This window comes from Heptranchias perlo, unplaced genomic scaffold (genome assembly GCF_035084215.1).
Source record: "Heptranchias perlo isolate sHepPer1 unplaced genomic scaffold, sHepPer1.hap1 HAP1_SCAFFOLD_90, whole genome shotgun sequence".
Lineage (NCBI taxonomy): Eukaryota > Metazoa > Chordata > Chondrichthyes > Hexanchiformes > Hexanchidae > Heptranchias > Heptranchias perlo.
In genome coordinates this window covers 1,500,157-1,572,245 of record NW_027139940.1, presented here as the reverse complement: position 1 = coordinate 1,572,245, position 72,089 = coordinate 1,500,157, and the positions used below count along the sequence as shown (strand labels likewise).

The 72,089-nt window shown below is 43.8% G+C and overlaps 1 protein-coding gene across 1 annotated transcript; it reads left to right on the top strand.

Moving 5' to 3' along the window:
- The first annotated feature begins 15,644 nt into the window (after window positions 1–15,644).
- LOC137319838 (probable G-protein coupled receptor 139) lies at window positions 15,645–57,631 on the top strand. Its single transcript, XM_067981756.1, has 3 exons — window positions 15,645–15,729; window positions 17,052–17,500; window positions 57,182–57,631. The coding sequence occupies exons 1-3, from the start codon at window positions 15,645–15,647 to the stop codon at window positions 57,629–57,631; spliced, it is 984 nt and encodes a 327-aa protein (XP_067837857.1).
- Window positions 57,632–72,089: the final 14,458 nt, after the last annotated feature.

Here is a 72,089-nt window from a genome sequence, read left to right as displayed (position 1 = left end):
GGAGAAATGAGCGCCCCCAATTCAGTCTGTTTTAAACACAAGTTGGAAAGAGTTGGTTGTCAGTCCATTTGAGTTTAGAGGAATCTGAATATTCATAAACGACGGTCATTTTCAATCTCGGCCTTGGGGGAAAGCTGGCTGGAGCGAATCGTCCGCCAGTCATACGCCCGCAGGAATTCCCTTTCCATTGACTATAATGAAAAAGAAAATTGGATGTTGTGTAAAATACTGCCAGTTTCCACCCCGGCGAAGTTGGGAAGTTCATATCAAACTGTGCCTTCATCGGTCGAATTAACTAAAGCGGAGGGACGTTCAGTAGATAAGGAATTATTTTCTTATTTCATATTTTCCGACTAGTAATGCATAAAATACCGACACTGTTGAAGCAGATGCCAGTTGTTCGAAGCCTCTGTACTGTGAGAGAGTCAGCTGGGCATTGACAGTATTTGGGTTGTGGGTCAGATTTTTACTTCTTGAAGCTTAAACCTACTCTTTCATAACTGTTTAGCCTCAGAGACATATTTAAATGTTTGCTGTAAGGGTATTGCATGTTCGGGTAGAGAGAAAAACATGAATTAGATTTGAATAGTTGGGTTGGAGCGAAGTTCTCCATCGCGTATCTACAAGTCGGAACAATGTGATAGTGCTGGATGTGTTTGTATAACATTGCAGAGAATGCTGTGGTTGCTGATGACACAGACTGTTCGTGGAAGTTGACAGATCTCCATCCTGAGTCTGACGGCCGCTCTTTACATCTGAATCTGCCACTTGTTCCACTCAGCGTTTGAAGATGATAAATAGATATTTACCTCGGCCAGAATTAAATACATTGTACGTTATGTTAAAGGAAGAAAATCAACACTGATGTCCAGCAGTTTCATGACCAGAAAAAGAATAAACAGTGATCATAAATATAAGCGATGTATTTGTTATTCTTGAACTACAAAAGTAAAATAAATCTACTGAACAAACAAACTTCAAGGAGTGAAAGATCAGTGTGTGTCAGAACGTTTCGCCTTCTTCGTAATCAGCTGTAATTTTTCCCAGTCCAGTATTTCGGCCGGACCACCAAATTAGCGGATTAAAACCCAACACCAAGGCCGTCAGCCCCACCATAATATCAGTTCGCTCGACAACTCTTCAAGCAAAGTAAGAACATAAGAGAACTGGAAGGATTATCACTGGGCAACGGAAATCGGATATTAAGTCTGTTGTCAGCAACATCCATGAGCAGTAAAGCCTAAAGTGACAGAAACACACCAGAGTTTATTTTATTTTATAAACTGCTATCGTGATTTCTGACTGATTTGAATATGGATGCAGCAAATTACATTGATAACTACAGTGGATATTCCTGTTCCGTGTGGGAACTCCAGGACACTTCTTGTGTCCTGGGTAACCACGTGTGCAGGAAGGGCCCCCAGCTGCTCGAACTCAAGCTCAGGGTTTCGGAGCTTAAGGGGCGGGTGGAGTCATTGCAGGGCGTAAGGGAGACTCAGGATTTCCTGGATTGCTCGACCCAGGAAGTGAAGGCAGCAACAGAAAGTTCAGGACGACTGTACGAGGGTGGCCATCCTGCAGGGTAGGAAGAAGCAGACAGTGCAGGAAAATGGCACTTTTAAATCAATTGTCAGCACTGAACACTGATAAGGGCGACAACACCAAGCGGGAATGCAGCCTAGAGCAAATCCACGGCACCATGGGGCAAAAGAGTCCACAGGTGGGCACAGTGAAGTGTAGAAATGCAGTCGTCATAGCGGATTCGATGGTCGGGGGATAGACGGGCGTTTCTGCAAATGCTGACGTGAGTCTCGCATGGTGTACAGCCTCCCTGGTGCCAGGGTAAAGGACATCACTTAACGGGTGCAGAACATTTTGCGGGGGGAAGGGAACAGCCAGACATCATGTTCATTGTTGGAACCAATGACGTTGGTAGGAAAAAGGTTGAGGTCCGACAGGCAGAGTTTCATGAGTTAGGGAGGAAGATAACAAGTCGGACCTCAAAGGTAGTAATCTCTGGATTACTCCAATGCCACGTGTTAGTGAGTCTGAAGCAATAAAATAAGATAGGTTAACGCGTGGCTGGAACAATGGTGCAGGTGGGAGGGCTTCAGATTCCTGTGCCCTTTGGACCAGTTCTGGGGCAAGAGGGACCTGTACAAGACCATCGGGTTGCACCTCAACAGGGCTGGGACCAATGTCCTCGCAGGTATGTTAACTAGTGCAGTGGGCGATGGTTTAAGATAATTTGGCAGGGAGAGGAGTACAAGGATGAAGCATTAGCGAGGCGATACAAGGTGCACAGAGGCCTGGGAGAGAAAAAAGAGCATTAGTATAATGAGTGGTTGAGAAATAGGAGCGATCACACAGGGGGCAAATGCGAAGCAGATTAAGATTGGTTTGGAGTGCATGTGCGTAAATGCACTGAACATGGTAAATTAGTTTGGTGAACGGAGATCTGGATCAAACAAGGGGAGGCATGGGCACTTAATATTCCTGGCTACAGTGTATTCTGTTTCTGTTACAGCACTTGAAAGGGATGGTGCACTTAATGGTTCAAATACAGAATCTATTTGATTGAAATTAAGAAACAAAAGAAGAGCTATTACACTGCTGGATCTACACTATAGGCCACCTAATAGTGGGAAGGAGATAGAGGAGCAAATTTGCAGCAACTTCCAGAAAGATGCAATAATTTTAGAGTAGCTATGTAGAAGGACAAGGTAAAATCAAATAAGGGATAGTTCTGGTGCAGACTAAACACATTCCAACTAGGGGCAAAGGAAGGGCATCCAAATCTAGAGCTCCCTGGATGACTAAGGATTTAGAGATTAAAATGTAACAGAAGAAGGAGGCTTATGATAAATGTTAGGTTCATAATTCAGTAGAAAACCAAGCTGGATACAAAACGTGCTGAGGGGAACTGAAAAAGGAAATAAGAGGGGCAAAGAGAGTTCAGGAGAATAGATTAACAGGTAACATAAAAGGGAACGCAGAAGTCTTTTACAGACATATAAACAGTAAATCGGTAGTCAAAAGAAGGATGGGGCCGATTAGAGACCAAAAAAGATATCTTCTTGTGCAGGCAGAGTAAAGGAGGGGATAGTAGAGAAATTGGATAGGATAACAATAGATGAAGAGGAGATAATTAAAAGGTTGGCAGTACTCAAAGTAGAAACGTCACCCGGTCCAAATGGGATACATCCTAGGTTGCTAAAGGAAGCAAGGGTAGATTTTCTGGTGGTTTCGGCCACAATCTTCCAATCCTTCTTAGTATGCGGATGGTGCCAGTGGACGGGAGGATTGCAAATGTTATACCCCTGTTCAAAAAAGGGGAGAGGGATCAACCTGGAAGCTACATGCCAGGCAGCCTAACGTCAGTGATGGGGAAACTTTTGGAGACAATAAACTTGGACAAAATTAATTGGCACTTGCGAAAATATGGCAGCCAGCACGGATTTGTTAAAGGCAAATCGTGTTTGACTAACTTGATTGAGTTCTTTGATGAAGTGACAGAGAGGGTTGAGGAAGTTCGTGCGGTTGGTATTGTATACATTGTATTTAAGGACTTTCAAAAGGTGTTTGATAAAGTGCCAACTTGTTGACAAAATTAAAGCCCATGGGATTAAAGGGACAGTGGCAGCTTGGATACAAAATTGGCTGAGGGACAGAAAGCAGAGCAGTGGTGAATGGTTGTTTGTTAGACTGGAGGGAAGTATGCGATTGTGTTTTCCAAAGGTCAGCGTGAGGACCACTGCTATTTTTGATATGTATTAATGATCTGCACTTGGGTATAGAGAGTAGAATATCTAAGTTTGCGGATGATACGGAACTCGGAAATGTAGGAAACAATGTGAAGGATAGGAACAGACTTCAGAAGGACATGGACAGACTGGTGAAATGGGCAGACACATGACAGATGAAATTTAACACAGAGAAGTGTGAAGTGATACAATTTGGTAGGAATAATGAGGAGCGGCAATATAAACTAAAAGGTACAATTTTAAAGGGGGTGCAGGAACAGAGAGTCCTGGGGGCGCACATTCACAAATCCTTGAAGGCGGCGGGACAAGTTTGGAAGGCTGTTAAGAAAGATCCTGGGCTTTATTATTAGAGGCATACAATACAAAACCAAAGAAGTGATGCTAAACGTTTATAAAACAGTGGTTCGGCCTCAGCTATAGTATTGTGTCTAATTCTGTATATTTTAGGATAGATGTCAAGGCCTTAGAGAGGGTACAGAAGAGATTTACTGGAATGATACCAGGGACAAGGGAATTCAGTTATGTGGATAGACTGGAGAAGCTGGATTTGTTCTTCTGGGAACAGAGAAAGTTAAGGGGATATTTGATAGAGGTGTTCAAAATCATGACCCGTTTTGTTAGAGTAAATAACGAGAAACTGTTTCCAATGGCGGAATGTTCGGCAACCAAAGGAAACAGATATAAGGTAATTGACAAATGAGGCGGAGGTAAGATGAGGAGATTTTTTTATGCAGTGAATTGATATGATCTGGAATGCGCTGTCTTAAAGGGCGGTGGAAGCACATTCAATCGGAACTTTCAAAAGAGAATTAGATCAACAATTGAAGGGAAAAATTAACAGGGCTATTGGGAAAGAGCAGGGTCAAGGGACTAATTGGATAGCTGTTTTACAGAGCAGGCACAGGCACGATGGGCCGAATTTCCTCCTCTTATGCTGTACCTGCTATGATAATATTTTGCTATGATACTTCAGTTTGAGTCTCTCTCACGGGTGGACTGCAACTTGAAGAATGCAGCAATGTCTCAGTGCCTGTCTTTCTGTTTGACATTAATTCTGCAATGCAGCACAGCCCTCCAACTAAGGGTACGGTTGTATAGTGGTTATATTACTGGACTTGTAATCCAGAGGCCTGACTACTAATCTGGAGATATGAGTCCTATTCTTGCCCACGGCAGCTGGGGAATTTAAATTCAATTAATGAAATAAAATCTGGAATAAAAAGCCAGTATCAGTACGGGTGACCATGAAATTACCGGATTGTTTAAAAACAAACCATCTGGTTCACCAATGTCCTTTAGGGAAGGAAACCTCCCGTCCTTACCCAGTCTGGCCTGTATGTGACTCCTGACCCAGAGAAATGTGGTTGATTCTTAACTGGCCTCCGAAATGGCCGAGCGAGCCATTCAGTTCAAGACGGCAGCTCACCACCACCTTCTCACGCGCAATTAGGGATGGGCAATAAATGCTGGCCTTTCCAGCGACGCCCACACCCCATGAATGAATCGAAAAGAATGCTGTTGAGTAAAGTACTGGGCAGGGAATGCCTGACTGGAAAGCTGGAAACTGTTTTGCCCGCTGTGAATGATTATGTTGTCAATCAGAAAATTAATTATTGTTTTCCGAGTGGACAAACAGCAAACATGACTTTAAATAGAAGGGAAATCAGCCAGGCTCTTTTACCAGTGTCCGATGCTGCCCGCCAAATTTTCTGCATTGCAATCCGCCTGGGTGAGGCTTAACAGCCAGGTGATAAATGCAAAAACCTTCCCCAACATTTTTAAACTTTTTTAATGTTTAGAAAGAGTAAACTGTCCACTGGAGTTTCCTAACATTAAAATATATGTTTTGTTCGTATAAAGATTCGCTTCCCTTATCAGAAAGCCTTATGGTCCAATTATTATATCTGCCTGAAATGATATATTTTAGGAGAATATCTATGATGTAGCTAAGTCCTTGTGTTAGCAACAGAATGTGGTGTCTATGAGGTGCTGGTGAGAGAACAGCTCTATGAGTCGGATTTACCTGATCGGTTCCTTTAAATACATTTAGCACACGCCCGGTACACATTGCTGCAGCTGAAAGAGGCGTGAAAGGGCCACCCAGCAGCTTTAATTGGAAATTGAAAGGTAAGAGCCCGCAGGGAGTAGAGACCCAAGTAGAAATGGATAACCCCTCTGCTGAAAGGGGGCTCATCGACTCATCACTTCAGAAGCTAACACTTGATTCCCGGGGGTGGAAGGAGGTTGAATCAATGACAACGTTGGTAGAGATGAGGTCCTGAAAGCTCTGAAAGTCATTATTTACACATAGTCCTGAGCTATTTCGTAAACTGGCTATTCATCATTGTTAATTCGTTAGCTTTCTAAGGTATTACTCTTAAACTAACCTCAACAGTTTATAACCTCAGACTCTGGCCGCTGTTGTAGTTAATGCTCAGCATACTTTGATGCTGATTTACAGCGATAGACAGAATTACCTGTGCAAGATTTGTCACTCAACTCTGTCCGTTAGTGATTTGTTACTGAATTGTCTGGATAACTCTGATGACATATGTTCATGTCTATCAAGCGTCTGTGCCCTCAAATTTTACAATAATTTGTGATTTGTAACCGTAAAACATTGTTGAGTGCATGACTTGTGGTCTGGCTTCTTTCTTGATGGTTTGGCAAGAACGAGTGAATTCATTCACTCAGCAGCTTGAGGATAAAATAATCGAGAGTTAGTAAATTAAATTTATTTTGATCCGAACTGGTTTAAATGTAAGACAATTCGGGAACCGAATCAGGCATAATTGACCCCTACATTTACAGTGAGAGGGAAAGCCCAGGACAATTCCTTAGTGAGAAGTGAAAGGAGGCAATTAAGAATTCGCCTGGTTCCTTGGCTTATATCTGTCAGGTTACCAAAACTCAGATTTCCTACACCAGGACGTCGACGACTTTGGAAAACACTTGGCTTCACAGTATAGGAGATTCCATGCGTCTGTTGCTGTGCAAGGACCAGGTCAACACAACACAACGAGAAGTCCTCTGTTTGCACTTCAATAGATTGCTTCTAACTGGGTCGCCAGCTTTTGATTTGTTAAAGCAGGGACAAACACGAAAGAACATTCCATAAAAAACGGCGAGGATAAATATTCAACATAATAAAATAATGTTAAATAATAAATGTTATCCTTGCCCCCCAAAACTACAGTACATGTTGTTGACCGGAAGTCACCGGTTACGATTATTGGCTTCGTACACAGGGAAGAATCAATTCTCTCTTAATTCTCAATTCGCTTTATTAACATTATTAGATCATGTACATACCGCTTATACGTCTGGTTAGATATAGGCATGCAGTTTACAGCAGGTTATACAGTTGTATACTCAAACTAGGATTGAAACGCACTCCCACAAGGTTTCTCTGACTAACACTCCCTGAGTGGTCACAGAATAGAAAGGATATTATATTACCCAGAAAGGAGAGCTGACGCTGGCCAGGCGTTTGTTCTCTCTCACATGACGTAGTCTCTAAGTCCCTGACATAGGGTCCCTACTTCTGCGATGGTTAGCCTCCGGAGTCTTCGCACACACACACTGGCACCAAGCCTGCAATTCTTCAGTTTTAACTTCAAGCCTGTCTTTTCGAATGATGCTGTCTTCTCCTGTTGGCTTAAAGTTCTTCGAGTGGTCAGTGTCATCCCCTGATTGGCTCTGTTCCAAGGGGCGAGGCAGCATCACCTCATTGCTCCTTTTCTAAATAAGGACTGGTGTCTCATCAGAGCTCCTTTGTCCCTTAGAAGTAGAACTAATTCAAACCGGTTTCAGCCAGCTCAGACCAGTGACTGAACTCCAGGTCACTTCAGTTCAATTCGAATTAAACTCAGTAGTTTTCTGCAGCCCCTGGCCACCATCTCCCCGCTTTTGATCCAAAGATGCTTATCTTAGGATCATTATTCTCCCTTTCGGTGTACCACTCCTGAGGCTGTCATTGTCCCCCAATGGGCATGTTACATCCGCTATATCGTATGGTTATAGAAAAATATAAATGGTTATAGAAAAAATAAAAAAAAGAAGCGTATAAAATATACTTCACACAGTGTCCTTATGTTGATAATCGCTTCTTCTGTTTCATTATAGCACTAACACTCAATTGTTGCAAAATTTCATTTTTCCACCTTCTAAGCTGATATACATTAAATATGACACGTATTAATGCACATAAAATCACAACTACAGCAGCATGTGATAAAATCCTGACCCATGGATGTATTTGAACATTAGATCCCTAATTCCAAAATTTATCCCAGAACCCGGGGTCCCGTAGCAGTTCATCTGCTTTATCAGAATGAGTTTTAATAATTTTAGTGTGTTTGGTCCATTGATGAATTATCTCATTGGCTTCCTCCGCTATTTGCGTCCAATCTGCAGTCAGGTGCGGAATGGGTGGTAGTTCGGTAGGAACATATTTCCACAGATCTTGGTCCATATCGGTACGTTGGACTGTGAGGTTTTCGTTTATTACCATCCGCATTATTGGCTTAGGCAGAACTTGTCCACCGACAACCAGGTCTGAGGTCACGTTGTTAATGGCCAGATTGTGTCCTTCCAGAGGGCACTGTTCCCATTCTTTATTATGGTTCATAGCAGCTGTGGCGATGTAATACGTTTGTCCCACAAGGGCGTATTGTAAAAAGGACTGGTTGTTAACCGGCAAAATGGAAAATGAACACTTTTCATAAGTACTGAACCCACAATTAGTAAGTTTCTGTCTCGTTATCTCTTCTGGACAGGCCCAGTGATTCCCTCCTTAGTGACACTTTGACAAATCTACACCTTTCTCAGCACCGTCCATTACAATAGCATGAGATGGTGGATTGCTCAAAGATATCCAAGTACCCTCATGATACTTGCCCACGTTATGAACTCTTTCTAAAGGGTAAGTCAAATTGCTTCCGTGCCTGTGAATATGAAACACCGCCCCAACGTAATATTTCCCTTTGTCCTCGGGACAGTTACCTAACACCCTATTAGCTAAGGTTAAACTTGTGAGGTAGCAAAGAGGTGTTTCTTCTCCGACCCATTTCTCGAAGTGTTCATCCGACACCCAGTCTGGAACCTGGTGTGTATTGAGCTGTAACAAATTAGTACCAATCATAGTCAACACCCAGCTAGTATATATGGCACACTTCTCGGCCTTATGGGCCTCCTCTGAAGTATTAGCCGTACGATCAATAATCAAATTTATTGTATCCTGTAAAGGTTTCAGCAATTTTACTGTGTCTAGGGTCACTAGTGATGCATCCTGACCTATTTGGCTGTCTCGTATTTGATCCCGATAACCCTCTCCAGTAATAACCTGCATTTTCTGCTGGAGGGATTGTATCTGATTTTCCAATTCAGCTATGTCCAACGTGTTGACTGTTGCAACTCCCGATGCATAACCTGCCCCTGCTAGTTCTAATAGCCATCTCTTTTTCCTGTTTTTTACTGACCTGAACTCGTTCCTGCTTAACTGTCTCCTAAGGAGGTGGATAAATAAGTGTTTTGTGGCGTATAAACACCATTCTGGAGCAGTTATTTCAGTCAAATTGAAGACCACCTGCACATGTTGATATCCCGGTACCAAAGTGACAGATTCTCCCGTTTCCTCCAGTACCAGACCTACACCGTCCGTTTTGTACTGAGATTCGCTACATCTATGTTCCGGTGTGGTTTTAATCACTGGAGAGGGTGGTGTGGTAAGCCTCCTCGGGGTCCTGAAAATTATGAAGGGTCCTGGCCCCCGTCAGAAACTCCTGTCTGCAACCCTTAACGCCCTTTGTGCTCTATCCCCTTTCTGTCTTGTGTCTTCCTTTGTACAATTGATGATGATCCAGCTAATCTTTCTAAAACGCCGATTATATCCACCCCAATCAATATATCTCTGGTACGAATCAATACCCCAATCAATATTTACATAGGTGTGGTCCCAGTGGGACATAATTTTACCTCAACCGTCGCTCCCTGATGGTCGCTCCATAAATGGACCCACAAATTGATTAATGATTTTTCCCTCTGGGATTACCGACAATGTCACCTCCAGAACTGTGTTACATGAAAACTGTACTGCCGCTCCCTCCGGTATACCCAAAGTCTTTCCTACACACGCTAACCCATCCACCCCCGTATAATCCAAACTTAAATCCTCTCTTTGCCGGTCGTTGGTTCGGACTGTCTTATTCTGCAGAGCAAATTTTCCCCTGGTCTCGGGATATCCCTCCGTCGCCGACACTGCTTCAGGCACGTTCATTCGTCGTGACGGCTTCGAGGCAGGTTCAACCACATTTCTGATGATGGTCAATCCGATAGCAACAAAATGCATTATCCCCTTCATTCTCGGCTGGACCTGTAATAAACAAATGTAATTTCTGCTCTTATATACAGTTTCTTTTAGGTATTATCATAAGTCCAGTCTCTCCATATACTGAGCCAGACCGTCCAAATCATGTTCCCAATTTGTTTCAGATTCTAACTGTCTGTTTCTTCGAACCCACTTATTCTCCCTCTTTGTTTTATTTTTCTTTCGTTTTTTTCCTGGATTCGCCTCTGCATGTGAATGGACAGTATCAAATTTGTTTTCAGTCACCTTCTCTTGGACCTGTAGCTGGTCCTGTTCTTGATCTCCCTGACCTTCAGAATTCGGAACATCGTTAGCATCGAGCAGCACATGCCAATGGTGATCATCTTGTTTTTCTCCAACCAACTATAGCTGATTAATATGCTATCAGCCACTCTTATCCCGGTACCAAAGTGACAGATTCTCCCGTTTCCTCCAGTACCAGACCTACACCGTCCGTTTTGTACTGAGATTCGCTACATCTATGCAGGTTATTACTGGAGAGGGTTATCGCTCGTTCCAAGGATCCCCTTGGAACGAGCGACCACAACATGGTTGAATTCCATATCCAATTAGAGGGTGAGAAGGTTGATTCTCAAACAAGCGTACTGAGCTTGAATAAAGGAGACTATGATGGTATGAGAGCGGAATTGATTAAAGTGGACTGGGAAAATAGATTAAAGGGTAAGACGGTACATGAGCAGAAGTGTTCATTTAGGGAGTTATTTTACAACTTTCAAAATAAATATATTCCACTGAGGGAAACAGGGTGTAAAAGAAATGACAGCCATCCGTGGCTAAGTAAAGAAATCAAGGATAGTATCCGACTAAAAACAAGGACATATAAGGTAGCCAAACTTAGTGGGAGGATAGAAGATTGGGAATTCTTCAAAAGACAGCAAAAAGTAACTAAAGGATTGATTAAGAAAGGGAAGTTAGATTATGAAAAGAAATTAGCAAAAAATATAAAAACAGATAGCAAGAGTTTATATAGTTATATAAAAAGAAAAAGGGTGGCTAAGGCAAACATAGGTCCCTTAGAGGATGAGACCGGGAAATTAATGGTGGGAAACATGGAGATGGCAAAAATGCTGAACAAATATTTTGTTTCAGTCTTTACAGTAGAGGACACTAAGAATATCCCAACACTGGACAAACAGGGGACTCTCGGGGGGGAGGAGCTAAATACGATTAAAATCACTCAGGAGATGGTACTCAGTAAAATAATGGGACTCAAGGCGGATAAATCCCCTGGACCTGATGGCTTCCATCCTAGGGTCTTGAGGGAAGTGGCAGTAGGGATTGTGGATGCTTTGGTGATAGTTTTCCAAAATTCCCTGGACTCAGGAGAGGTCCCGGCAGATTGGAAAACTGCTAATGGAACACCGTTATTTAAAAAGGGTAGTAGGCAGAAGGCTGGAAATTATAGGCCAGTTAGCTTAACATCTGTGGTGGGTAAAATTTTGGAGTCTATTATTAAGGAGACAGTAACGGAACATTTAGATAAGCATAATTTAATAGGACAAAGTCAGCATGGCTTTATGAAGGGGAAGTCATGTCTGACAAATTTGCTTGAGTTCTTCGAGGATATAACGTATAGGGTGGATAAAGGGGAACCAGTGGACGTAGTGTATTTAGACTTCCAGAAGGCATTCGACAAGGTGCCACATAAAAGATTATTACTTAAGATAAAAAATCACGGGATTGGGGGTAATATTCTGGCATGGGTGGAGGATTGGTTATCGAACAGGAGGCAGAGAGTTGGGATAAATGGTTCATTTTCGGACTGGCAACCAGTAACCAGTGGTGTTCCACAGGGGTCGGTGCTGGGTCCCCAACTCTTTACAATCTATATTAACGATTTGGAGGAGGGGACCGAGTGCAACATATCAAAATTTGCAGATGATACAAAGATGGGAGGGAAAGTAGAGAGTGAGGAGGACATAAAAAACCTGCAAGGGGATATAGACAGGCTGGGTGAGTGGGCGGAGATTTGGCAGATGCAATATAATATTGGAAAATGTGAGGTTATGCACTTTGGCAGGAAAAATCAGAGAGCAAGTTATTTTCTTAATGGCGAGAGACTGGAAAGTACTGCAGTGCAAAGGGATCTGGGGGTCCTAGTGCAAGAAAATCAAAAAGTTGGTATGCAGGTGCAGCAGGTGATCAAGAAAGCCAACGGAATGTTGGCTTTTATTGCTAGGGGGATAGAATATAAAAACAAGGAGGTATTGCTGCAGTTATATAAGGTATTGGTGAGACCGCACCTGGAATACTGAATACAGTTTTGGTCTCCATACTTAAGAAAAGACATACTTGCTCTCGAGGCAGTACAAAGAAGGTTCACTCGGTTAATCCCGGGGATGAGGGGGCGGACATATGAGGAGAGGTTGAGTAGATTGGGACTCTACTCATTGGAGTTCAGAAGAATGAGAGGCGATCTTATTGAAACATATAAGATTGTGAAGGGTCTTGATCGGGTGGATGCAGTAAGGATGTTCCCAAAGATGGGTGAAACTAGAACTAGGGGGCATAATCTTAGAATAAGGGGCTGCTCTTTCAAAACTGAGATGAGGAGAAACTTCTTCACTCAGAGGGTGGTCGGTCTGTGGAATTTGCTGCCCCAGGAAGCTGTGGAAGCTACATCATTAGATAAATTTAAAACAGAAATAGACAGTTTCCTAGAAGTAAAGGGAATTAGGGGTTATGGGGAGCGGGCAGGAAATTGGACATGAAGCTGAGTTCGGATCGGTCAATGCCCTGTGGGTGGCGGAGAGGGCCCAGGGGCTATGTGGCCGGGTCCTGCTCCGACTTCTTGTGTTCTTTAGATTTGTGGTTGGGATCAGATCAGCCATGATCTTATTGAATGGCGGAGCAGGCTCGAGGGGCCGATTGGCCTACTCCTGCTCCAATTTCTTATGTTCTTATGTTCTTATGTTCTTATCTGGTGTCATTAATATTCTGTATACAGATAGGCTAGCTCTGTTTACTATCTCATAGGGACTGGCAAACTTTGGACTCAAGAATGAGGTGGGCTGGTGTATTCTAATCATTAAACTTTGTCCGGGGCTCAACTCCATTGGGCTGGCTTTTGTGTCGAAATTTTTTATTTATTTTATTCGTTCACGGGATGTGGGCGTCGCTGGCGAGGCCAGCATTTATTGCCCATCCCGAATTGCACTCGAGATGGTGGTGTTGAGCCGCCTTCTTGAACCGCTGCATTCCGTGTGGTGACGGTACTCCCACAGTGCTGTTAGGAAGGGAGTTCCAGGATTTTGACCCAGCGACAATGAAGGAACGGCGATATATTTCCAAGTCGGGATGGTGTGTGACTTGGAGGGGAACGTGCAGGTGGTGTTGTTCCCATGTGACTGCTGCTCTTGTCCTTCTAGGTGGTAGAGGTCGCGGGTTTGGCAGGTGCTGTCGAAGAAGCCTTGGCGAGTTGCTGCAGTGCATCCTGTGGATGGCACACACTGCGCCGGTGGTGAAGGGAGTGAATGTTTAGGGTGGTGGATGGGGTGCCAATCAAGCGGGCTGCTTTATCTTGAATGGTGTCGAGCTTCTTGAGTGATGTTGGAGCTGCACTCATCCAAGCAAGTGGACAGTATTCCATCACACTCCTGACTTGTGCCTTGTAGATGGTGGAATGGCTTTGGGGAGTCAGGAGGTGAGTTACTCGCCGCAGAATACCCAGCCTCTGACCTGCTCTCGTAGCCACAGTATTTATATGGCTGGTCCAGTTAAGTTTCTGGACAATGGTGACCCCCAGGATGTTGCTGGTGGGAAATTCGGCGATGGTAATGCCGTTGAATGTCATGGGGAGGTGGTTAGTCTCTCTCTTGTTGGAGGTGGTCATTGCCTGGCACTTATCTGGCGCGAATGTTACTTGCCACTTATCAGCCCAAGCCTGGATGTTGTCCAGGCCTTGCTGCATGCGGGCTCGGACTGCTTCATTATTTGAGGTGTTGCGAATGGAACTGTGCAGTCATCAGCGAACATCCCCACTTCTGACCTTATGATGGAGGGAAGGTCATTGATGAAGCAGCTGAAGATGGTTGGGCCTAGGACACTGCCCTGAGGAACACCTGCAGCAATGCCCTGGGGCTGAGATTATTGGCCTCCAACAACCACTACCATCCTCCTTTGTGCGAGGTATCACTCCAGCCACTGGAGAGTTTTCCCCCTGATTCCCATTGACTTCAATTTTACCAGGGCTCCTTGGTGCCACACTCGGTCAAATGTTGCCTTGATGTCAAGGGCAGTCACTCTCACCTCACCTCTGGAATTCAGCTCTTTTGTCCATGTTTGGACCAAGGCTGTAATGAGGTCTGGTGCCGAGTGGTCCTGGTGGAACCCAAACTGAGCATCGGTGAGCAGGTTATTGGTGAGTAAGTGCCACTTGATAGCACTGTCGACGACACCTTCCATCACTTTGCTGATGATTGAGAGTAGACTGATGGGGCCGTAATTGGCCGGATTGGATTTGTCCTGCTTTTTGTGGACAGGACACACCTGGGCAATTTTCCGCATTGTCGGGTAGATGCCAGTGTTGTAGCTGTACTGGAACAGCTTGGCTGGAGGCTCAGCTAGTTCTGGAGCACAAATCTTCAGCACTACAGCTGGGATGTTGTCGGGGCCCATATCCTTTGCTGTATCCAGTGCACTCAGCCGTTTCTTGATATCACGTGGAGTGAAGCGAATTTGCCGACTGGCTTCCGTGATGGTGGGGATATCGGGGTGATCCAAGTCGTCTTCTCTGCCCAGCGGGAGCCCCAGGCGGCCACCCATTGCTGCCAGGAATTTTGTTCAGTGCACTGTTGTAAATGACACCAACAATTTATGATCAGCCAATCCGCGCTTTATACTCTGTAGCAAATCTATCCAAGTATTGGAAGCTTCAATAAACAAGTTCATTCGTACCAGCAGCCAAAATCCATAATCCAGCTTCAATGCTGACAGACCACGGGTCTCATAGTTTCTGTTGTTCCAAACATTTATTGAAATAATATACTGGGCTTTGGGCTTTCCGTCTGTGTAATATTTGATTACATATATGTTTTCATGTCATGTTCGTTGAGTTTAAAGTTGTTAACTGAATCTGTTTGTTCAGTGACTGGAATTAATATCAATCTCCATGGGCCGTAATTGTCTCACTGGAATGTTTTCCTGTGCTATAAATAAGCGAGTACTTTCAATGTGTTATCCCATAGAGTCAGTGGGAGGATCACCTCCCTCACTAACAGGGATCATTGGCTCTCAGAGTGGGAGAGAATAGATCGGAACCTGGGAACAATAGATTGGAATGTTCAACAATGGGTCAGAATCATAGAACAATGGATTGGAATGTTACAGCAATGGGTCGGAATCTTAGAACAATGGATTGGAATGTTACAGCAATGGGTCGGAATCTTAGAACAATAGATTGGAATGTTACAGCAATGGGTCGGAATCTTAGAACAATAGATTGGGACAGTCCATTCTGGATATTTCAATATCTGTATGTATATTATGGTTCAATGTCATTGGAGGGGCGGACATATTTTATGCTTTGGAGTATACAACTAATTTACTATCCACTCCTTGCTGCTGTCAGTGTTCCTGGTAAGTATCTATATCCAACTATTAATTCTATAAACCGTGCTCCACTGTATTACTGTTCTTGTCATTCCTTTTGTCAGACTCTCCGCTGTTCGAGTTTCCGTTAAGCCTCTATATCCACCGTAAAAATCAAAAGGTTAACGTGGGATGGGAAATATAGCGATGGGGAAACATGGATGGGAAATATATTTACGGGGGTTTTCTCGGTGTGAGGGTTAATTTCCAATGGGTCCCTGGGAGTGAGTTTGTACATTCAGGGAGCACTCGCATTAGCCTGTTTTTACGGGGCCGTGGGGTGTGTCAGAATTTACAGGGTGGTCCAGAGATGTTACTAATAATGCAGGGAGTCCAGGGACTATAGTAAAATTTAGAGGGGATCCAGAGACAGTAGTGATATTTGCTGTGGATCTGGAGGTGGTTTTAATATTTACAGTGGGATACAGGGAGGCAACTAATATTTTCAGGCGAACCAGAGATGGTACTAAGTTTTAAAGGGGGACCCAGAGACAGTACTAATATTTACATGGGAATCCAGAGATTGAAATAATATTTACAGGGATCCAGAGACTGTATTAATATTTACAGGGGATCCGCAGGTGGTACCAATATTTACAGGAGGATACAGGAAGGCAACTATTATTTAGAGGAGAACCAGAGATTTTACTAATATATACGGGGGATCCAGAGACTGTAGTAATATTTACAGGGGATCCAGAGATTGTTGTAATATTTACTGGGGATCCAGATTCCAGCAATATTTACTGGGGATCCAGAGATTGTACCAATAATTACAGAGGAACCAGAGACTGTACTAATATTTTCAGGGCATCCAGAGTCTGTACTATTATTTACAGGGGATCCAGAGACTGTACTAATAATTACTGGGGATCCAGAGACTGTACTAATATTTACAGGGGATCCAGAGACAGTACTAATATTTACAGGGGATCCAGAGACTGTACTAATAATTACAGGGGATACAGAGATTGTACTAATATTTGCAGGGGATCCAGAGACTGTACTAATATTTACATAGGATCCAGAGACGGTACTAATATGTACTGGGGATCCAGAGACTGTATTAATATTCACAGATGATCCAGAGACTGTACTAATATTTGCATGGGATCCAGAGACGCTGCTAATATTTACAGGGGATCCAGAGACCGCACTAATATTTACGGATGATCCAGAGGCTGTACTAATAATTACAGGGGATCCAGCGATTGCGCCATTATATATAGGTGGTTCCAAGAACTTTATTATTGTTTACAGAGAGTCCCAACTTGATCTAAAATTTCCATCTTTATTTCGCTTCAATTCAGTTAATTTATTGACAATTGCAATCCTGTCTCGTGGAAAGTGCGGTCTCTCCAAATGTGTCACTCGCTACCTGGTGTCCATGGCAGCGGCGGATCTACTGGTCGTCATCACTGATCTGATATTGAGGCAGATTCCCATTGTTTATCGTTCAATGTTCGCTTTTCTACGCCACTTTCCCGTGTGTAATATCCACGCCGTCCTGCTTTATGCAGTCACGGACTGTTCTGTCTGGTTCACCGTAACTTTCACCTTTGATCGATTTGTGGCCATTTGTTGCCAGAAGCTGAAAACGAAATATTGCACCGAGAAAACGGCGGCTGTGGTTCTGGGAACAGTGAGTGTGCTGAGCTGTTTAAAGAATATTTTCTGGTACTTTATGTTCGAAGATCCATATTTGCTTTCCAATACCCCTTGGTTTTGTTTTGGAGTGACGGGTGTTTCAATATCACCAGTATGGGCAGGAATCGAACTCCTTCATTATATCCTCAACCCGTGTGTCCCATTTATTCTGATTCTGCTGCTCAATGTTTTAACAGTCAGACACATTTTAGTGGCCAGCAGAGCCCGCAGGAGACTCCGGAGTCACAGCAGTGGGGAGAGTCCCAGAGACCCAGAGATGGAGAGTCGCAGGAAATCAATGATTTTACTGTTTGTTATCTCAGGAAACTTTATCGTGTTATGGGTGGTGTTTATGTTGGATTCTATTAATCGATGATTGTTGCCTATGGCGCTAACGTCTGTAATTCTACCTCCACTTGTACAAGAACTGGGATTTATGCTCCAGCTCCTGAGTTGCTGCAAAAACACCTGTATTTATGCCGTGACCCAGGCTAAATTCAGAGAGCAGTTGAAGAACGTGGTGAAATACCCCTTTACTGTAATTGTTAAATTCATTAAATAGTGCGAAGATCTGAAGACTGCAGAGTGAGATCTGTGTCATTCCGACAGGCCGCGGTGCTGCAAACACTGGGTGTTTATGGAATCGCTGAAACGTTTAAAACCTGAGGCTATTGATAGACTCATTTTACAGAGTTTGTCAATGTGAGTATCACATGCAAGGACAGGTTGTAAATTAAAATGCGGTCACTATTTGCAACAAACGTTATATCACATGGGCACAATTAAAAGGTAATTAAGTAAACAGCAGTACAAACTATCGGTGACCAGTGTGTAAATGGGGCGGAAGGTGGAGGAGATCCCAGGACTGTCGGTGTCGGTGATCAGTGTGTAAATGGGGCGGGAGGTGGAGGAGATCCCAGGACTGTAGGTGTCGGTGATCAGTGTGTGAATGGGGCGGGAGGTGGAGGAGATCCCAGGACTGTAGGTGTCGGTGATCAGTGTGTTAATGGGGCGGGAGGTGGAGGAGATCCCAGGACTGTAGGTGTCGGTGATCAGTGTGTTAATGGGGCGGGAGGTGGAGGAGATCCCAGGAATTTAGGTGTCGGTGATCAGTGTGTAAATGGGGCGGAAGGTGGAGGAGATCCCAAGACTGTCGGTGTCGGTGATAAGTCTTTGAATGAGGCTGGAGGTCGAGGAGATCCCAGGACTGGAGGTGTCGGTGATCCGTTGTTAATGGGGCGGGAGGTGGAGGAAATCCCGGGACTGTAGATGCCGGTGATCAGTGTGTTACTCGGGCGATGGTAGATGCGTTCCAAGGATCTAGGTGTCAGTCATCACTGTGTTAATTGGGAGGGGAGTAGAGGAGATCCCAGGACTGGAGGTGTCGTTGATCAGTTGTTAATGCCGTGGGAGTTAGAGGAGACCCCGGGACTGTAGTTTTCGGTGATCATTTGGTTAATGGGGCGGGTGGCAGAGGAGATCCCAGGACTGTAGGTGTCGGTGATCCGTGTGTATTTGGGGCGGGATGTAGAGGAGAACCCGGGACTCTAGGTCCCCGTGACCAGTTTGTTAATGGGGCGGGAGGTAGAGGAGATCCCAGGATTGTAGGTGTCGGTGATCAGTGTGTTAATGGGGCGGGAGATAGAGGAGATCCCGGGACTGTATGTGACGGCGATCAGTATGTTAATGGGGCTGGAGGTAGAGGAGATCCCAGAAATGTAGGTGTCGGTGATCAGTGTGTTAATGGGGCGGGAGGTGGAGGAGATCCGAGGACTGTAATTCCCGGTGATCAGTTTGTTAATGGGGCGGGAGGTGGAGGAGATCCCACGACTTAGGTGTCGGTGATCAGTGTGTTAATGTGGAGGGAGGTAGAGGAGATCCCGTAATGTAAGTGTCGGTGATCAGTGTGTTATTTGAGCTGGAGGTGGAGGAGATCACCCAACTGTAGGTGTCGGTGATCAGTGTGTTAATGGGACGGGAGGTAGAGGAGATCCCGTAATGTAAGTGTCGGTGATCAGTGTGTTAATGGGACGGGAGGTAGAGGTGAACCCGGGACTGTAGTTCCCGATGATCAGTGTGGGAGGTACTGGAGATCGTACGACTGTAGGTGTCGGTGTTCAGTGTGTTAATGGGGCTTGAGGTAGAGGAAATCCCGGGACTGGATTTCTAGGCGATCAATGTTTTAATGGGGCGGAGGTGGAGGAGACCCCGCGGCTGCAGGTGTCCGTGATCAGTGTGTTAATGGAGCGGGAGTTAGAGGAAACCCTTGTCCTCTTGGTGCTGGCGACTTGTGTCAAAATGGGACATGGTGTAGCGTTGATCGCTAGATTGTAGATCACAGAAGAATGGAATTTTAAACTACAACTGCAGATATGCAGACCATTCGGCCCGTTGTGCTTGTGCCTGCGCATTGAAAGAGCTGTCCAATTTCATCCCACAACCCGAACCCAGCAATTTCGTCGGCTTCAACGGCATGCCCAATTGCATTTTCAAACATCCCTTTCAGCTGGGGAAAAAAATCTCCTAATTTCCCCTCTAGTTTTTTTGCCAATTATTTGAAATCTCTGACCTTCTGTTACTGACCCACTTGCCAGAGGAAGCAACATCTCCCCACTTGCTCGATTAAGGTCCCTCATTACTTAGAATGCCTTTGCTCGGTCTCCCCTTGAACATTCTCTGCTCCGAGGAGAACAATCCGAGCTTCTCCAATCTCTCCACATAACTGTAGTTCCCTCATTCCTGTTGCCATCCTGGTAAATCTCCTCTGTACTCCCTCCAAGGCTTTGACATCCTTACTAAAGTGAGGTGCCCAGGACTGTAGACAATACTCCAGCTGAGATCAAACCATTGATTTATAAAGGTTGAGTAGGACTTCCTTGTTTTTCGACTCGATGATTCGATTTACAAAGCCAAGAATCCCATACGCTTTCTGAACTGCCTTATCAACTTATAGAATCATAGAATCATTGAAGTTTACAACATGGAAACAGGCCCTTCTGCCCAACATGTCCATGTCGCCCAGTTTATACCACGAAGCGAGTCCCAATTGCCTGCACTTGGCCCATATCCCTCGATATCCATCTTACCCATGTAACTGTCCAAATGCTTTTTAAAAGACAAAATTGTACCCGCCTCTACTACTGCCTCTGGCAGCTCGTTCCAGACACTCACCACCCTTTGAGTGAAAAAATTGCCCCTCTGGACCCTTTTGTATCTCTCCCCTCTCACCTTAAATCTATGCCCCCTCGTTATAGACTCCCCTACCTTTGGGAAAAGATTTTGACTATCTACCTTATCTATGCCCCTCATTATTTTATAGACTTCTATAAGATCACCCCTAAACCTCCTACTCTCCAGGGAAAAAAGTCTCAGTCTATCCAACCTCTCCCTATAAGTCAAACCATCAAGTCCCGAGAGCATTCTAGTAAATCTTTTCTGCACTCTTTCTAGTTTAATAATATACTTTCTATAATAGGGTGACCAGAACTGTACACAGTATTCCAAGGTTGGCATAACTAATGTCTTGTACACTTCAACAAGACGTCCCAACTCCTGTATTCAATGTTCTGACCAATGAAACCAAGCATGCTGAATGCCTTCTTCACCACCCTATCCACCTGTGACTCCACTTTCAAGGAGCTATGAACCTGTACTCCTAGATCTCTTTGTTCTATAACTCTCCCCAACGCCCTACCATTAACGGAGTAGGTCCTGGTCCGATTCGATCTACCAAAATGCATCACCTCACATTTATCGAAATTAAACTCCATCTGCCATTCATCGGCCCAGTGGCCCAATTTATCAAGATCCCGTTGCAATCCTAGATAACCTTCTTCACTGTCCACAATGCCACCAATCTTGGTGTCATCTGCAAACTTACTAACCATGCCTCCTAAATTCTCATCCAAATCATTAATATAAATAACAAATAACAACGGACCCAGCACCGATCCCTGAGGCACACCGCTGGTCACAGGCCTCCAGTCCGAAAAACAACCTTCCACAACCACACTCTGTCTCCTGTCGTCAATCCAATTTTGTATCCAATTTGCTACCTCACCTTGGATCCCGTGAGATTTAACCTCATGTAACAACATACCATGCGGTACCTTGTCAAAGGCTTTGCCAAAGTTCATGTAGACCAAATCTGCTGCACAGCCCTCATCTATCTTCTTGGTTACCCCTTCAAAAAACTCAATCAAATTCGTGAGACATGATTTTCCTCTCACAAAACCGTGCTGACTGTTCTTAATCAGTCCCTGCCTCTCCAAATGCCTGTAGATACTGTCTCTCAGAATGCCCTCCAACAACTTGCCCACTACAGATGTCAGGCTCACCGGTTTGTAGTTCCCAGGCTTTTCCCTGCCGCCCTTCTTAAACAAAGGCACAACATTTGCTACCCTCCAATCTTCAGGCACCTCACCTGCAGCTGTCGATGATTCAAATATCTCTGCTAGGGGACCCGCAATTTCCTCCCCAACCTCCCATAACGTCTTGGGATATATTTCATCAGGTCCCGGAGATTAACTTGCCCTCCCACCTTCAAAGATTTGTGAAGATGCCACCTCCACAGGTCGCTCTGCTCTTGCTCCCCCCCAAAAAAAAAATTGTTCCATTTAGATTATACTGCGTCTCCATGTTGTTCCTCCCAAAGTGCATCAATTCTCAATTTTTAAATCAAATCTGCCATAAGCCTGCCCATTTCACCAATCTGTCTAGTGTCCTCCTGATGTCTGCTACTATCTTCCTCACTCTTTACGACGTTACCAAGTTTTGCATTACACGCAAACTTCCAAATTGTGCTACTGAAACTCAAGTGCAGATTATTTCAAGATAACAAGAAAAGCAATTTTCCTAATATCGATGCTTGGGGGACCCCACTGCTTCTCTCCAGTCAGAACAATATCCGTTCACCGCTACTCTCTGCACCTTGTCCCTTAGCCAAATATGTACTCAAGTTACAACGTCCCATAAATCCCATGCACTTCTATTATCCGAATTTGTTCAAAGATTGCAGATGATACGAATCTTGGAAATGTAGTAAACAATGTGGTAAAATGGGCAGACAGATGGCAGATGAAATTTAACACAGTGATGTGTGACGTGATGCATTTTGGTCGGGAGAAAGAGGAGAGGCAAAATCAACAAAATGGGACAATTTTAAAGGTGGTGCAGGAACAGAGGGTCCTCGAGGTGAATGTACAAAAATCTTTGAAGTTAGAAGGACAAGTTGAGAAGACTGTTAAAAATAAAATGGGACACTGGGCTTTATTGATACAAAAGCAAGGAAGTTGCTCCAACACCTAATCTAAACGGTATTATTTTGATGGGGGAGCAAGAGGCCTGAAACTTTTTTCTTCAACACCCAAACCTACATTGAGCATAGTTTCCCAGTACTTATTCTCGTCTGAAATCAGCTTTGCACATCCGGCACCACTCTCCTTCCCTGCAATAACCCTTCTTCACCCTCACAGTTCTGCGAGCGCTCCATCCACACAGCAACCTATTCTGATATCAAATAAATAAACGATCTTAGCCAATCCCAGCTCTTTTAGAAATCTGCCAATTAGCTCATTGTTTGCTCAGCTGAAGCAGCCAATTAGGTAGAGATTTAAAGCAATGTGAACTAAAATAGATGGTTCAGACACACAAAAAAACAAGATTAAAGAGACAAAGAGATAAATTAGAGAATATGGAAGAAAGCTGAGGGGGAGGCTAAGAAATGTTTTAGAACTATATTTTAATCGATTAACTATATTCTACTAATATTTCAGTACGAAGGCAACTCCGAATTTCACAGTACCATTTTTAATATTAAGTATTTCTTGAGATTTAGCGTGTGAGGTGAAATGTTAAACAATTGGCCAGAGCCGGGACGCTCTCATTGAAAGAGTTGAAGGCATCTTGACACAAGGATATCAGTCAGAATTCAAGCAGCTTTTGTTCCCACCACGTGCCCAAATATTGTGTGCAGCCATTCAGGCCGAGTTACAACAACAGCAACAACAACTTGTATAATACAACGCCTTAAATGAGGAAAAATCATTCTGCGGGCGAGTAAAAAGATAAGCCAAGGGAGGAGATATTAGGAGAGGTGACCAAAAGCTCGGTCAAAGAGATGGGTTTAAGGAGAGTGGGCTTTTTGCTCTCAATATTGGAGGAGAGGGAAGGGAAAGGACGAAGGAAAAATACATCCACCCGGAAGGAATTAGATTGACTTGACTCATTCTGATTCACCCCAACCTCGATTGCATGGGGGTGGATGTATCTATATACACATCACAGGAGGTGGAAGAAGAGATCTGCGTTTGGGGCAATTTTCTGCATCTTCTCTTTGACTTTTTTTGCTTAGCATTGAAAAGAAAAGAACTAGGAAGAGGTTGAAGAGAGGTTCGGGGAAGAAATAAGACACAACAAGGATTAAAATACAGGGTGAATCATATTTAATCATCACCCCCATTGCCTGGCCGAAGTTTTCTTGCAAAACCCATCCTGTGGAGTACTGAGCCTGGGCTGTTCCAGCTGCTTGAGCTGACGAGATCTCCTCCACCCGTCCACTCCCCACAAGAAGACAACATCGGCCAACGGGAAGGTATCCCCCACCCAACCCATCGCGCTCTACTTCGTTAGATACCGTAATATTCGGGGTTCTATAGTACACTTCTAGTAGTGTGACTGCCCCTTTTTTATTTCTTAGCTCAACTCATATGGCGTCGATTGATGATCCATTTAGCATATCATCCCTTCTCACAACTGTGATTGATTCTTTCACCAATAATGCTACCAACGCTCCCCCTCCTCCTTTTTTATCACCCACTTTATCCTGCCTGAAAACTCTCTATCCAGGGATATTGAGCTGCCAATAATCCCCCTCTTTAAGCCAGGTTAGTTAAACCATACTAGTTTATACCCTCAACAGAACTCGCAAATGCCCCCGGGAGGATATTGGTCCCGGTTCTGCTTGGGTTCAACCCGTCCAGTTTGTACAGGTCCCGCCTTTCCCAGAATCGGTCCAATACCTCAGGAATTTAAACCCCTCCCTCCTACACCAACTCTCAAGCCACACATTCATCTGGTCTATTCTCCTATTTCTGCTCTCGCTAGCACGTGGCACTGGGGATAATCCTGAGATTACTACCTTAGAGGTCCTGCTTTTTAATTTATTTCCTAACTCCCTATATTCTGCTTGCAGGACCTCATTCCTTTTTTTACTGATGTCGTTGGTACCGAAATGGACCACGCCCACTGGCTGTTCACCCTCCCCCTTCAGAATGTCCTGCAGCCGCTCCGTGATACCCTTGACCCTAGCACCAGGGAGGCAAGACAACATCCTGGAGTCACGTCTGTGGCCGCAGAAACGCCTCTCTGTTCCCCTTACGATGGAATCCTCTATCACTATTGCTCTCCCATTCTTTTTCCTCCCCTCCTGTGCAGCTGATTCACTCGTGGTGCCACAGTCTTGGCTCTTGCTGACTTCCCCTGATCAGCCATCCCTCTCAACAATATACAAAGCTGAATATCTGTTTGAGAGGGAGATGGCCCCATGGGTCCTTTTACTCTGCCTGGCGGTCACCCATTTCCTTTCTGCCTGCGTAATCTTTACCTGCAGTGTGACCACCTCAATGAACGTCCTATCCATGATAATCTCAGCATCGTGGATGCTGCACAGTGAATTGACCCGCAGCTCCAGCTCCGAAAGACGGTTAGCCAGTAGCTGCAGCTGGACCCACTTCCTGCACACGTCGTCGCCAGGGAAACCGGTAGTGTCCATGACTTCCCACAGAGCGCAGGAGGAGCATATCACGGGTGCGAGCTCTGCTGCCATGACTTGCCTGAGATTAAGCTCGTTATTTACTCCCTTTAAGTAGTTTATCTCCTTTAAATTATTCTTCATTTAGAGAATGGTAACCACTCCAGGGACCATGATTCACTGAAAAACGCTTCTTGCTATAACTAAATTAAGTTTATATTTTTTTTATATTTAGCTTTATGCTATAAGTTACCGAGCCCACAGTCCTAAGAAAGAAGAAAACAGAAGAGATACTCACCATCAACCACCGACCTGCCTTTCCTGCAGTTTCGTTTTGTTGCTACTGTGACCCGCTCGCGGGACGATCCTCTCCGCTCTGCTGACTAATCAAATGCACCTCAGCCCGAACTGCAGCGAATCCCCTCACTCACCAAATTCCCAATTATAGACTCTGTCCAAACCAGACTCTTTCGATAGCTGCTGCTCCTTGCTTTCTCGCTCCGTGTGATGGCAAAACCCTTCTGAAGCCCCAGCTGACAGTAGATTACCAGTTCTAACCAGTCGCCTAATTAAATCGGTGACCAACTGGCACTTCAAATGCTTGCTTACCACTAACTGAAAACTGCAAGTTTTTTTTTCTTTTTTTTTCTCCTTTTTTTTGTTTTTAGGCCCCCAAGAAGTTGGGTGGGGGTGGGTCGGGGGGAGGGTTAGGGTGTGTTTATTTACAGAAAAAAAAAGATAAACCAAACCAAGTGTCAAATCAATATTTTATTATTCTGGTCCAGGATGCACTCCAGCCCCCGCGGTGCCCACTGGTCGCGAAATGCCTCAAGCGTACCGGCAGACACCGCGTGCTCCATCTCCAGGGCCACCCGGGCGCGGAAAATTCCGCAGAAGAGAGGCAGACAGTCCGAGCGACCGCCCGCACGAGCCACGTCCAACCTGGACCTGTGGATAGCCACCTTGGACAGACCCAGTAGCAGGCCCACGAGGGCGACCACCGACCTGCCCACCCCCCTCCTTACCGGGCGGCCAAAGATCAGGAGCGTGGGACTGAAGTGCAGCCAGAACTTGAGGAGCAGCCCCTCCAAATAATCAAACAGGGGCTGCAGCCTCGCATACCCTGTGGACCCGTCCAGGCCGCAGAAATTGCCGGCGGCCTGGGAGTCCGTGAAATGGCGTAACCGCCTATGGCTCGCGACTACACCGTGCAACATTCTCCACCTTAGATCCCCAGTGGCACACGGGAGCATCCCCGAGTAGAGAGCCCTCCACTGGCGACGCCCGCCTCCGCCTGACGGCAGTATGGTACGCCAGGGCGTGTACAAGCGAGAGACGAGGGCGAGGAAGTGGAGAGTGTGCAGGAGCAGCCCGTGCAGGAGATCTCTCCGCGCAGTAAACTGCAAGTTAAGATTAAATTTAAGTTAAATCCATGATGCCAAATTTAGTCAAATTTTAGATAAAGATCAACCCTTAAAAATCCCTTCGCTCTCCAAAATCCCAATTATAGATTCTGTCGAAACCAGACTCCTTCGATAGCTGCTACTCTGTGTTCCCTCACTCCTCGGAGGTTAGTGTTAGGACGGCTGGAGGAGTTTACATGAATTGGGAGAGTTGCAGATGGAGTATAATGGGGGGAAATGTGAGGTTATTCACTTTGGTGAGAATAGAAAAACAGAACACTTTTCAAATGGTGAGAAACAACTAAATGTTGGTGTCCAGAGAGACTTGGGTGTCCTGGTACAAGAAACATAAAGAGTTAGCATGCAGGTACAGCAAGTAATTAGGAAAGCAAATGGCATGTTGTTCGTTATTGCAAGGCGTTTGGAGTACAAAAGTAAGGAAGTCTTACTACAATTGTACAGGGTTTTGGTGAGACCTCACCTGGAGTACTGTGTACAGTTTTCGTTTTCTTATCGAAGGAAGGATAAACTTGCCTTAGAGGCGATGCAACGAAGGTTCACTAGATTCATTCATGGGGTGAGAGGTTTGTCCTGTGCGGAGAGTTTGAGTAGAATGGGCCTATTCCCCCTGGAGTTTAGAAGAATGAGGGATGATATAATTGAAACACATAAGATTCTAAGGGGGCTTGACAGGGTAGAAGCTGAGATGTTGTTTCACCTTGCTGGAGAGTCTAGAACTAGGGGTAATAGTCGCAGTATAAGAGGTCAACCATTTAGACTGAGATGAGGAGAAGTTTCTTCACTCCGAGCGTTGCGAATCTTTTGAATTCTCTACCTCAGAGGGTTGTGGATGCTGAGCCGTTCAGTATATTCAAGGCTGAGATGGATGGATTTTTGAACTCTAGGGGCATCAAGGGATATGGGAATCGGGCGGAAAAGTGGAGTTGAGGTTGAAGATCAGCCATGATCTGATTGAATGGCCGAGGAGGCTCGAGGGGCCGTATGGCCTACTCCTGCTCCTATTTTTTACAGTATGTTCTTCTCTTGTCTTATGTTCTTATGAGGCCATGGGGGAATTTGAAAACTAGGATGAGAATTTTGAAGTTGAGGCGTTCCCGGACCAGCAGCCACGTGGGTCAGCGAGCACAGGGGTGACGGATGCATGTCACTTGGTTCAAGTTAGGATAGGGGCAGCAGAGTTTTGGGGGAAATTACGTTTATGGAGGGCGAAAAATGGGAGGCTGGCCAGGACAGCATTGGAATAGTCAAGTCAAGAGGGAACAAAGACATGGACGAGGGTTTCAGCAGCAGAGGAGCTGAGGCGGAGTGCAGAAGGACGATGTTACCGAAGTGGAAGTCGGCGGTGTTGGTGATGTAGCGGAGATGTGGTCAGAAGCTCACCTCAGTGTCAAGTCGGGCGCCAAGGTCGTGAACAGTCTGGTTCAGCATCAAACAGTGGCCAGGGAGAGGGGTGGAGGTGGTGGCGAGGCAATGGAGTTTGTGGCTGGAACCAAAAACAATGGCTTCGGTCTTCCCAGTATTTAATTGAAAGAAATATTTGATCAAAAAGCTCTGGATATTGGACAAGCAGTGTGACAAATCAGAGACAGTGGAGGAGTCGAGAGAGGGAATGGTGAGGTGGAACTGAGTGTCGTGTAGACATGGAACCTGACGATGTGTTTTTGGATAATGTCACCGAGGGGCAGCAGGTAGATGAGGAATAGGAGGGGGCCAAGGATTGATCCGGCCTCAACTACCCATAATATCGAAACCACGATTGCTAGATTTTTGTTAGGCAAGGGTATTAAGGGTTACTGAACCAAGGCAGGTAGATTGAGTTAAGATAGAGCCATGATCTAATTAAATGTGGGAACAGGCTGAAGAGGGTGAACGGCCTACTCCTGTGTTCCTGTGTTCCTTTCACAACTTTTTACTGATTAATGCATGTGGTTAAAGTAGGGTTGACATGTAAGCATGCCTGCGGCACGCGAGGTTAAGACGGACGTCCGTTCGTTGTTCGGGTTTTCAGAACGTGGGAACGCCTCTGGTCACGCAGGCCACCTCACCCTGTCGCGCATGCGTATCCCAGCGTTATCTGTTGCTTATTCTCCGGACATTCCACCCACTTGTCCTGTCAAGTTGGCCTCGCCCGTCTGGACTCTCATCTCCTAAAAGATTTCTCATGTCCAATCCTTTCCCATTCCTGACGCAGATCATTTCTCCCCCAGGCACTTTGGCGTCTGGCCACCGCTTAACGCTCCTTCATCGCTTTTTTTCCCACAGGATCTCCCAGTTTCTCAGCTTTTGCTGACCAGAGGTGGAATTGGGCATGTTAACCCTATAAGTACCAATGGTCTCCGTTAACTTGTGACCTCACTACGATCTCACCATGCTCACTATTACTCAGAGTCCAACCCCCTAAAGTAAACGTGTCTGTGGTGTCCACAGATGTTGGATCACCCGCCATGTGTTTCCAGCATTTTTTATTTTTCTTCAAAGCTCGGTATTTGGGAAAAGCCGATGGACGTCACAACCTGCGATGGGTGGAGGTCGGGATAGTTTGCTGGAAGGACCAAATCAACTGGAGCGAAAAATCATCTCCAGCCAAATTCACGAAAATAGGGAAGCTGGAAAGCACTGAATGGGATTCGAAACCCCGCCTCCAGGGGAGATTACAGTCTCAGAATTACTCGGCCATCCTGAATCCCGGAGCTGTCACTCATTATCCCCGATCTCCACAATAAAAAACAAAGGAAGTTTCACTCAGGTTTCTCGGTAAATGCTTCTGGAAGGCCGGGTTACCGGGAAACAATCTCCCCGGGTTATCCTGAGCATGTGGACGGTGTATAGGGAGCTTTGGCCGGGCTGTGGTAGCTTGTTTCCCAGGGATGGGCAGTATTGCGCTGTCTGAGGCCGCATTCGCTGCTCTCTCCCGGCAGTGGGTGATTGGAGAGAGCGGAACTGGGACAGGTGGCCTGCATTGTCGCCGCCTCACTCACTCCGGGAGCTGCGGAACAGCGAAACCTTTATGTACGGCCTCGAACTGTTGTTATTAACCGAGGCCGCACTACGGGATCCTTTAATGAACTCTCACAAATCAACGGAGGCCAGTGGGAATGTACAGCTTTGACAGGCTAAATACAGAAAGTAAAAAAGAGATCTAAAAAAGCAATAAGAGGCGCAAAGGTGAGTATGAGAATAAATTAGCGGCTAACATAAAGGGAAACCAAAAGTCTTTCATAAACATATAAATCGTAAAATTATATGCAAAGCAAGAGTGGACTGATTAGGGCCAATAAAGGAGATCTTCTTGAGGAGACAGAAAATATGACTGAGCTACTAAATGAACACTTCACAGTGGCCTTCACTGGAGTAGAGGATGCTGCCAATGTAGCAGTAAAGTTGGAGGTAGGACCGATCTTGGAAAGGATACAAATTGACAAAGAGCAGGGACGTAAAATGTTGCCTGTGCTGAAAGTTGACAATTCACCAAATCCAGATGGAATGCATCCTTGATTCCTGCGTGAAGGGTGGAAATTTGCGAGGCTCTGACCACAATCTTCCAATCCTCCTTAGATAATGGGGCGGTGCCAGAGGATTGGAGGATTGCAAATGTCACTCCCTGTTCAAAAAAGGGGAGACAGATGAAACCGACAATTAGCCTAACGTCGGTGGTGGGGAAACTTTAAGAGACAACAATTAGGGACAACATTAATCGGCACTTAGAAAAGTACGGGCGAATAAATGAAAGTCAGCACCGATTTGCTGATAGAAAATCGTGTTTGACTAAATTGAATGAGTTCTTTGATGAAATAACGGGGAAGGCTGATCAGGGTAGTGCGGATGAAATAACGGGGAAGGTTGATCAGGGCAGTGTGGACTTTCAAGATGCATTTGATAAAGTCCCACATAATAAGCTAGTTAGCAAAATTAACGCCCCTTGTATTCAAGGGACAAGTGGTAGCGTGGTTAAAAATTTGCCGAAGGGGTAGAAAGCAGAGCGTCGTGATTATCAGTTGTTTTTCAGAATAGAGGGAAGTAATCAACGGTTTTCACCAGGCGTTGGTGTTTCCACCATTGCTCTTTTTGATTTATATTAATGACCAGGACTTGGGTATACGAGGTATAATTTCAAAGCTTACAGATCACAGGAAATTGGGGAAATGCAGTAAACAATGTGGAGGATAGTGACAGACTTCAGGAGGACACAGAGAACCGAAACATGGCAAATGAAATTTAGCCAGAGAAGATTGAATTGATACATTTTGGTGGGAAGAATGAGGAGAGACAATCTAAACAAAATCGGTCAATTTTAAGGGGGGAGTTAAAGCAACAGAGAGACCTGGGCATGTATGTACACAATCTTTGAAGGTGCATGACAAGATGAGAAGGCTGTTAAAAACAGATGGGTTCCTGGGCTGAATTAATAGAGGCACAGTGTACAAAAGTAAGGATGTTATGCTGAAACTTTGTAAAGCAGTGGTTAGACCTCAGCTGGAGTATTGTGTTCAATTCTGGGTACCGCGATTTAGGAAGGATGTCAAGGACTAATAGGGGGTGAAGACGAGATTTACCAGAATTGTATCAGGAATGAGGGATTTCAGTAATGTGGCGACACTGGGAGGCTGGGGTTGTTCTGCTTCGAGCAGAGAAGGTTAAGAATAGATTTGATGGACTTGTTCAAAATCAGGAACGGTTTCGATAGAGTAAATAAAGAGAAACTGTTTCCAGTGGCAGATGGGCCAGTGACCAAATGACACCGATTTAGGTGATTGGCAAAAGAACAAAAGGCGACATAAGCGAACAATTTATTTTTATGCAGAGTTACTATGATCAGGAATGCAGTGCATGGAAGTGTGGGGGAAGCAGATTCAATAATAACTTGCAAAGGGGAATTGAGGGGGAAACATTTACAGGGCAATGCGGAAAGAGCAGGGGATCGGAACTATTTGGATAGCTCTTTCAGAGAGCTGGCACAGGCGCGATGGACCGAAAGGACGCATTCTGTGCTGCCCCATATTATGATACGATGATACTTTGATATTCGTGTTCCTTTCGCTACTTTCCAGGTTTTCCAGCTCAGTTCAGTGATTGCTTGTTATTGTCTAGTTTGGCTCCGTTCCTCATTCTCTCTTTTACTCTCTGTCCTGCATCTATTCCGGTTTCTCCAGATGTTTCAACCCCACCGCGCTCAATCTGTCTCCGTGTTTAGACTATCCAGCTGGGCCCCGTGCCCTAGCTGCAGAGCACACATGGCTGACAGCACCATGCCAGGGACATACTAAATCAATGGCATCCATCCGAGATTAATTCTAGCATCTATCCTTTTTAATCTGTACATAAACACCCCGAGACCAGATTGGGGAGATTAATTTCTGCTGATGACAGTGCCCTTGCTCCTGAAACTAGTGAATTTTCTAACCTGTAAATCGCAATCACTAATGATATGAAGCACATGGCAGAGAAATGTCTCAAATGATGTCTTCATCCGAGAACCACAAGGTCTGTGAGCTCCATCTTTGATTTACACTCTGTTATATCTCTTCTGAACTCACTACAAACTCTCGTCAACTTTTGAAAATTGCAAAATTGAAGCCCATGGAATAAAAGGGGCAGTGGCAGCATGGATGCAAAATTGGCTAATTCAGAAGAAGTAGAGAGTAGTGGTGAACGGCTGTTTTCTCTGCCTGGAGGAAGGTGTACAGTTGTGTTCCCCAGGGGTTAGTACGAGGATCACTGAGTTTTTGCGATATATTAATGACTGGACTCCGGTGTAAGGGTGCAATTTCAAAACGTGGAAGTGTAATAACCGTGCGGAGGATAGTAACAGTCTTCAAGAGGATATAGACAGGCTGGTGGAATGGGCGGACGCATGGCAGCTGAAAGTTAACGCAGAGATGTGCGAGGTGATATATTTAAGCAGGAAGAATGAGGAGAGGCAATATACACTAAATGGTAAAATTCAAAAGATGGTGCAGGAACAGAGAGTCATGGGGCTACATGTGTGCAAATCTCTGAAGGTGGCAGAACAGGTTGTGAAAGTGGTTAAAAAAGCATACGGGATCCTGGGCGTTATAAATAGAGGCACAGAGTCCGAAAGTAAGGAAGTTAGGTTGAACCTTTATAAAACATTGTTTCTGCCACATCTGGACTATTGTGTCCAATTCTGGGTAGCGCACATCAGGAAGGATGTGAAGGTCTTAGAGATGGTGCGGAAAAGATCACCTAGAATGATTCCAGGCGTGAGGGACTTCAGTTTCGTGGATAGACTGGAGAAGCTGAGATTGTTCTCATAAAGAGCAGAGAAAGTTAAGTGGAGATTTAATAGAAGTATTCAAAATCATGAAGGGTGTAGATAAAGTAAATAAAGAGAAACTTTTCCCATTGGTGAACATTTGAGAACCAGGGGATACAGATATAAGGTGATTGGCAAAAGAAACAAAGGCGACTTGAGGAAAAACTTTTTTACGCAGTGAGTAAATGTGAACTGGAATACGTTGCCTGAAAGTGTGGTGGAAGCAGATTCAATCGTGGTTTTCAAAAGGGAACTTGGTAAATAATTGAAGGGAAAACATTTGAAGGGCTGCAGGGAAAGTGCGGGGTAACAGGACAAACTGGATTGCTCTTATAATGAGCCGACACGTGTTTGATGGGCCTAATGGCATGCTTATGTGCTGCAACCATTCGATGATTCTATGACAATCACAAAATACTTGCTGGAATATCGAACATTGTTCATTTGTAATCGCAGAGACCGCGGTGAATGGATTGGACAAATTAACAGACCACATTTGAAAGAAAAATTCTGCAGAATATGGAAGAAGATGAAAAGGCTCCTTTATTGTCCACGCCGAGTTGCCTGGGAAGATGAAAGTGGACATCTTGTAGGTTGTATATACAGTAACCACAGTGCGTCATTTTGGGAGAATGGATGTTCAGGGGAGCCGATGAAGTGAACAGCGTGCAAGTAAGAATCTAATGTCAGGAAGTCTTCCATTCTGTAAATTATTTAATTAACCTGACAATTACAATAAATGGATATTTCACCACATTCTTCAACTGCTCTCTGAATTTAGTCTGTGTTATTGCATAAATACAGGTGTTTGTGCAACAGCTCAGAAGCTGAAGTATGAATCCCATTTCTTTAACGAATGTGGGGAGATTTACAGAGGAATAACCCATCAAAAACATTCGCTGAGAAACTACAAACACCAGAAACAGCGCCCACAACAGGATAAAATTCCCTGAGATAACAAACAGTAAAATGATGGATTTTCTGCGGTTCTCCATCTCTGGGTCACTGGGACTCTCCCTATTGCTGTGACCCCGGAGTCTCCTGCGGGCTCTGCTGGCCACTAAAATGTGTCTGACTGTTAAAGCATTGAGCAACAGAATCAGGACAAATGGGACACCCGGAGTGAGAAGATAATGAAGGAATTCAATGCCTGTCCATACCTGCGAATAAAAATCGCTGTTTGTCACACCACAGAACCAGGGGCTATTGGATAACATATAATCACGGGTATAGAAAAAGTACCAAAAAATATTCTTTAAACAGAACAGCACAGTTACTGTTAGTAAAACCACAGCCGTCGTTTTCTCGGTGCAATATTTAGTTTTCAGCATCTGGCAACAAATGGCCACAAATCGATCCAAGGTGAAAGTGACGGTGAACCAGACAGAACAGTCCGTGGCTGCATAAAGCAGAACCGCTTGAATATTACACACGGGAACGTGGTATAGAAAAGTGAATTGTGAACGATAAGTAATGGGGATCTGCCTCAATATCAGATCAGTGATAACGACCAGTAGATCCGCAGCTGCCATGGCCACCAGGTAGCGAGTGACACATTTGGAGAGTCCGCACTTTCCACGAGACAGCACAATGATCGTCATTACGTTAACTGCAATTCAGTGGAAGACAAGAAAATTATAGTAAACTCTCAGAACAAAGGCGCCCGTGTCACAGAAATAATCATAGAATCATTGAATCAGAGAATCAATGAATCACAGTATCACAGAATAACAGAATCATAAAATCAGAGAATCACAGAATCAGAGAATTACAGTATTATCGAATCATAAAATCATAGAGTCTCAGGAACACTGAATCTTCGAATCAAAGAATCCTGAAGCACAGAATGAGGCACTTCAGCCAATCGTGCTCCTGCCAGCTCTCTGAATGAGCCATCCTGTAAGCCCACTCTCCAATTTCCCCATAATTTTGAATATTTTCTTTTCAAGTATATTTCCAATTGACTATTTTACGTTAATTAAATGTGATAAATTTTTATTCTCCCACTGCTCCAGTAATATGTTTGTTAAATAGTGAAAACCAAGTCAATGTCCAGTGTGGTCCATGCAGGACCATTTAACAGCGCTGATGAAATCAATAGTAGCAACATTCTAAGGAAGCTCTTTATTAGTTTGATGGGCGTGCTCAGAATTTTACTCTGATATTTGGGCAAGAGAAAACTTTCTATGGGAGAAACAGACCACAGGGTCAAAGAAATATTAATGTGAAACTGACAAGACAAATATTTCGAGAGTAAAAAGGAGCTACGAAGTCGGAAACACATCGCAACCACACCCAAAGGATAAATACGGAATGTGGAACGGTTGCTATTTAAAGTGACAGTGGACATGAGGCAAGGACAGGAGAGGAACTATTAAGGACTTTAAGTTGATCGTTTACAGTAACTTCAACCAGTAATGGAATAATTAGTAAAATCAGAACCTTCACATCCAGTGTGGGCAATGTGCAAATTGTAATTAATTTCAAAGACCGACTGTCCAGTTATATTACAAATAACGTTCACAAGAATGATCAGTTATTTAGAGACACAGAGTCATAGAGTCATACAGCACGGATAGAGGCCCTTCGGCCCATCGTGTCCGCGCCGGCCATCAGCCCTGTCCACTCTAATCCCATATTCCAGCATTTGGTCCGTAGCCTTGTATGCTATGGCATTTCAAGTGCTCATCCAAATGCTTCTTGAATGTTGTGAGGGTTCCTGCCTCCACAACTCTTTCAGGCAGTGAGTTCCAGACTCCAACCACCCTCTGGGTGAAAAAGTTCTTTCTCAAATCCCCTCTAAACCTCCCGCCTTTTACCTTGAATCTATGTCCCCTTGTTATAGAACCCTCAACGACGGGAAAAAGCTCCTTCGTATCCATCCTATCTGTGCCCCTCATAATTTTGTACACCTCAATCATGTCCCCCCTCAGCCTCCTCTGCTCCAAGGAAAACAAACCCAATCTTCCCAGTCTCTCTTCATAGCTGAAGCGCTCCAGCCCTGGTAACATCCTGGTGAATCTCCTCTGCACCCTCTCCAAAGCGATCACATCCTTCCTGTAGTGTGGCGACCAGAACTGCACACAGTACTCCAGCTGTGGCCTAACTAGTGTTTTATACAGCTCCATCATAACCTCCTTGCTCTTATATTCTATGCCTCGGCTAATAAAGGCAAGTATCCCATCTGCCTTCTTTACCACCTTAGCTACCTGTTCCGCCGCCTTCAGGGATCTGTGAACTTGCACACCAAGATCCCTCTGACCCTCTGTCTTGCCGAGGGTCCTCCCATTCATTGTGTATTCCCTTGCCTTGTTCGTCCCTCCAAAGTGCATCACCTCGCACTTTTCCGGGTTAAATTCCATTTGCCACTGTTCCGCCCATCTGACCAACCCATCTATATCGTCCTGCACACTGAGGCTATCCTCCTCGCTATTTACCACCCTACCAATCTTTGTATCATCAGCGAACTTACTGATCATACCTTTTACATTCATATCCAAGTCATTAATGTAGACCACAAACAGCAAGGGACCCAGCACCGATCCCTGTGGTACCCCACTGGCCACAGGCTTCCAGTCACAAAAACAATCTTCGACCATCACCCTCTGCCTTCTGCCACTGAGCCAGTTTTGCATCCAAAGTGCCAAGGCACCCTGGATTCCATGGGCTCGTACCTTCTTGACCAGTCTCCTGTGGGGGACTTTATCGAAGGCCTTACTGAAATCCATGTATACCACATCCACTGCGTTACCCTCATCCACACGCCTAGTCACCGCCTCAAAAAATTCAATCAAATTAGTCAGACATGATCTTCCCTTGACAAAGCCATGTTGACTATCCATGATTAATCCTTGCTTCTCCAAGTGGAGACTAATTTTGTCCTTCAGAATTGTTTCCAATAATTTTCCTACCACTGATGTTAGGCTCACTGGCCTGTAGTTCCCCGGTTTTTCCCGACTCCCCTTCTTGAATAATGGTATTACATTAGCGGTTCTCCAGTCCGCTGGCACATCCCCTGTGGCCAGAGAGGTTCTGAATATATGTGTTCGAGCCCCCGCAATCTCCTCCTTTGCCTCACACAGTAGCCTGGGATACATTTCGTCCGGGCCTGGGGATTTATCCATTTTTAGGCCTGCTAAAACAGCCAATACCTCCTCCCGCTCGATGTTAATATGTTCGAGTATATCACAGTCCCCCTGCCGTATTTCTATGTCTACATCGTCCTTCTCCATAGTGAAAACAGATGCAAAAAATTAATTTAGAACCCCTCCTACATCTGCCGGCTCCACACACAGATTGCCATTTTTGTCCCTAATGGGCCCTATTTTTTCCCTAGTCATCCTCTTACCCTTAATATACTTATAAAACATCTTAGGATTTTCCTTTATTTTGCTCGCCAGAGTTATTTCATGGCCCCTCCTTGATCTCCTAATTTCTTTTTTAAGTATCCCCCTGCACTTTTTATACTCCTCTGGGGCTTCCTCCGTCTTTAGCTTTTTGTCTCTGCCAAAAGCCCTCCTTTTTTTCCTAATCCATTCTCGTATATCCCCTGACATGCAAGGTTCCCTGGAGTTCTTGGAACCACCCTTTACCTTAACGGGAACATGTTGCCATTGTATGGTCTCAAACTCCCTTCTGAAAGATTCGCATTGCTCCGATGCGGATTTTCCTACAAGCAGCTGAACGCAGTCCATTTTGGCCAGATCCTGCCTTATCCTATTAAAATCGGCCTTCCCCCAATTTAGAACCTTTATTTCCGGCCCCTCCCTGTCCTTTTCCATGACCACCTTAAATCTCACCAAATTATGGTCACTGTCACCAAAGTGCTCACCTACTAGCACTTCTTCCAATTGGCCGGCCACATTCCCTAGAATTAGGTCCAGTACCGCCCCCTCTCTTGTTGGACTTTCTACATGCTGGCTCAAAAAGCTCTCCTGGATGCATGTTAAGAAATTTGTACCCTCTAAGCCTTTTACACTCTGAGTATCCCAGTTAATATTGGGGAAGTTGAAATCCCCCAGTATTATTACCCTATTATTTGCACAATTTTCTGAGATTTGCCTACATATCTGTTCCTCTATCTCCCCCTGACTGTTTGGGGGCCTATAGTACACTCCCATCAAAGTGCTTGCCCCCTTTTTGTTTTTAAGCTCCACCCATATGGCCTCATTAGAGGAAGCTGCTGATATATCATCCCTCCTTATGGCAGGAATTGATTCTTTAATTAATATTGCGACCCCCCCTCCTCTTATACCTCCCCCTCTGTCTCGCCTGAAGATTCTGTACCCCGGAATATTGAGCTGCCAGTCTTGCCCCTCCCTCAACCATGTCTCTGTGACAGCAACAATATCATACTCCCATGTGTTTTTCAACACCTTCAGTTCATCCACCTTATTCGCAAGACTCTTTGCATTAAAATAGATGCCATCCAGCCTTGCCCTCACATATTTGCCCTGTCTTCCAAGCTGACTTGTTTTTTTCTCTATATTTGGCTGCACATCACCCCCGATTGTAGCTCCACTCTGTATCCCATCCCCCTGCCAAGTTAGTTTAAACCCCCCCCGCAACAGTGCTAGCAAACCTCCCCGCAAGGATATTTGTCCCGCTCTGGTTCAGTTGCAACCTGTCCGACTTGTACAAGTCCCACCTTCCCCAGAAGCAGGGCCAGTGATCCAGGAAACTGAAACACTCCCTCCTGCACCAACTCTTTAGCCACGCATTCATCTGTTCTATCCTCCTATTTCTATACTCACTCGCCCGTGGCACTGGGAGTAATCCAGAGATTACAACCTTTGAGGTCCTGCTCTTTAATCTGCTACCTAGCTCCCTAAATTCTTGATGCAGGACCTCATCTCCCTTCCTAACTATGTCGTTGGTCCCAATGTGGACCACGACCTCTGCCTGCTCACCCTCCCCCTTGAGAATGCCCTGAAGCCGCTCAGTGACATCCATGACCCTGGCACCAGGGAGGCAACAAACCATCCTGGAGTCACGTTTACGGCCACAGAAACGCCTGTCTGTTCCCCTTACGATAGAATCCCCTACCACTGTAGCTCTTCCACTCTTTTTCCTCCCAGCCTGTGCAGCAGAGATACCCCTGGTGCCAGGAAGTTGGCTGCTGCTGCCTTCCCCTGATAAGTCATCCCCCTCAACAATATCCAAAGCGGTATATTTGTTTGAGAGGAGGACGGCCACAGGGGATCCCTGCACTGCCTGCCTGCTCTTCTTACTCTGCCTGTTGGTCACCCAATTACTTCCTGCCTGTACAACCTTTACCTGCGGTGTGACCACCTCACTAAACGTGCTATCCACGACGTTCTCAGCATCGCGAATGCTCCTTAATGAATCCATCCGCAGCTCTAGTGCCGCAATGCGGTTTGTCAGTAGCTGCAGCTGGATGCATTTCCCGCACACATGGTCGTCAGGGACACCGGAAGGGTCCCTGATTTCCCACGTAGAGCAGGAAGAGCATAACACGGGGCTGGGCTGTCCTGACATGACTTACCCTTTAACTAATTAATTCAAATTAAATGAATCCCACCAATTTCACTTCAATTAAAAAGGTATGCTCAAGGGCCCTTGCTGAACAGCAGTCCCCCACTACACAACGGAGACCAGAGAATCCACAAACTCTAACCTTAGACAAATTCAGCAGGAAAATACTCACCAGCCAATCACTTACCTCTTCCTTGGTGACGTCCCACTTGGATTACTTTTTGCTTCTTATTTATCTCAGGTCAAGGAGTTGAGTCCCTGTGATGTCGCACAGTATTTGTCTCTTGGTGCAGGTCTGCTGCTGCTTTTATTCCACAATCTCAGTCTTCTACTCTCAGGTCCACTACCGCTCTGCAGGAAAAGTTTGGAAAAGCAAGGCAAAGCAGCACCTCCTTCCCCCACTTCACCAAACTCCCACACTTACCGAACTCTCAGCACACTGTGTTGTCCTCACACCGTGCTGTCCGCACTGACAGGCCCCTGTATTTCTGCAGTTGAGACTCAGATGAGTCAGGCCTGCCCCACCTTCAGGGACCAATTGAATCTTGCTAACCAATTAACTTGCTACAGCAGCTCTCTGCTGAAGCCTGACAGAAACTTAGAAATTTAAACTTTTAAATTGACCTTAAACAGTTGAAGCAATATGCACTAGATTTAAAGAGATTAACCCTTCAACTCCCACACTAACCGAACTCTCAAACAGTCTGACAACATTAAAACATTAAAGATCTGAACACAGGAGCAGCGCTGGGCTTCTGGGTTTCACCTGTTGGAGAGCATCAAATGGATCAGGTCATGCGGGAAAATAAAACATGAAATTATTTTATGATTCATCGCAGTTCAGTAAGAATCGTCTGGTTACATATCCACATAATAAACAGGAAAAAATGAAATTAACTCATTTGTATTGCGGAATAGCAGGGGCTGGGAGAAACTCAGCGTGGGACTCGTTGATAGATCCGATGAACCGTGTCAGACTGGCCTGGAACTCAATGTTTATTTCACAGCAATGATTGGAGATAGATCCACTGCAATATAATAAAATGAACAATTGACTCTGATGCATGTTGCACTTGTATTCCTGTCCTCAGCATCCGGTGGCAGTGACACTGGTGGAGTGAGGGAGATGGGGAGAAGTGAGGCAGCTGACGGGAACTGAATCATTCCTCCCACAACCTGAACGACATGGAGCTGGAGTTAAAGGTCCCTGGCAAACTCATGCTGAGAATTTTTGAACTCACACAGGGTTCAGTGGAGACCAAAGACAGTAATCGGATGAAGGCAGGGGATCGTTCATGAAATTGCTGATTTTAGAACGTCAATGAGTTTTTGAATCATGTGGAGCAAACAGCGGGAAATAAGGGCGGACTATTCATTCAGCTGAAAACAGTGAATGGGAGACTGTCCAATAATCGCAGCGAGGAATCTCGAGTATTGGACCGAACACAGGAAGGGGAGCGCGGTTTTATACCAATCACAGTTAGAGGATCGCGATATTAAACTAAACACAGAAAGAGGAGTGCGGTTTTACACCAAACACAGTAAGAGGAGCCCGGCATTATCCCAAACACAGTAGGATGAGCGCGGTATTATACGAGACACAATAAGAGGAGCCTTGGAATTATACCAAACACAGGAAGGTGAGCGCGGTATTATATCAATCACAGTTAGAGGATCGCGATATTAAACTAAACACAGTAAGAGGAGCGCGGTATTACACCAATCACAGCAAGAGCAGCGCGGTATTGTACCAATCACAGTAAGAGGAGCGCGGTATCATATCAAACACATCAAGAGGAGCGCAGTACTATACCAAACACAATAAGAGGAGCCCGGCATTATACTAAACACAGTAAGAGGAGCGCTATATTATAAGAAACACAGTAAGAGGAGCGCGGTATTATATCAAACACAATAAGAGGAGCGCGGTATTATACCAATCACAGTAAGAGGAGCGCGGTATTATATCAAACACAGTAAGAGGAGCGCGGTATTATATCAAACACAATAAGAGGAGCGCGGTATTATACCAATCACAGTAAGAGGAGCGCGGTATTATATCAAACACAGTAAGAGGAGCGCGGTATCATACCAAACACAGTAAGAGGAGCGCGGTATTATATCAAACACAGTAAGAGGATCGCTGTATTATACCAATCACAGTAAAAGGATCGCGGTATTCTCGCAAACACAGTAAGGGGAGCGCGGTATTTTACCAAATACAGTAAGAGGAGCGCTGTATAATATCAACAACAGTAAGAGGAGCGCGTTATTATACCAAACACGATATGAGGACCGCGGTTTGATACCAAACACAGGAAGAGGAGCGAGGTATTGCCCTAAACACAGCAAGTGGAGCGCGGTATTATACCAATCACAGTAAAAGGATCGCGGTATTTTCAGAATCACAGTGAGAGGAGCGCAATATTATACCAATCACAGTAAGAGTTGTGCGGTCGTATACCAATCAGAGAAAGAGGAGCGCGGTATTTCACCAAACACAGTAAGAGGAGCGCGGTATTAAACCAATCAGAGGAAGAGGACCGCGGTATAACACCAATCACAGTTCGTGGTGCGCGGTGTTATACCAAACACAGTAAGAGGAGCGCGGTATTATATCAAACACAGTAAGAGGAGCGCGGTATTTTACCAAACACAGTAAGAGGAGCGCGGTATTTTACCAAACACAGTAAGAGGAGAGCGGTATTATACCAAACACAGTAAGAGGAGAGCGGTATTTTACCAAACACAGTAAGAGGAGAGCGGCATTATATCAAACACAGTAAGAGGAGCGCGGTATTTTACCAAACACAGTAAGAGGAGCTCGGTATTATCGCAAACACAGTAAGAGGAACGCAGTTATCATAGCAAACACAGTGGGAGAAGTGCACTGAATTTACCCGTTTCTCTGGATGTCATGATATACATTACATGACGAGTAATACAGTTGTACATGGGTCACAGAATCAATGACAGATTATCGAGACTTACCAGGGACACCAACAGCAGCGAGGAGGAGTTATTAAATAACACGAACAGAAATACAATGAAACATGGTTTATAGAATTAATTGCTGGATATGAAGCCTTACCAGGAACTCCAAATGCTGCGACGAGAGGACAGTAAATGACAAGAACAGCAATACAATTAAACGTGGTTTACAGAGTTAATAACTGGGTATCGGAACTTAGCAGGGACAGCAACAACAGCGAGGACGGGATAGTAAATCTATTGGAAATCTTAAAGTGTCCAGAGTATCAGATATTTTATTATCTGGAACGAATCCATTAGTTTAGTTTGTTGATGGACTGAGGATTCCAGTTGACGCTGGAGGCGATGCTCTCCTCACACTTTGAGCTGAGGTGGTGAATTAAACGCTGTTTTTATGGTGGAGTAAACCTCTCCTGGGAGAATTGTATTCCATGGTGACTGATATTAATCAGATCATTGAACAAACAGGTTACAATTACCGCTGCGACACCAACAATGTTCGCAGGCACGGCAGAAAGGTATAATCTAACGATACAATGACCAGAATATAATCTCAGTAACTTTAGAAACAATTAAAAATAAATGTGAAAGTCGTGGTCTTGCCGCGTGATGCCAAATCACATTGAGGATTACAGAACGAAAAAAGAGCAAGGTCCATCGAGATGCCATTCTAACATGCTGATACAATAAGAATGGATTCGTGCAATCAATCTCGATCAATTAGTTCACAACAGACCCAGAAATGACACGGGGAAAACCCTAGTCGTGGAGAGATTTGGGAACTATAGGTCCAAAGTTACCTTTTCACCCGAAATGTGCTGCACTGACCGCATGTGATGTCTGAAAGTATTCACATACTGTACACCAAAATACTATTTTCTGAACGATATCTATTTAATTTGCATTTGAATGAATCAATACTGACTGCTTCCACCGTCTCCATATTGTGTCTGTTCCATACATATACCACTCGCAAACTGCAATAAAATGGAAGGGTGGTTTTGAATTTCCCACCCTTCCAGCGCAGGCCATGTCCTCTCGTACAATGGGTCTGGACAAGGTGAAATAGCTGATCATGGTCCACATTATCTGGTCCATTTAGGATCGCAAAACTGAAATCATATTACCTCTCAACCTTCTCTTTCCCACTGAGAACATGTCCAATTTAATTCTGCGCTTCTCATAACCCAATCCCTCCATCCGCTCACTCGTTCCAGTTGCTCTCTTCTGCATCCAATCAATAGCTGGAGTATCACTTTCCTACAGGGGTGACCAGTACTGTACACAATATTCTACGTGCGGTCGCAGCAATAACTTATGAAGTGACTGAGTGACCTCACTATATCAGCTCAATATTGACCATTTAATTCATCCCAACATATTTGCTCCATTCACCGTCAGCGTGCATTTTTGCAACTGCTGCAAATTATTGTCAATCCGACACATCTTCATTTTCCATGATTGTTATTTAGCGTGGAATCATAGAATCGCAGAATGACACGGCACAGAAGGAAGCAATTCGGCCGGTCGTGCCTATGCCGGCTCTTTGAAAGAGCTATCCAATTCGTCCAACTCCTCTGCTCCTGCCCAATAGTCATGCAAATTTGTCCACTTCCAGTATTCATCCAATTCCCTTTTGACAGTTATTATTGAATTTGCTCCACCATTTTGGATCGTAACAAAAATTGCGTATTTATCTTCCTCATGATGCATCTTGTTCTTTTGCAGTTCCCTTAAATCTGAGTGCTCTACTTCCCAACCATTCTGTTACTGGAAACAGATTCTCATTATTCACTCTATCAAAACCCTTCATGATATTGAACACCTCTATCAACGGTCTGTTTAACCTTCCCTGCTCCAAGGAGAACGACCTCAGCTTCTCCAGTTTCTCCACTTAACTGAAGTATTACATCCCTGGTATCATTCTTGCAAATCTCCTCTCTACTCACTCTGAGGCTTTGACATCCTTCCTTAAGTGTGTTGCCCAGAATTTACAACAATACTCCAGCTGGGTCCTAAAGGCTAGTTTTAAAAAGGTTCAGCAAAACTTTCTTTCTTTTATGCTCTTTGCATCTATTCATAAATCCAAGGATCCTGCATGTCTCCTTAACAGACTTCTCAACTTGTCCTGCAAAGACTTATGAGTTTACATCATGTCACCTGTCTATCTCTGTCCTGCTGAAGACTGTTGCTATCCTCCTCACTGTTTACTACATTTCCGACTTTCTGAACATTTGGAATTCTGCCCTGTGCACCCGAGTCCAGATGATTAACATGCATCAGAAATTGCACTTGTCCCTACATCAGTTCCAGGGAAGCACCACTGCACACTTCCCTGCAGTATTAAAATCAACCGGCCACTAATCTGCTTTCTGTTCATTTTCAAATTCGTATCAATGCAGAAATTGCTCCTTTAATCCCATGTGCTTCAATTTCGCTAACAAGTCTATTGTGTGTTTCATTTCAAACCCTCATCTCCTTTACTTCATCTACGCTCTCGAAGGCCTTGACATACTTCCTAATGTGTGTTGCCCAGAATGTATCACAATACTCCAGTAGGTCCTAAAGACTGGTTTTATAAAGGTTTAGCAACATTTCCTGGCTTTCATACTATATGCATCTATTTATAAATCCAAGGATCCTGCATGTCTTCTTAACAGACCTCTCAACTTATCCTGCAAAGTCTAATGTAGTTACACCATTTCACCTGTCCATCCATGTCCTTCTGAATTCTGTTACTCTCCTCCTGACTGTTTACTACATTTCCGAGTTTCGTTTATTCTGAAAATGTGAAATTATGCCCTGTGTACCTGAGTCCGGATCATTAATATGTATGAAAAGTGCAGTCGTCCCTACACCGGCTCCAGGGAAGCAATACTGCACACTTCCCTGCAGTATTATAAACAACCGGCCACTGACACTCTCTGCTTTCTGTTCCTTTTCAAATTCGTATCAATGCAGAAACTGCTCCTTTCATCCCATTGGCTTCATTTTCGCGAACAAGTCGATGATGTGGTAATTTTCAAACGCCTTCGAAATTCCATACATACAACATGAACCACACTACCCTCATCAGCCGTCTCCTTTACTTCATCAAATAACTCAAGTTAGTCGAACACGATTTGTCTTGAGAAAATCCGTGCTGACTTTCACTTATTCACCCAAATTTTCCAGGTGCCAATGAATTTTGTCGTGAATTAATGTCCCTTTAAGTGTGCCCACCACCGACGTTAAACTAAATGCCCTGTAGTTGCCGGGTTTATCCTTCTCCTGTATTTTGAACAGGGGCGTCACATTTCCAATTCTCCAAGCATCTGGCACCACTACCCGATCTAAGGAGGATTGGAAGATTGTGGTCAGAGCCTTCGCAATTTCCAACCTAACTTGTATCAGCAACCTAGGATTCATCCGATCCAGAGCGGGTGACTTTTCTGCTTCGAGGACTGACAATCCCTTTAGTATCTCCTCTTTATCTTTTATTATCCTATCCAATTTCTCTACTACCTCTTCCTTTACCGCTACATTGGCAGCATCCCCTTCTGTCGTGAAGACGGATGCGTTGTATTCGTTTAGTACGTATGCTTTCTGCCTCCACTGGAAGATCTTCACTTTGGTCTCTGATCGGTCCAAAACTCCTGGGACTAATCTTTCACTAATTATATGTTTATAAAGGACTTTTATTTTAGTCGCAAATCTGTTCTCATACTCTCTCTTTGCCTCTCCTGTGCCATTTTTTACACCTCATGTGTACTTTCTGTATTCAGCCTGGTTCTCTACTGTATTATGAAACTTACATTCGTTATAATCCACTTTTTTTCTGTTTCATTTTAATCTCTGTCTCTTTAGTCATCCAGCGAGCTCCAGCTTTAGATGCCCTTACTTGTCACAGTGTATGATGTAAGAAGTGTGACATCACCATATGATGTATGAAGTGTGATCTCACCATATGATGTAAGAGGTGTGACATCACCCTATGATGTATGAATTGTGATATCACTGTATTATATGTGGCATATGACATCACGGTATGATATATGAAGTGTGACATTACGGTTTGATGCATGAACTGTGATGGATAAAACAACAAAAATATGTATTTTTATCGCGAATTCAACGTTACTAAAGTCCTAAGTTGCTTCACGGGATCGTTATCAAGCAATATTTAACACCAAGCCACATAAGGAGATATTCGGACAGGTGACCAAAAGCTTGATCAAAGAGATAGGTTTTAAGTAGCGTCTTAAAGGAGGAAAGAGAGGCAGAGAGGTTGAGGGAGGGAATTCCAGATCTCAGAGCCGAGGCAGCTGAAGGCACGGCCGCCAAAATTGGAGTATTTAAAATCGGGGAGCGCAAGTGGCAAGAATTGGAGCAGTGCAGAGATCTCGGAGGGTTTTAGGGTTGCAGGAAGTTACAGAAATAGGGAGGGAGGGGAGAGGCCATTGTGGGATTTGAAAACTAGAATGAGAATTTTTAAATCGATGCATTCCCTGCAGGCAACCACAAAATGTCCACTTTCCCCAAGCAACGAGGCGTGGACAATAAAGGAGCCATTTCATCTTCAACCATATTTTGCAGAGTTTTTCTTTCAAATGTGGTCTGTTAGTTTGTCCAATCCATTCACTGCGATTATAAATAGACAATGTTCGATATTCCAGGAAGCATTTTTTGATTATCATTGAGTCATCGAAGGGTTACAGCACAGAAGCATGCCATTCGGCCCACCAAACACGTGCCGACTCATTAAACGAGCAATCCAGTTTCTCCGATTCCCCCGCCCTTTCCTTGCAACCCTTCAAATGTTTTCCCTTCAATTATTTACCAAATTCCTTGTTGAAAACCATGATTGAATCTGCTTCCACCACCCTTTCAGGCAACATATTCCAGTCCACAATTACTCACTGTGTAAAAAAAAGTTTTTCCTCATGTCGCCTTTGGTTCATATGCCAATCACCTTAAATCTTTATCCCTTTGTTCCCATCCCGCTCACCAATGGGAACAGTTTGTCCTTATTTATGTTATCTAAACCCTTCATGATTTTGAATACCTCTATCAAATCTCCTCTTAAACTTCTCTGATCTCAGGGGAACAACCTCAGCTTCTCCAGTCTATCCACATAACTGAAGTCCTTCACCCCTGGAACATTTCTAGGTAATCGTTTCCGCATTCTGGGTACTGATTTGCGGTACCCAATTCTGGGTACTGATTTGCGGTGCCCAGAATTGCACATAAAATTCCAGATATGGCAGAAGCAGCTTTTTATCAAGGTTCAACATAACTTCCTTACTTTTGGACTCTTTGCTTCCATTTATAATGCCCAGGATCACCTATGCTTTATTCACCACTTTCACAACCTGTCCTGCCACCTTCAGAGATTTGTGCACGTGTAGCCCCACGATTCTCTGTTCCTGCACCATCTTTATAATTTTACCGTTTAGTGTATATTGCCTCTCCTCATTCTTCCTGCTTAAATATATCACCTCGCACATCTCTGCGTTATATTTCAGCTGTCATGCGACCGCTCATTCCACCAGCCTGTCTATGTCCTCTTGACGCCTGTTACAATCCTCCTCACTGCGATTACACTTTCAAGTTTTGTGTCATCTGCAAATTTTGAAATTGTACACCCAAGTTCAGTCATTAATATATCGCAAAAATTTCATGTTTGCTGATAATCTATTCTCCTGCTCTCCCTTTGCCTCTCTTATTCCTTTTTTTGGATCTTTTCTGTACTTTCTGCATTTAGCCTTGTTGCCTGCTGTATAATGAACCTTACATTTGTCAAAAACCACCTTTTTCTGCTTCATTTTGCTCTTTATATATTATTTCACTCAGGATGCTCCAGCTTTGGATCTCTTTCCTCCGCCCCCTCCCCGACACCTCGCCCATGTGGAAATATGACTGCGTTGTACCCAAAACGATTCCTCCTTGAAGGCCAACCGTTGGTCAATTCCGGTTTTGCCAACTGGTGTCCGTCCCCCTGACAAATAGCTTCAAAGCCTCTCAACGCACGGACATTGGTCCCAGCTCTGTTGCGGTGCAACCCGTCCGGATGTTACAGATCCCTCAAATCTCAGAACAGTCCCAATGTCCCAGGAATCTGAAGTTTTCCCTCCTGCACCACTTTCCAGTCACGCATTAACCAGTCTTATCCTACTATTCCTATATTCATTCGCAAGTGGCACTAATCCAGAGCTTTCTACATTTGAGCTCCTGCTTTTTAACTTGATCCTGAGCTCCAGAAATTTTGACTGCAGGACATCAACACTTTTATTTCATATGTCATTGGTTCCCACATGGACCACGAATTCTGGCTGTTTCCCTTCACTCCTTAAAATGTTCTGCACCCTCTCAGTGATATATTTTACCCTGGCACCAGGGAGGCAACGTAGGTTGCGGAAATCACGTCGATTGTTGCAGAAACGCCTGTTCATCCCACTGCTTATTGAATCACCGATAACAATTGAGTTTCTACACTTTCTTCTGCCCCCTTGTGCAGCTGAGTTTCGAACGGTGCCGTGGATGTACCACTGACTGCATTCCGCTGAGTTGTCATCACCCTCACTGGTACGCAACACTGAATACAGATTTGTGAGTACCACACGCATAGGGGGTTCCTGCACTGCCTATCTGCTCCTCCTATACTGCCTGGTGATCACACACAGCCTCTCCTCCTGAAACTCCCCATAGCTGCGGGGTCACCACATCCTGAATCGTGCTTTCCACGAAAATCTCAGATTCCCGTATTCGCTCCAGTGACGCCAACGGCCCTGAAGCTCAGAAACTCTGAGCTCGAGCTCGAGCAGTTGACGACACTTCCTGCACACGTGGTTTTCCAGGACACGCAAAGTGTTCTGGATTTCCCACATGGCACAGGATGTGCAGCTCCAGACCCCAGCAGTCCTGCCATGTTAGCTAACAGTGATTTAAAACTATCTTATCAGCTATAAGGCTATTTAACTGAAAAGCTAAAACAAAATACTGAAAGTCCAACACTAACAAAGCACTAACGACTTTTAATCACGATAAACAATCAATTAGATACTAAGAATAACAAATCTAAACACTAAATACATGAACCAATTCCTGAAATATTTCTCTGTATATTACCTCCGCCGCTCCTGCTTGTGTTGTGAGATCACTTTTTGATTTTTCTGCCTGTTTCAGACTCACCGCTCGCGCCATTTTATGGTCTTAAATTCAAAGTACGGGAACATGATTGAGGAATGTGCATTAGATACATTGAAAGTGTTGCAACATGATTCAGGAGCCTGCACTGGATATATTTAAAGGGAGCAAACACGACTGAGAGACACACGTCAGATACATTCAAAGGGAATACGGCGCAACCAGAGATGCAAGGTTTCATCCGCCGGCCGGCAGGAAGCAGCGGCTGAATCTGATCTGTGTCATGTGGGAGCAGAACACAATATTCCAGCTGTTTATGTTCATGACCCTGCAGAATATTCCAAACTGTTCTCAACATCTGCAATTCCAGTTAAATATCGGAGGGGTTTAGATTATTGTAATGATCGCTGCGATTCCTCCCGATTTTATGAATTTACAGCAAATTGAATCTCACTAAACCGATGAAATATTAATTACCGAGATTATAAACAATGTAACTCAATTACAATTTAACTGCGATAGCGAAGTGGTTCAGATATTAAACTCGAAATCTCAGTGAAGTTTCCCCCCGCAGGTTCGAACCCTGCTCGCAGGAGTTTTGCTCAATGTCGGGCTTAGTGTTTCCTCGAGTTTATTTTCTTTAATCCGCTCCCTCTGGAGATCACTGGTCGCGAAACTGCTCAGAATTCACTGCACTGCATTTATTAACCTGCTCTTACACAGTTTGAGGCAAAGTTTATTGTTGTGATTGGAAACACGAATAATATCTGGGAGTCAATTCGATATTTTGGGCTGTTAGCAACTGAACAAAATGCAATCTTCAGTGAGAAATAAACACACAAAATAATAATTTCAAAAGAACATTTCAAAATTTCGCAGTAAATATGACCAAATGGCCATTCCAAGTTAAATAGACACTTCCGTTCCAAGTGGGACACGTTTTCCCCAATGTGTAAATCGACTGAGGCAGGACTCAAATCGGAGGAGTTTGGGACCGATCAGAGACCAAAGTGAAGATCTTCCAGTGGAGGCAGAAAGCATACGGACGGAATCAATACAACGCATCCGTCTTCACTGCAGAAGAGGATGCTGCCAATGTAGCAGTAAAGGAAGAGGTAGTAGAGAAATTGGATAGGATAATAAAATATAAAGAGGAGATACTAAAAGGGTTGTCTGTCCTCAATGTAGAAAAGTCACCCGGTCTGGATGGGATGAATCCTAGGTTGCTGATACAAGTTAGGTTGGAAATTGCGAAGGCTCTGACCACAGTTTTCCAATCCTCCTTCGATAGGGTAGTGGTGCCAGATGCCTGGAGAATTGGAAATGTGACGCCCCTGTGCAACATACATGAGAAGGATAAACCTGGCAACAACAGGGCATTTAGTTTAACGTCGGTGGTGGGCACACTGAAAGCGACAGTAATTCACGACAAAATTCATTGGCACCTGGAAAATTTGGGTGAATAAGTGAAAGTCAGCACGGATTTTCTAAAGACAAATCGTGTTCGACTAACTTGAGTTATTTGATGAAGTAAAGGAGACGGCTGATGAGGGTTTGAAAATTACCACACAATAGACTTGTAAGCGAAATTGAAGTACATGGGATAAAAGGAGCAATTTCTGCATTGATACGAATTTGAAAAGGAACAGAAAGCAGATTCGTGGCTGTTTGTTTTTACCACTGCAGGGACGTGTGTCGTGGTGCTTCCCTGGAACTGGTGTCGGGACAAGTGCAATTTCTGATGCATACTTATGATCTGGACTCGGGTACACAGGGCATAATTTCAAATGTTCAGAAAGTCGGAAATGTAGTAAACAGTGAGTAGGATCGTAACAGACTTCAGGAGGACATAGATAGACAGGTGACATGGCGTCAACTCATAAGACTTTGCAGGACAAGTTGAGAAGTCTGTTAAGCAGACATGCAGGATCCTTGGATTTATGAATAGATGCAAAGTGTATGAAAGAAAGAAAGTTTTGCTAAATCTTTATAAAACCAGCCTTTAGGACACAGCTGGAGTATTGTGGTATGTTTTGGGCAACACACTTTAGGAAGGATGTCAAGGCCTCAGGGCGGGTAGAGAGGAGATTTGCAAGAAAGATACCAGGGATGTAATACTTCAGTTACGTGGAGAAGCTGAGGTCGTTCTCCTTGGAGCAGGGAAGGTTGAACAGACCGTTGATAGAGGTGTTCAATATCATGAAGGGTTTGGGTAGAGTGAATAATGAGAAATTGTTTCCAGTAACAGAATGTTTGGGAAGCAGAGCACTCAGATTTAAGGTAACTGCAAAAGAACAAGATGCATCATGAGGAAGATAAATACGCAATTTTTGTTACGATCCAAAATGGTGGAAGCAAATTCAATAATGACTTTCAAAAGGGAATTGGATGAATACTGGAAGTGGAGACATTTGCATGGCTATTCGGCAGGAGCTGAGGAGTGGGACGAATTGGGCAGCTCTTTCAAAGAGCCGGCATCGGCACGACAGGCCGAATTGCCTCCTTCTGTGCCGTATCATTCTGCGATTCTATGATTCCACGCTAAATAACAATCATGGAAAATGAAAGAGATCTGTCGGATTGACAATAATCTGCAGCAGTCGCAACAATGCACGCTGACAGTGAATGGAGCAAATATGTTGGGATGAATTAAATGGTCAATATTGAGCTGATATAGTGAGGTCAACCAGTCACTTCATAAATGATTGCTGCGACCGCACTTAGAATACTGTGTACAGTACTGATCACCACTGTAGGAAAGTGACACTCCAGCTATTGATTGGATACAGAAGAGAGCAACTGGAACGAGTGAGCGGATGGAGGGATTGGGTTATGAGAAGCGCTTAAGTAAATTGGACATGTTCTCAGTGGTAAAGAGAAGGTTGAGAGCTGATATGATTTCAGTTTTTAGATCCGAAAGGGACCAGGTAATGTGGACCATGATCAGCTATTTCACCTTGTCCAGACCCATAGTACCAGAGGACATGGCCTGCGCTTGAAGGGTGGGAAATTCAAAACGAATCTGCAGAAATTAGATTGCAGTGTGCGAGTGGTACATCTCTGGAACAGACACGATATGGAGACGGTGGAAGCAGTCAGTATTGATTCATTCAAATGCAAATTAAATAGATATCGTTCAGAAAATAGTATTTTGGTGCACAGTATGTGAATACTTTGAGACATCACATGCGGTCAGTGTAGCACATTTAGGGTGAAAAGTAAACTTTGGACCAATAGTTCCCAAATCTCTCCACCACTAGGGTTTTCCCCGTGTCATTTCTGGGCCTGTTGCAAACTAATTGATAGATTGATTGCACGAATCCATTATGATTTTATCAGGATGTTAGAAGGGCATCGAGATGGACCTTGCTCTTTTGCCGTTCTGTAATTCTTACTGTGATTTGGTATCACGCTGCAAGACCACGACTTTCACGTTTATTTTCCATTGTTTCCAAAGTAACTGAGATTATATTCTGGTCATTGTAGCGTTAGATTATAACTTTCTGCCGTGCCTGCGAACATGGTTGGTGTAGCAGCGGTAATTCTAATCTGTTTGTTCAATGATCTGTTTAATATCAGTCACCGTGGAATAGAATTCTCAAAGGAGAGGTTTACTCCACAATAAAAAGGCGTTTAATTCACCACCTCAGCTCAAAGTGTGAGGAGAGCATCGCCTCCAGCATCAACTGGAATCATCAGTCCACCAACAAACTAAACTAATGGATTCGTTCCTGATCATAAAATATCTGATACTCGGGACACTTTACGATTTCCAAAAGATTTACTATCCCGTCCTCGCTGCTGTTGCTGTCCCTGGTAAGTCCAGATACCCAGTTATTAATTCTGTAAGCCACGTTTAATTGTATTGCTGTTCTTGTCATTTACTGTCCCCTCGTCGCAGCATTTGGTGACCCTGGTGAGGCTTCAGATCCAGCAATTAATTCTATAAACCATGTTTCATTGTATTTCTGTTGATGTTATTTAATAACACCTCTTCGCTGCTGTTGGTGTCCCTGGTAAGTCTCTACAATCTGTTTTTGATTCTGTGACCCATGTACAACTGTATTACCTTTCATGTAATGTATATCATGACATCCAGAGAAACGGGTAAATTCAGTGCACTTCTCCCACTTTGTTTGCTATGATAACTGCCTCCTCTTCCTCTGATTGGTTTAATACCGCGCTCATCTTCCTGTGATTGGTCTAATACCTCGCTCCTCATACTGTGTTTGGTATAATACCGCGCACCTCTTACTGTGTTGGGTACAATACCGCGCTCCTCTTACTGTGTTTGGTATAATACCGCGCTCCTTTTACTCTGATTGGTATAATACCGCGCTCCTTTTACTCTGATTGGTATAATACCGCGCTCCTTTTACTCTGATTGGTATAACACCGCGCTCCTCTTACTGTGTTTGAGAAAATACCACGCCTCTCTTCCTGTGTTGGATGTAATACCGCGCTCCTCTTACTGTGTTTGATATAATACCGCGCTCCTCTTGCTGTGTTTGTTATAATACCGCGCTCCTCTTACTGTGTTTGAGAAAATACCACGCCTCTATTACTGTGTTGGATGTAATACCGCGCTCCTCTTACTGTGTTTGATATAATACCGCGCTCCTCTTGCTGTGTTTGTTATAATACCGCGCTCCTCTTACTGTGTTTGAGAAAATACCACGCCTCTATTACTGTGTTGGATGTAATACCGCGCTCCTCTTACTGTTTTTGATATAATACCGCGCTCCTCTTGCTGTGTTTGTTATAATACCGCGCTCCTCTTACTGTGTTTGAGAAAATACCACGCCTCTATTACTGTGTTGGATGTAATACCGCGCTCCTCTTACTGTGTTTGATATAATACCGCGCTCCTCTTGCTGTGTTTGTTATAATATCGCGCTCCTCTTGCTGTGTTTGTTATAATACCGCGCTCCTCTTACTGTGTTTGAGAAAATACCACGCCTCTCTTACTGTGTTGGATGTAATACCGCGCTTCTCGAACTGTGTTTGGTATAATACCGCGCTCCACTTCCTGTGATTGGTATGATACAGCGCTCCTCTCACTGTGATTGGTGTAATACCGCGGTCCTCTTCCTCTGATTGGTTAAATACCGCCGCTCCTCTGACTGTGTTTGGTATCATACCGCGTGTGTGCGATAATAACTCGCTCCTCTTACTGTGATTGGGATAATGCCGGGCTCCTCTTGCTGTGTTTGGAATAATACCGCGCTCCGCTTAATGTGTTTGATATAACACCGCGCTCCACTTATTGTGATTGGTATAATACCGCGCTCCTCTTACTGTGTTTGCAATAATGCCGGGCTCCTCTTACTGTGATTGGTATAATATCGAGCTCCTCTTTCTGTGTTTGGTTAAATATCGCGATCCTCTAACTGTGATTGGTGTAATACCGCGCTCCCCTTCATGTGTTTGGTATCATTCCGGGCTCCTCTTACTGTGTTTCGTATAATACCGCGCTCATCTTACTGTGTTTGGTATAATGCCGGGCTCCTCTTAATGTGTTTGGTGTAAAACAGCACTCCTCTTACTGTGTTTGGTATAATGCCGGGCTCCTCTTAATGTGTTTGGTGTAAAACAGCACTCCTCTTACTGTGTTTGGTTCAATATCGCGCTCCCCTTCCTGTGTTTGTACAATACTCAAGATTTCTCGCTGCGATTATTGGACAGTCACCCATTCACTGTTCTCAGCTGAATGAATCGTCCGCCCTTATTTCCCGCTGTTTGCTCCACGTGATTCAAAAACTCTTTGAGGTTCTGAAATCAGCAATTTCATGAACGATTCCCTGCCTTCATCAGATTACTGTCTTTGGTCTCCACTGAACCATGTGTCAGTTCACAAATTCTCAGCTCCATGTGGTTCAGGTTGTGGGAGGAATGATACAGTTCGCGTCAGCTGCCTCACTTCTCCCCATCTCCCTCATTGCACCAGTGTCACTGCCCCCGGATGCTGAGGACAGAAATACAAGCCTTCATTTTATTATATTACAGTGGATCTATCTCCATTCTTTGCTGTGAAATAACCATTTAGTCCCAGGCCAGTCTGACACGGTTCAAAGGATCTATCAGCGAGTCTCAGGCTGATTTTCTACCATCTCCTGCTAATCCTCAATACAACTGAGTTAATTTCATTTTTTTCCTGTTTATTATGTGGATATGTATCCACACGATTCTTACTGGACTGCGATGAATCATAAAATAAATTAATGTTTTATTTTCCCACATTCCGTGTTCAATTTGATGATCACCAACAGATGAAACCCAGACGCCCAGCGCTGCTCCTGTGTTCAGATCTTTAATGTTTTATTGTTGTCAGACTGTTTGAAATAACTGATCGTTCTTGTAAACGTTATTTGTAACATAACTGGACAGTCGGTCTTTGAAATTAATTACAATTTGCACATTGCCCACACTGGATGTGAAGGTTCTGATTTTACTAATTATTCCATTACTGGTTGAAGTTACTGTAAACGATCAACTTAAAGTCCTGAAAATTTCCTCTCCTGTCCTTGCCTCATGTCCACTGTCACTTTGCATAGCAACCGTTCCACATTCCGTACTTACCTCTGGGTGTGGTTGCGATGTGTTTACGACTTCGTCGCTCCTTTTTACTCTCGAAATATCTGTCTTGTCTGTTTCACATTGATATATCTTTGACCATGTGGTCTGTTTCTCCCATCGAAAGTTTGCTCTTGCTCAAATATCACAGTCTAATTCTGAGCACGCCCATCAAACTAATAAGAGCTTCCTTAGAATGTTGCTACTTTTGATTTCATCAGCGCTGTCAAATGGTCCTGCATGGACTTCATGGAATCAGACTACACTGGACATTGACTTGGTTTTCACTATTTAACAAACATATTACTGGAGCAGTGAGAGAATATAAATTTATCACATTTAACTAAGGTACGATAGTCAATTGGAAATATACTTGAAAAGAAAAAATGCAGAATTATGGGGAAATTGGAGAGTAGGCTTACAGGATTGTTCATTCAGAGAGCTGGCAGGAGCACGATTGGCTGAAGTGCCTCATTCTGTGCTTCAGGATTCTATGATTCGAAGATTCAGTGTTCCTGAGACTCTATGATTTTATGATTCTATAATACTGTAATTCCCTGATTCTGTCATTGTCTGATTTTACGATTCTGTTAGTCTGTGATACTGTGATTCATTGATTCTCTGATTCAATGATTCTATGATTATTTCTGTGACACGGGCGCCTTTGTTCTGATAGTTTACTATAATTTGCTTGTCTTCCGCTGAATTGCAGTTAACGCAATGACGATCATTGTGCTGTCTCGTGGAAAGTGCGGACACGCCAAATGTGTCACTCGCTACCAGGTGGCCATGGCAGCGGCGGATCTATTGGTCGTTATCACTGATCTGATATTGAGGCAGATCCCCATTACTTATCGTTCACAATTCACTTTTCTATACCACGTTCCCGTGTGTAATATTCACGCGGTCCTACTTAATGCAGCCACGGACTGTTCTGTCTGGTTCACCGTCACTTTCACCTTCGATCGATTTGTGGCCATTTGTTGCCAGAAGCTGAAAACTAAATATTGCACCGAGAAAACGGCAGCTGTGGTTTTAGGAACAGTGAGTGTGCTGTTCTGTTTAAAGAATATTTTTTGGTACTTTTTCCACACCGGTGCTTATATTTTATCCAACAGCCCCTGGTTCTGTGGTGTGACAAGCGGTGCTCTATTCTCGCAGATGTGGACAGGCATTGAATTCCTTCATTATCTTCTAACTCCGGGTGTCCCATTTGTTCTGATTTTGTTGCTCAATGCTTTAACTGTCAGACACATTTTAGTGGCCAGCAGAGCCCGCAGGAGACTCCGGGGTCACAGCAATAGGGAGAGTCCCAGTGACCCAGAGATGGAGAACCGAAGGAAATCCATCATTTTACTGTTTGTTATCTCGGGGAATTTTATCCTGTTATGGGCGCTTTTTCTGGTGTCTGTAGTTTCTCAGCGAATGTTTTTGATGGGGTATTCCTCTCTATATCTCCCTGCATTCGTAAAAGAAATGGGATTCATACTTCAGCTTCTGAGCTGTTGCACTAACACCTGTATTTATGCAATGACACAGACTAAATTCAGAGAGCAATTGAAGAATGTGGTGAAATATCCATTTATTGTAATTGTCAGGTTAATTGAATAATTTACAGAAAGGAAGACTTCCTGACATTAGATTCTTATTTGGACGCTATTCACTTCATCGGTTCCTCTGAACATCCATTCTCCCAAAATGACGCACTGTGGTTACTGTATATACAACCCACAAGATGTCCTCCTTCATCTTCCCAGGCAACTAGGCGTGGACAATAAAGGAGCCTTTTCATCTTCATCCATATTCTGCAGAATTTTTCTTTCAAATGTGGTCTGTTAATTTGTCCAATCCATTCACCGCGGTCTCTGCGATTACAAATGAACAATGTTCCATATTCCAGCAAGTATTTTGTGATTATCATAGAATCATCGAATGGTTACAGCACATAAGCATGCCATTCGGCCCATCAAACACGTGCCGGCTCATTATAATAGCATTCCATTTTGTCCTATTACCCCGCCCTTTCCTTGCAGCCCTTCAATTGTTTTCCCTTCAATTATTTACCAAGATCCCTTTTGAAAACCACGATTGAATCTGCTTCCACCACACTTTCAGGCAACATATTCCAGTTCACAATTACTCACCTTAAATCTGTATCCCCTGGTTCTCAAATGTTCACCAATGGGAAGAGTTTATCTTTATTTACTTTATCTACACCCTTCATGATTTTGAATTCTTCTATCAAATCTTCTCTTAACTTTCTCTGCTCTGAGCAGAACAATCTCAGTTTCTCCAGTCGATCCACGAAACTGAAATCCCTCACCCCTGGAACCATTCTAGGTGATATTTTCCGCACCATCTCGAAGACCTTCACATCCTTCCTGATGTGCGGTTCCCAGAATTGGACACAATATTCCAGATGTGGCAGAAGCAGTGTTTTATAAAGGTTCAACATAACTTCCTTACTTTCGGACTCTATACTTCTATTTATAACGTCCAGGATCCCGTATGCTTTTTTAACCACTTTCACAACCTGTCCTGCCACCTTCAGAGATTTGTGCATATGTAGCCTCATGACTCTCTGTTCCTGCACCATCTTTTGAATTGTACCATTTAGTGCATATTGCCTCTCCTCATTCTTCCTGCTTAAATATATCACCTCGCACATCTCTGCGATGAATTTCAGCTGCCATGCGTCCGCCCATTCCACCAGCCGGTCTATATCCTCTTGAAGACTATTACTATCCTCCTCACTGTTCTTACACTTTCAAATTGCACCCTTACACCCAAGTCCATTCATTAATATATCGCAAAAACACAGTGTTCCTTGTCCGAACCCCTGGGGAACACAACTGTACACCTTCCTCCAGGCAGAGAAAACAACAGTTCACCACTCCTCTCTACTTCCTGTCACTTAGCCAATTTTGTATCCATGCTGCCACTGCTCCTTTTGTTCCATGGGCTTGAATTTTGCAACATTCAAAAGTTGACGCGAGTTTGTAGTGAGTTCAGAAGAGGTACAACAGAGTGTAAATCAAAGATGGAGCTCACAGTCCTTGTGATAATCGGATGAAGACATCATTTCAGAGAGTTCTACGCCATGTGTTTCATATCATTACTGAGTGCGATTCACAGGGTAGAAAACTCACTAGTTTCAGAAACAAGGACACTTTCATCAGCAGAAATTAATTTCAGCAATCTGGTTTCGGGGAGTTTATGTACAGATTAAAAAGGACAGGTGCTAGAACTGATTCCTGAGGGAGGCCAGTGATTTAGTATCTCCGTAGCATCGTGCAGTCGGCCATGTGTAATCTGAAACTTCGGCAGGGGACCTCGTCCGTGAGTCTAAACACGGAGACAGATTAAGTGTGGGCGGCGATGTGGGGAAACCAGAACAGATACAGACAGAGGGGAAAAGAGAGAACGAGGAACTGAGCCAAATTAGAAAATAGCAAGCTGTCAGTAAACTGAGCTGGAAAATCTGGAAAGTGGAGGAAGGGTTCCGAATATCATAGTATCATAGTATGGTACAGCACAGAAGGAGTCCCTTCGGCCCATCACGCACTGAAAGAGCTATCAAATAGTTCCACTCCCATGCTCTTTCTCCATAGCCATGTAAATGTTTTCCCCTCAAGTATTTCTCCAATTCCCCATTGAAAGTTATTATTGAATCTGCTTCTACCACCCGTTCAGGCTCAGCATTCCAGATCATACTCGCTCTTTGCGGAAGAAAATGTTTCCTTCTGTCGCCTCTGTTTCTTTTGCGAGTCACTTTTAACCTTAGTCCTCTGGTTACCGACACTTCTGTCACTGGAAACGGTTTCCCCATATTTAATCTATTGAAACCGTTCATGATTTTGAACAACTCCATCAAAGCTCCTCGGAACCTTCTCTGCTCTAAGGAGAACAATCCCAGCCTCTCCAGTGTCGCCACATTACTGATGACACTTTTCCATGGTAGAATTGTAGAAAATCTCTTCTTCACCCTCTGACATCCTTCCTAAAATGTAGTGCCGAGAATTGAACACAATCCTCCAGCTGAGGTCCAACCAGTGTTCAATAAAGTTTTGGCATAACTTCTTTGATTTTGCACATTATGTCTCTATTAGTAAAGCCCAGGATACCATATGATTTTTTAACAGCCTTCTCATCTTTTCCTGCCAACTTCAAAGATTTGTGCACATACACCCCCAGGTCCCTTTGTTCCCGCAACCACTTTAAAAGTTTACCAATTACTTTAGTTCGTCTCTCCTCATTCTTCATATCAAAATGTATCACTTCAAACTTCTCTGCACTAAATTTCATTTGCCATGTGTCGGCCCATTTCACCAGTCTGTCTGTGTCCTGCTGAACTCTGTCACTATTCTCCACATTGCTTGCGACATTCCCAAGTTTCGGTTGATGTTAAAACTTTAAAATTATATCCTGTATACCCAAACCCAGTTCATTATTTTATATCGAAAATAGCAATGGTCCTAATACTGACCCCTCGGGAACACAGCTGTATAATTCCCTGCATTCTGAAAAAAAACAACTGTTAACCAGTAATCTCTGCTTTCTGTCCCTCAGCCAATTTTGTATCCACGTTACCACTGTCCCTTTATTCCATTGAGCGTTAATTTTGCGAACAAGACTGGTACGTGAGAATTTAACAAATGAATTCAGCAAGTCCATATTCACAACATCAACCGCACTACCCCCATCAATCCTCGCCTTTATTTAATTAAAGAACTCAAAAAAATCGTGCTGAATTTCATTTATTAGCCCATACTTTTCGACGTGCCACTTTGAATTTTGTCCCACATTTTTGTCTCTGAAAGTTTCCCCATCACCGATGTTAAGCGAATTGCCGGGTTTATGTCTCTCCCCCTTTTTTGAACAGGGGTGTAATATTTGCAATCCTCCTGACCTCTTGCACCGCCCCATATCTGAAGAGAATTGGTAGATTGTGGCCACAGCCTCCAGAATTTCTACCCTTCATTCAGCCAGTAATCCAGAATGCATCCCTTCTGGACCGGGTGTCTTGTCTACTTTGAGTGCTGACCACCTTTTAATACCTTCTCTTTATCTATTTTTATCCTATCCAATATCGCAACTACCTCCCCCTTTACTGCTACATTGACAGCATCCTCTTCTCTCGTGAAGGCCGCGATAAAGTCCCTCAATCATACCTTCTGCCTCCACAAGAAGATTTCCTTATTGGTCCCGAATCAGCGGCACCCTTCCTTTGTCCTTACACTTTTACTATTTATGTGTTTATAAAATACTTTTGTGTTCCCTTTTATGTTAGCCGCTAATCTATTCTCACAATCTCCTTCTGCCTCTCTTATTCCTTTTTTGGATCTCTTCTGTACTTTCTGCATTTAGCTTGGTTCTCTACTGTATCATGAACCTTACATTTGACACAAGCCGCCTTTTCCTGCTTCATTTTGCTCTATATATATTTTTCACCCAGGGAGCTCAAGCTTTGGATGTCCTTCCTCTGCCCCCTCCCCCAAACTCCGCCCACGTGTCAATGTGACTGCTTTGGATGCAAAACGTTTCCTCCTTGAAGGCCTCTCATCGGTCAATTACTGATTTGTCTATGTTGTCCATGGCACAGAATATGCAGCTCCAGACCCCAGCTGTCATGCCTTGTTAGCTAACAGTTATCGTAAACTGTCTTTTTAGCTTTAAGGCTATTTACCTGTCCGCTAAGACAAAACACTGAAAGTTTAACAATAAAAAAGCATTAACGACTGTTAAAAACGCTAACCAATCAATTAAATATTAATAATAACGTAATTCTAAACACCAAACATATGAAACAAATAATGAAATATTTCTCTGTGTATTACCTCCGCCGCTCCTGCTTGTGTTGTGAGATCACTTTTTGATTTTTCTGTCTGTTTCAGCCTCACCGCTGGCTCCATTTTATGGTCTTAAATTCAAAGTGCGGGAACATGATTGAGGAATTTGCATTCGATGCATTCAATGTGTTGGAACATGAATCAGGAACCTGCATTGCATATATTCAAAGGAACCCGCATTGGATACATTCAAAGGGGCCAGAGTATGATTGAGGAAACCATTAAATACATTTAAAGGACCAGAATACGACCGAGGAAACCGCGTTAGATACGTTCAATGGGAATGGGACGGAAACAGACAAACATGAGAAAATAAGAAATCTGTGTTACTAACCTGGGTTTCAAACGTCCAGCGTGCGGGAGGAAGGGGAGAGAGATGGACGAGAATCACAGGTAAGATCAGCTTGGAGACCGTTGGCCCCGAATCTGCTCTAATTTCCCCCACTGTCGCTCCATCACGTTCATGGCCATATTCATACATTGATGTGTTTTAATCAACAATGAATGAGATTTGTCACTGTCTCTGGTCTAAAATAACGGCTTCATATATTTGAGTTCAACCGCTATGTTTAATCTCCAGCCTGAATATTTAGCTCTAAACCTAGAATCAATTGATAATCTGGATCCAAGGTTTCATCCGCCGGCCGGCAGGAAGCAGAGGCTGAATCTGATCTGTGTCATGTGTGAGCAGAACACAATATTCCAGCTGTTTATATTCATGATCCTGCAGAACATTCCAAACTGTTCTCAACATCTGCAATTCCTGTTAAATATCGGAGGGGTTTAGATTATTGTAATGATCGATCCGATGTTTCCCGATTTTATAAATTTGCAGCAAATTGAATCTCACTAAACCGGTGAAATATTAATTACCGAGATTATAAACAAAGTAACTCTATTACAATTTAACTGCGATGGCGAAGTGGTTCAGATATTAAACTCGAAATCGCAATGAAGTTTCCCCCCACAGGTTCGAACCCTGATCGCAGGGGTTTTGCTCAAAATCGGGCTTAGTGTTTCCTCGAGTTTATTTTCTTTAATCCGCTCCCTCTGGAGATCACTGGTAGCGCAACTGCTCAGAATTCACTCCACTGCATTTATTAACCTGCTCTTACACAGATTGAGGCCCAGCTTATTGTTGTGATTGGAAACACGAATAATATCTGGGAGTCAATTCGATATTTTGGGCTGTTAGTAACTGAACAAAATGTAATCATCAGTGAGAAATAAACACACAAAATAATAATTTCAAAAGAGCATTTCAATATTTGCAGAAAACAAGAACAAATGGCCACTAACGGTTAAACATGCTCTTCCGTTCCGAGTTGGACATGTTTTGTCCAGTGTGCAAATCGACCGAGGCAGGACTCAAATCGGCAATCTTCTGATAACATCACGATGAACACCGAAACCAGACGCCTCATCCATTGGGACACGTGAGCACTCTGCCGTTCCACGGACTAATGATCCTTAATCTTAATAACCAGTGATTGAACAATGTGATTGGATTTGTTTCAGCTCCATTCTCTGCACGGGACATTTCCCAGCGGCTCGTTGGTCTCGGGGTATGATAAGTCTTCACCTCGAATGACGCAGGCGTGCTTAGGTATTAACACTATGTTGACCATATTCATTAATTCGTCGAAAGATGGACTCGGAACAAAGGAGCAAGAGTCGGTCATTCATCCATCGAGCCTGTTCCGCCATTCAATTCGTGTCATAGGAACAAAGGAACAGAGGAACAAGAGTAGGCCATTCATCCATCGAGCCTGTTCCCCCATTCAATTAGTGTCATAGGAATATAGGAACAAAAGTAGGCCAGTCATCCATCGAGGCTGTTCCTCCATTCAATTAGTGTCATACTTTTGCGAAACAAATATGTTTCAATCTCTGTTTCGAAATTTTCGCCAGTTGTGGCAGGACCCATCCTTGACCCCTCCAATTTTCCGTCTATATGTTGACCCTCGGTGATATCATGCGAAAATACAATATCAGATTCCCTGTGTATGGTGACGAAACCCAGCTCTATAACACCACCACCTCTATCAAGCCCTCCACTTTATGAATGGTCACACTGCTTGTCCGACATCCAATACTGGATGAGCAATTATTTCCTCCAACGAAATATTGGGAAGACCAAAGCCATTGTCTTTAGTCCGGGATGCAACCTCAGATCCCCAGCCACCGACTCCACCCTTCTCCCTGGTCACTGTCTGAGGGTGAACCAGACCATTCACAGCCTCGGTGCCCCAGTTCACACTGAGATGAGCATCAGAACACATCTCAGCTCCTTCATCAACACCACCTACTCCCACCTCTGTAACATCGTCACCCTGCTCCCTGCCTCAGCTCATCTGCTGCTGAAACACTTATCCTTGCCTGTTCTTACCTCTATAATCGACTATTACAATGCTCTCCTGGCCGGCCAACCGTCTTCCAACATCCACAAAGTTGAGCACATCCAAAACTCTGCTCCCGATATCATAACTCGGACCAAGTCCCATTCTCCCATCACCCCCTGTGCTCGCTGACCAACATTGGATGCCGGCCGGGAAGGACTCGATTTTAAAATTATCATTTTAGTTTTCAAAACCCACCATGGCCTCGCCCCTCCCTCACTATCTCTGTAACCTCATACAACCCTACAACCCTCCAATATCTCTGCATTCCTCTAATTCTTGCCCCTTGCACTTCCCGATTTTAATCACTCCAATGTTGGCGGCCGTGCCTTCAGCTGCCTCGGCCCTAAGCTCTAGAATTCCCTCCCCAAACTTCTCGGCCTCTCAACCTCCTTTCAGACGTTCCTTAAAACCTACCTCTTTGATCAAACTTTTGGTCACCCGTCATAATATCTCCTTATGTGGCTCGGTGTTAAATATTGTTTGATAATCGCTCCTGTGAAGCAACTTCGGAATTTTTTTAATGTTAAAAGCGGGATATAAATAAATGTTGTTGTTTTATCTTTCACAGTTCATGCATCAAACCGTGATGTCACACTTCATACATCATACCGTGATGTCATATTGCACACATCATACCGTGATGTCACACTTCATGCATCATACCATGATGTCACATTTCATGCATCATACAGTGATGTCACACATCATGCATCACATCGTGATGTCAAACTTCATGCATCAAACCGTGATGTCACACTTCATACATCACATAGTGATGTCATACTTCAAACATCATATGGTGATGTCACACTTCTTACATCATACACTGTGACAAGGAAGGGCATCCAAAGCTAGAGCTCCCTGGATGACTGAAGAGATAGAGATTAAAATGAAACAGAAACAAAGTGGATTATGACGAATGTAAGGTTCATAATACAGTGGAGAACCAGGCTGAATACAAAAAGTACACATGAGATGTAAAAAGGACAGAAGAGGGGCAAAGAGAGAATATGACAACAGATTTGCGGCTAAAAATAAAGTATTTTATCAACATATAAGTAGTGAAAGATTAGTCCCAGGAGTTTGTGACCGATCAGAGACCAAAGTGAGGATCTTCCAGTGGAGGCAGAAAGCACACGTGCTAACTGAATACTGTTCATCCGTCTTCACTACAGAAGAGGATGCTGCCCATGTAGCAGTAAAGGAAGAGGAAGCAGAGAAATTGGATAGGATAATAAAAGATGATGAGGAGATACTAAAAGGGTTGTCAGTCCCCAAAGTAGAAAAGTCACCCGGTCTGGATTGGATGAATCCGAGGTTGCTGATACAAGTTAGGTTGGAAATTGCGAAGGCTCTGACCACAATTTACCAATCCTCCTTCGATAGGGGAGTGGTGCCAGAGGGCTGGAGAATTGGAAATGTGACACCCCTGTTCAAAATACAGGAGAAGGATAAACTTGGCAACTGCAGGGCATTTAGATGAATGTCGGTGGTGGGCACACTTACAGAGACATTAATACACGACAATATTAATTGGCACATGGAAACATTTGGGTGAATAAGTGAAAGTCTGCATGGATTTTCTAAAGACAAATCGTGTTCGATTAACTTGAGTTATTTGATGAAGTAAAGGAGACGACTGATGAGGGTAGTGTGGTTCATGTTGTGTATATGGAATTTCGAAGGCGTTTGAAAATTACCACATAATAGACTTGTTTGCGAAATTGAAGCCCATGGGATTAATGGAGCAGTTTCTGCATTGATACGAATTTGAAAAGGAACAGAAAGCAGAGAGTGTCAGTGGCCGTTTGTTTTTAATACTGCAGGGAAGTGTGAAGTGTTGCTTCCCTGGAGCCGGTGTCGGGACCACTGCAGTTTTTGATAAATATTAATAATCTGGACTAGGTTATACAGGACGTAACTTCAAACTTTCAGAATACATGGAAATGTAGCAAACAGTGAGGAGGATAGTAACAGATTTCAGGAGGACATAGATAGACAGGTGAAATGGTACAACTACATTCGACTTTGCAGGACAAGTTGAGAGGTCTGTTATGAAGACATGCAGGATTCTTGGACTGAAAATAGATGCAGAGAGTGTAAAAGCAAGGAAGTTTTGCGAAACCTTGAAAAACCAGCCTTTAGGACCCACTGGAATATTGCAATATATTCTGCCCAACACACATTAGGAAGTATGTCAAGGCCTTCGAGAGCGTAGAGGGGAGATTTGCGAAAATGAAACCAGAGATATAATACTTCAGTTACTTGCAGATACGAGAAAAGCTGGAGTCGTTCTTCTTCGAGCAGGGAAGGTTAAACGGACCTTTGATAGAGGTGTTCAATATCATGAAGGCTTTTGATAGAATGAATAATGAGACACTGTTTCCAGTAACAGAATGGGTGGTAAACAGGGCACTCAGATTTAAGGTAACTGCAAAAGAACAAGATGCATCATCGGAACATTGGAACATAGGAACAGGAGTAGGCCATTCAGCCCCTCGTGCCTGATCCGCCATTTGATAAGATCATGGCTGATCTGTGATCGAACTCCATATACCTACCTTTGGCCCATATCCCTTAATACCTTTGGTTGCCAAAAAGCTATCAATCTCAGATTTGAATTTAGCAATTGAGCTAGTATCAATTGCCGTTTGCGGAAGAGAGTTCCAAACTTCTACCACCCTTTGTGTGTAGAAATGTTTTTTAATCTCGTTCCTGAAAGGTCTGGCTCTAATTTTTAGACTGTGCCCCCAACTCCTAAAATCCCCAACCAGCGGAAATAGTTTCTCTCTATCAACCCTATCTGTTCCCCTTAATATCTTATAAACTTCGATCAGATCACCACTTAACCTTTTAAACTCCAGAGAATACAACCCCAATTTGGGTAATCTCTCCTCGTAACGTAACCCTTAAAGTCCGGGTATCATTCGAGTAAACCTATGCTGCACTCCCTCCAAGGCCAATATGTCCTTCCAATGTTGCGGTGCCCAGAACTGCTCACAGTACTCCAGGTGTGGTCTAACCAGGGTTTTGTATAGCTGCAGCATAACTTCTGCTCCCATGTACTCCACTCCTCCAGATATAAAGTCCAGCATTCCATTAGCCTGATTCATTTTTTTCTACACCTGTTCATGACACTTCAATGATCGATGTACCTGAACCCCGAGGTCCCTTTGGACGTCCACTGTTTTTAACTTTTTACCATTTAGAAAGTACCCTGTTTTTTCCTTTTTTGGTCCAAAATGGATGACCTCACATTTGTCTACATTGAATTCCATTTGCCACAGTTTTGCCCATTCACCTAATCTATCAATATCCCTTTGTAATTTTATGTTTTCATCTACAATGCTAACAATGCCACCAATCTTTGTGTCATCGGCTAACTTCGATATGAGACTTTCTACGCCTTCATCTCAGTCGTTGATAAAAATTGTAAATAATTGAGGCCCCAAGACAGATCCCTGCGGGACTCCACTATTCACATCCTGGCAATGTGAGTGCCTACCCATTATCCCTACTCTCTGTCGCCTTTCGCTCAGCCAAATTCCGAACCAATTCCGTACTCAGAATCATAGAATCATAGAAATTTACAACATGGAAACAGGCCCTTCGGCCCAACATGTCCATGTCGCCCAGTTTATACCTCTAAGCTAGTCCCAATTGCCTGCACTTGGCCCATATCCCTCAACACCCATCTTACCCATGTAACTGTCCAAATGCTTTTTAAAAGACAAAATTAATCCCGTCTCTACTACTGCCTCTGGCAGCTCGTTCCAGACACTCACCACCCTTTGAGTGAAAAAATTGCCACTCTGGACCCTTTTGTATCTCTCCCCTCTCACCTTAAATCTATGTCCCCTCGTTATAGACTCCCCTACCTTTGGGAAAAGATTTTGACTATCTTCCCTCGATTCCATGGGCTTCTATCTTAGCCAACAGTCTCTTATGTGGGACCTTATCAAATGCCTTCTGGAAGTCCATATAAATAACATCCATTGACATGCCCGTGTCCACTACTTTAGTCACCTCTTCAAAAAATTCAATCAGGTTTGTCAGGCACGACTTACCTTTCACAAATCCATGCTGGCTCTCTCTGATCAACTGAAAATTCTCGAGGTGTTCAATCGAGGAAGATAAATACGCAGTTATTTGTTATGATCCACAATGGTGGAAGCAAGTTCAATAATAACGTTCAAAAGGGAATTGGATGAATACTGGAAGTGGACAAATTTGCATGGCTATTGGAGAGGAGCAGACGAGTGGTACGAATTAGACAGCTCTTTGAAAGAGCCGGCATTGTCACGACAGGCCGAATTATCTCCTTCTGTGCTGCATCATTCTGTGATTTTATGATTCCACGCTTAATAACAATCAAGGAAGATGAAAGAGATCTGTCGGATTGACGATAAATTGCAACAGTCGCAACAATGCACGCTGACAGCGAATGGAGCAAATATGTTGGGATGCATTAAATGGTCAATATTGAGCTGATATAGTGAGGTCACCATATCACTTCATAAATCATTGCTGCGACAGCACTTAGAATACTGTGTACAGTAATGGTCACCACTGTAGGAACGTGATACTCCAGCTATTGTTTGGATACAGATGAGAGCAACTAGAACGTGTGAGCGGATGGAGGGATTGGGTTATGAGAAGCGCTTTAGTAATTTGGACATTTTCTCAGTGGGAGAGAGAAGGTTGAGAGCTGATATGATTTCAGTTTTTAGATTCTAAAGGGACCAGATAATGTGGACCATGATCAGCTATTTCACCTTGTCCAGACCCATAGTACCAGAGGACATGGCCTGCGCTTGAAGGGTGGTAAATTCAAAACTAATCTGCAGAAATTATATTGCAGTGTGCGAGTGGTAATCTATGGAACAGACACAATATGGAGACGGTGCAAGCAGTCAGTATTGATTCATTCAAATGCAAATTAAGTAGTTCCCGTTCAGAAACTTGTATTTTGGTGTCCAGTATGTCAATACTTTGCAACGTCCCCTGCGGTCAGTGTCGCACATTTAGGGTGAAAAGGTAACAAATCTCTCCACCAGTAGGGTATTCCCCGTGTCATTTCTGGGTCTGTTGTAAACTAATTGATATAGATTGATTGCACAAATCCTTTATGATTGTATCAGGATGTTAGAAGGGCAACTAGATGGACCTTGCTCTCTTGTCGTTCTGTAATTCTTAATGTGATTTGGTATCACGCTGTAAGCCCGCGACTTTCACATTTATTTTCCATTCTGTACAAAGTTACTAAGATTATATTCATTGTTCATTGTAGCGTTAGATTATACCTTTCTGCCGTGCCTGCGAACATTGTTGGTGTAGCAGCGGTAATTGTAATCTGTTTGTTCAATGACCTGATTAATATCAGTCACCAAGGAATACAATTCTACCAGGAGAGGTTTGCTCCACAATAAAAAAAGCGTTTAATTCACCACCTCAGCTCAAAGTGTGAGGAGAGCATCGCCTCCAGCATCAACTGGAATCATCAGTCCATCAACAAACTAAACTAATGGATTCGTTCCTCATAATAAAATATCTGATACTCTGGACACTTTACGATTTCCAAAAAATTTACAATCCCGTCCTCGCTGCTTTTGGTGTCCTTGGTAGGTCCCGATATCCAGTTATTAATTCTATAAAACACGTTAAATTGTATTAATGTTCTTGTCATTTACTATTCCCTCCTCCCAGCATTTTGTGTTCCTAGTAAGGCTTTATATCGAGCAATTCATTATATAAGCCATGTTTCATTGTATTTCTGTTCTTAATTTGTAATAACCCCATCTCGCTGCTGTTGTATACATGGTCAGTCTTCATCAACTGTTATTGAATCTGTGACCTCCGTACAACTGTATTGCTCGACTTGTAATGTACATCATGATATCCAGAGAAAAGGTGAAATTCAGTGCTCTTCTCTCACTGTGTTTGCGATAGTACGGAGCTCCTCTTACTGTGTTTGGTATAATACCGAGCTCCTCTTACTGTGTTTGGTATAATACCGCGCTCCTCTTCCTGTGTTGGGTATAATACCGAGCTCCTCTTACTGTGTTTGGTATAATACCGCACTCCTCTTCCTGTGTTGGGTATAATACCGCGCTCCTCTTACTGTGTTTGGTATAATACCGAGCTCATTTTACTGTGATTGGTATAATACCGGGCTCCTCTTACTGTGTTGGGTACAATACCCGCGCTCATCTTACTGTGTTTGGTATAATACCGCGTTCCTCTCACTGTGTTTCGTATAATACCGCGCTCCTGTTGTCGTGTTTGGTGTAATACCGCGCTCCTCTTAGTCTGTTTGACATCATATCGCGCTCCTCTTACTGTGATTGGAAAAATACCGCGCTACTCTTCCAGTGTTTTGCATAATACCGCGCTCCTCTTACTGTGTTTGGTATAATACGGCGCTCCTCTTACTGTGTTTTGTATAATACCGCGCTCCTCTTAGTGTGTTTTGTATAATACCGCGCTCCTCTTCCAGTGTTTTGTATAATACCGCGCTCCTCTTTCTCTGTTTGGTATAATACGGCGCTCCTCTTACCGTGATGGGTAAAATACCGCGCTCCTCTTCCTGTGATTGTTATAATACCGCGCTCCTCTTACTGTATTTGGCATAATACAGCGCTCCTCTTCCTGTGTTTGGTATAACACTGCGCTCATTTTACTGTGATTGGTGTAGTACCGCGCTTCCTCGCTGCGATTTTTGGACAGTCAACCATTCATTGGAATCAGCTGAATTAATACTCCGCCCTTATTTCCCGCTGTTTGCTCTTCGTGTTCCAAATACTCTTTGAGGTTCTAAAATCAGCAATTTCACTGAACGATTCCCTGCCTTCATCAGATTACTGTCTTCGGTCTCCACTGAAACCTGTGTCAGTTCACAAATTCCCAGCATGAATTTGCCAGGGACCTTTAACTCCAGCTCCATGTGGTTCAGGTTGTGGGAGGAATGATTCAGTTCCCGTCAGCTGCCTCACTTCTCCCCATCTCCCTCACTGCACCAGTGTCACTGACCCCGGATGCAGAGGACAGAAATGCAAGTAAAACATGTATCAAGGTCAATTCTTCATTTTATTATATTGCAGCGGATCTATCTCCAATCATTGCTGTGAAATAACCATTTAGTCCCAGACCAGTCTGACACGGTTCAAAGGATCTATCAGCGAGTCTCACGCTGATTTTCGACCATCTCCTGCTATTCCACAATTCAACTGAGTTCACGTCATTTTTCCTGTTTATTATATGGATATGTAACAATACGATTCTTACTGGACTGCGATCAATTATTGACTAAATTCATGTTTTATTTTCCCACATTCCCTGTTTCAATTCGGAAAACTATTTGATGCTCACCAACAGATGAAACCCAGAAGCCCAGAGCTGCTCCTGTGTTGAGATCTTTAATGTTTCAATGTTATCAGACTGTTTGAAATAATTGATCATTCTTATATACGTTATTTGTAATATAACTGAACAGTCAGTCTTTAAAATTAATTACAATTTACATATTGCAAACACTAGATGTGAAAGTTCTCATTTTATGAATGATTCCATTGCAGGTTGAAGTCGCTCGAAACGTTCGACTTGAAGTCCAAAATAGTTCCTCCCCTGTTCGTCCCTCGTGAGCACTGGCAACTTAGATAGCAACCATTCCACACCCCATCTTTACCTGGTGCCGTTGCTATGTGCCAACTATTTCGTCGCCTCTTTATACTCCAGAAATATTTGCCTTGTCTGTTTCGGATTGATGCAGAATTGAACCTCTGGTCTGTTTCTCCCAGAGAAAGTTTTTTCTTGCCCAAA

What these genes read in the sequence shown, in the direction of transcription:
- LOC137319838 (XM_067981756.1), top strand. Translation starts at nt 15,645, where the DNA reads ATGTCATTGGAGGGGCGGACATATTTTATGCTTTGGAGTATACAACTA. An exon ending in TGCTGCTGTCAGTGTTCCTG is followed by an intron (nt 15,730 to 17,051) that starts GTAAGTATCTAT and finishes GCTTCAATTCAG; the next exon opens with TTAATTTATTGACAATTGCA. An exon ending in CGGGTGTTTCAATATCACCA is followed by an intron (nt 17,501 to 57,181) that starts GTATGGGCAGGA and finishes CTATTCTCGCAG; the next exon opens with ATGTGGACAGGCATTGAATT.